The sequence below is a fragment of the Hordeum vulgare genome, chromosome 5H, assembly GCF_904849725.1.
Source record: "Hordeum vulgare subsp. vulgare chromosome 5H, MorexV3_pseudomolecules_assembly, whole genome shotgun sequence".
NCBI classification, from domain to species: domain Eukaryota; kingdom Viridiplantae; phylum Streptophyta; class Magnoliopsida; order Poales; family Poaceae; genus Hordeum; species Hordeum vulgare.
The window spans coordinates 441,305,977-441,378,065 of record NC_058522.1 but is presented as its reverse complement, the minus strand read 5'-3'; the positions used below and the strand labels follow the sequence as shown (position 1 = coordinate 441,378,065).

The window sequence follows — 72,089 nt, the reverse complement described above, 5'->3', positions numbered from 1 at the left end:
CGGTAACCAAATGAGGTCATCCTATATATCAATCTTCGTTTCCGGACCATTCCGGAAACCCTCGTGACGTCCGTGATCTCATCCGGGACTCCGAACAACATTCGGTAACCAACCATATAACTCAAATACGCATAAAACAACGTCGAACCTTAAGTGTGCAGACCCTGCGGGTTCGAGAACTATGTAGACATGACCCGAGAGACTCCTCGGTCAATATCCAATAGCGGGACCTGGATGCCCATATTGGATCCTACATATTCTACGAAGATCTTATCGTTTGAACCTCAGTGCCAAGGATTCATATAATCCCGTATGTCATTCCCTTTGTCCTTCGGTATGTTACTTGCCCGAGATTCGATCGTCAGTATCCGTATACCTATTTCAATCTCGTTTACTGGCAAGTCTCTTTACTCGTTCCGTAATACAAGATCCCGCAACTTACACTAAGTTACATTGCTTGCAAGGCTTGTGTGTGATGTTGTATTACCGAGTGGGCCCCGAGATACCTCTCCGTTCACACGGAGTGACAAATCCCAGTCTTGATCCATACTAACTCAACTAACACCTTCGGAGATACCTGTAGAGCATCTTTATAGTCACCCAGTTACGTTGCGACGTTTGATGCACACAAAGCATTCCTCCGGTGTCAGTGAGTTATATGATCTCATGGTCATAGGAATAAATACTTGACACGCAGAAAACAGTAGCAACAAAATGACACGATCAACATGCTACGTCTATTAGTTTGGGTCTAGTCCATCACATGATTCTCCTAATGATGTGATCCCGTTATCAAGTGACAACACTTGCCTATGGCCAGGAAACCTTGACCATCTTTTGAACAACGAGCTAGTCAACTAGAGGCTTACTAGGGACAGTGTTTTGTCTATGTATCCACACAAGTATTGTGTTTCCAATCAATACAATTATAGCATGGATAATAAACGATTATCATGAACTAAGAAATATAATAATAACTAATTTATTATTGCCTCTAGGGCATATTTCCAACAGTCTCCCACTTGCACTAGAGTCAATAATCTAGTTCACATCACCATGTGATTCCAACGAATCCAACACCCATATAGTTATGGGGTCTGATCACGTCTTGCTCGTGAGAGAGGTTTTAGTCAACGGTTCTGAAACTTTCAGACCCGTGTGGTCTTGACAAATCTTTATGTCATCTTATAGATGCTGCTACTATGTGCTATTCGGAAATACTCCAAATATCTACTCTACTATACGAATCCGTTTCACTACTCATAGTTATTCGGATTAGTGTCAAAGCTTGCATCGACGTAACCCTTTACGACGAACTCTTTAACCACCTCCATAATCGAGAAAAATTCCTTAGTCCATTAGTTACCAAGGATAAATTTTGACCGCTGCTAGTGATTCAATCATGGATCACTCTCTGTACCTCTCAACATACTTTGAGTCAAGGCACGCATCAGGTGCGGTACATAGCATGGCATACTTTAGATTCTACGGCTAAGGCATAGAAGACGACCTTCGTCTATTCTCTTTATTCTGCCGGGGTCGGGTTTTGAGTCTTACTCAAATTCACACCTCACAACGCAACCAAGAACTCCTTCTTTGCTGACCTATTTTGAACTCCTTTCAAAAACTTGTCAAGGCATGCATCTTGTTGAAACTTCCGTTAAGTGCTTTTCGATCTATCTCCATAGATCTTTGATGCTCAACGTTCAAGTAGCGTAATCCAGGTACTCCTTTGAAAACTTCTTTCAAAACAACCTTGTATGCTTTACAGAAATTCTACATTACTTCTGATCCACAATATGTCAACCACATATACCTATGAGAAATTCTATAGTGCTCCCACTCACTTCTTTGGAAATACAAGTTTCTCATAAACCTTGTACAAACCCAAAATCCTTGATCATCTCATCAAAGTGTATATTCCAACTCCGAGATGCTTGCACCAGTCCATTGAAGGATCGCTGGAGCTTGCATACTTGCTAGTATCTTTTAGGATCGACAAAACCTTCTGGTTGTATCACATACAATGTTTGCTCAAGGAAACCGTCAAGGAAACAATGTTTTGACATCCTACGTGCAATATTTCATAAATAATGCATCAACAACTAACATAATTCTAACAGACCTTTAGCATCGCTACGAGTGAGAAAGACTCATCATAGTCAACTGTTTGATCTTGTCGAAAACATCTTTGCGACAAGTCGAGCTTTTCTTAATAGTGACTTATCACCATCATCGTCTGTCTTCTTTTAAAGATCCATCTTTACTCAATAGTCTTATGACCATCAAGTAGTTCTTTTAAAGTCTACACTTTGTTTTCATACATGGATCCTCTCTCGGATTTCATGGCTTCCAGCCATTTGTCGGAATCTGGGCCCACCATCGCTTTCTCCATAACTCGTAGGTTCACTGTTGCTCAACAACGTGACCTCCAAGACAGGGTTACCGTACTACTCTGCAGCATTACGCGACCTTGTCGACCTACGAGGTTTGTAGTAACTTGATTCGAAGCTTAATGATCACCATCATCAGCTTCCACTTCAATTGGTGTAGGCGCCACAGGAACAACTTCCTACGCCCTGCTACACACTGGTTGAAGTGATGGTTCAATAACCTCATCAAGTTCTACTACCCTCCCACTCAATTCTTTCGAGAGAAACCTTTCCTCGAGAAAGGATCCGTTTCTAGAAACAAACACCTTGCTTTCGGATCTGAGATAGGAGATGTACCCAACTGTTTTGGATATCCTATGAAGATGCATTTATCCGCTTTGGGTTCGAGCTTATCAGACTGAAACTTTTTCACATAAGTGTCGAAACCCCAAACTTTCAAGAAACGACAGTTTAGATTTCTCTAAACCTCAGTCTATACTGTGTCATCTCAACGGAAATACGCGGTGCCCTATTTAAAGTGAGTGCGGTTGTCTCTAATGCATAACCCATAAACGATAGTGGTAATTCGATAAGAGACATCATAGTATGCACCATACCAAATAGTGCGTGGCTATGACGTTCAGACACATCATCACACTATGATGTTCCAGGTGGCATGAACTGCGAAACAATTTCCACATTGTCTTAACTGCGTGCCAAAACTCGTAACTCAGATATTCATTTCTATGATCATATCGTAGACATTTTATCCTCTTGTTACGACGAACTTCACTCCGAAACAGAATTGAACTTTTCAATATTTCAGACATGTGATTCATTAAGTAAATACTCTTGTATCTACTCAAATCGTCATTGAAGTAAGAACATAATGACATCCACTGCGTGCCTCAGCACCCATTGGACTGCATACATCAAAATGTATCACTTCCAACAAGATACTATCTTGTTTCATCTCAATGAAAACAAGGCCTTGCTCATGTGGTGTGATTCGCATGTCACTAGTGATTCAAAATCAAGTGAGTATAAAGATCCATCATCATGGAGCCTCTTCATGCAATTTATACCAACATGACTCAAGCGGCAGTGCCACAAGTAAGTGGTACTATCATCATTACCTCGTATCTTTTGGCACCAATATCATGAACATGTGTAACACTACAATCGAGATTCAATAAACCATTGAAGGTGACTGTTCAAGCAAATAGAGTAACCATTATTCTCTTTAAATGAATAATTGTATTGCAAAAAACACGATCCAATCATGTTCATGCTTAACGCAAGCACCAAATAACAATTATTTAGTTTTAACACCAATCCCGATGGTAGAGGGATCGTGCGACGTTTGATCATATCGACCTTAGAAACACTTCCAACACGTATCGTCACCTCGCCTTTAGCTAGTCTCCGTTTATGCCGTAGCTATCCTTTCGTGTTACTAATCACTTAGCAACCGAACCGGTATCCAATACCCTCGTCCTACTAGGAGTACTAGTAAAGTACACATCAACATCATGTATATCAAATAAACTTCTTTCGACTTTTGCCAGCCTTCTTATCTACCAAGTATCTAGAGTTGCTCCGCCTCAGTGCCTGTTCCCCTCATTACAGAAGCACTTAGTCTCGGGTTTGGGTTTAATCTTGGGTCTCTTAATTAGTGCAGCAACTGTTTTGCCGTTTCACGAAGTATCCCTTCTAGCCCTTGCCTTTCTTGAAACTTAGTGGTTTTACTAACCATCAAGTATTGACGCTCCTTCTTGATTTCTACTTTCGCAGTGTCAAACATCGCGAATCGCTCAAGGATCATTGTATCTATCCTTGATATGTTATAGTTCATCACGAAGCTCTCACAGCTTGGTGGCAGTGACTTTGGAGAACCATCACTATCTCATCTCGAAGATTAACTCCCACTTGATTCAAGCGATTGTCGTACTCACACAATCTGAGCACACGCTCAACGATTGAGCTTTTCTCCTTTACTTTGTGGACAAAGAATCTTGTCAGAGGTCACGTACCTCTTAACATGGGCACAAGCATGAAATCACAATTTCATCTCTTTAGAACATCACTTATGTTCCGTGACGTTTCAAAACGTCTTCGGCGTCTTGCTTCTAAGCCATTAAGTATTTTGCACTGAACTATCGTGTAGTCATCAGCAACGTGTATGTCGGATGTTCACAGCATCCACAGACGACGCTCGAGGTGCAGCACACCGAGTGGTGCATTAAGGACATAAGCCTTCTGCGCAGCAACGAGGACAATCCTCGGTTTTACAGACTCAGTCTGCAAAGTTTGCTACTATCAATTTTCAACTAAATTTTCTCTAGGAACATATAAAAACAGTAGAGCTATAGCGCAAGCTACATCGTAATTCGCAAAGACCATTAGACTATGTTCATGACAATTAGTTCAATTAATCATATTACTTAAGAACTCCCACTCAAAAAGTACATCTCTCTAGTCATTTGAGTGGTACATGATCCAAATCCACTATCTCAAGTCCGATCATCACGTGAGTCGAGAATAGTTTCAGTGGTAAGCATCTCTATGCTAATCATATCAACTATACGATTCATGCTCGACCTTTCGGTCTCATGTGTTCTGAGGCCATGTCTGCACATGCTAGGCTCGTCAAGCTTAACCCGAGTGTTCCGCGTGCGCAACTGTTTTGCACCCGTTGTATGTGAACGTTGAGTCTATCACACCCGATCATCACGTGGTGTCTCGAAACGAAGAACTGTCGCAACGGTGCACAGTCGGGGAGAACACAATTTCGTCTTGAAATTTTAGTGAGAGATCACCTCATAATGCTACCGTCGTTCTAAGCAAAATAAGGTGCATAAAAGGATTAACATCACATGCAATTCATAAGTGACATGATATGGCCATCATCACGTGCTTCTTGATCTCCATCACCAAAGCACCGGCACGATCTTCTTGTCACCGGCGTCACACCGTGATCTCCATCATCATGATCTCCATCAACGTGTCGCCATCGGGGTTGTCGTGCTACTCATGCTATTACTACTAAAGCTACATCCTAGCAAAATAGTAAACGCATCTGCAAGCACAAACGTTAGTTATAAAGACAACCCTATGGCTCCTGCCGGTTGCCGTACCATCGACGTGCAAGTCGATATTTCTATTACAACATGATCATCTCATACATCCAATATATCACATCACATCGTTGGCCATATCATATCACAATCATACCCTGCAAAAACAAGTTAGACGTCCTCTAATTTTGTTGTTTGCATGTTTTACGTGGTGACCATGGGTATCTAGTAGGATCGCATCTTACTTACGCAAACACCACAACGGAGATATATGAGTTGCTATTTAACCTCATCCAAGGACCTCCTCGGTCAAATCCGATTCAACTAAAGTTGGAGAAACCGACACTTGCCAGTCATCTTTGAGCAAAGGGGGTTACTCGTAACGATGAAACCATTCTCTCGTAAGCGTACGAGTAATGTCGGTCCAAGCCGCTTCAATCCAACAATACTGCGGAATCAAGAAAAGACTAAGGAGGGCAGCAAAACGCACATCACCGCCCACAAAAACTTTTGTGTTCTACTCGAGAAGACATCTACGCATGAACCTAGCTCATGATGCCACTGTTGGGGAACGTCGCATGGGAAACAAAAATTTCCTACGCGCACGAAGACCTATCATGGTGATGTCCATCTACGAGAGGGGATGAGTGATCTACGTACCCTTGTAGATCGTACAGCAGAAGCGTTAGTGAACGCGGTTGATGTAGTGGAACGTCCTCACGTCCCTCGATCCGCCCCGCGAACAATCCCGCGATCAGTCCCACGATCTAGTACCGAACGGACGGCACCTCCGCGTTCAGCACACATACAGCTCGACGATGATCTCGGCCTTCTTGATCCAGCAAGAGAGACGGAGAGGTAGAAGAGTTCTCCGGCAGCGTGACGGCGCTCCGGAGGTTGGTGATGACCTTGTCTCAGCAGGGCTCCGCCCGAGCTCCGCAGAAACGCGATCTAGAGGAAAAACCGTGGAGGTATGTGGTCGGGCTGCCGTGAGAAAAGTCGTCTCAAATCAGCCCTAAAACCTCCGTATATATAGGTGGGAGGGAGGGGAGGAGGCAGCCTCAAAACCTAAAGGTTTGGCCGAAATTGGAGGTGGAGGAGTCCTACTCCAATCCTACTTGGAGTAGGATTCCACCTTCCCACTTGGAAACTCTTTCCACCTTGTGTTTTTTCCTTCTCAAACCTTATGGGCCTTAGTGGGAACTTATTCCAGCCCACTAGGGGCTGGTTTATCTCTTCCCATAGCCCATGAGACCCCTTGGGGCGTGACACCCCTCCCGATGGTCCCCGGCACCCCTCCCGGCACTCTCGGTACACTACCGATGAGCCCGAAACTTTTCCGGTAATGCACGAAAACCTTCCGGTAACCAAATGAGGTCATCCTATATATCAATCTTCATTTCCGGACCATTCCGGAAACCCTCGTGACGTCCGTGATCTCATCCGGGACTCCGAACAACATTCGGTAACCAACCATATAACTCAAATACGCATAAAACAACGTCGAACCTTAAGTGTGCAGACCCTGCGGGTTCGAGAACTATGTAGACATGACCCGAGAGACTCCTCGGTCAATATCCAATAGCGGGACCTGGATGCCCATATTGGATCCTACATATTCTACGAAGATCTTATCGTTTGAACCTCAGTGCCAAGGATTCATATAATCCCGTATGTCATTCCCTTTGTCCTTCGGTATGTTACTTGCCCGAGATTCGATCGTCAGTATCCGTATACCTATTTCAATCTCGTTTACTGGCAAGTCTCTTTACTCGTTCCGTAATACAAGATCCCGCAACTTACACTAAGTTACATTGCTTGCAAGGCTTGTGTGTGATGTTGTATTACCGAGTGGGCCCCGAGATACCTCTCCGTTCACACGGAGTGACAAATCCCAGTCTTGATCCATACTAACTCAACTAACACCTTCGGAGATACCTGTAGAGCATCTTTATAGTCACCCAGTTACGTTGCGACGTTTGATGCACACAAAGCATTCCTCCGGTGTCAGTGAGTTATATGATCTCATGGTCATAGGAATAAATACTTGACACGCAGAAAACAGTAGCAACAAAATGACACGATCAACATGCTACGTCTATTAGTTTGGGTCTAGTCCATCACATGATTCTCCTAATGATGTGATCCCGTTATCAAGTGACAACACTTGCCTATGGCCAGGAAACCTTGACCATCTTTTGAACAACGAGCTAGTCAACTAGAGGCTTACTAGGGACAGTGTTTTGTCTATGTATCCACACAAGTATTGTGTTTCCAATCAATACAATTATAGCATGGATAATAAACGATTATCATGAACTAAGAAATATAATAATAACTAATTTATTATTGCCTCTAGGGCATATTTCCAACAGCCACTGTTGGGGAACGTCGCATGGGAAACAAAAATTTTCCTACGCGCACGAAGACCTATCATGGTGATGTCCATTTACGAGAGGGGATTTCTGATCTACGTACCCTTGTAGATCGCACATCAGAAGCGTTAAGAAATGCGGTTGATGTAGTGGAACATCCTCACGTCCCTCGATATCCGCCCCGCGAACCGTCCCACGAACCGTACCGCGATCCGTCCCACGATCTGCTTCGATCTAGTGCCGAACGGACGGCACCTCCGCGTTCAGCACACGTACAGCTCGACGATGATCTCAGCCTTCTTGATCCAGCAAGAGAGACAGAGAGGTAGATGAGTTCTCCGGCAGCGTGACGGCGCTCCGGAGGTTGGTGGTGATCTAATCTCAGCAGGGCTCCGCCTGAGCTCCGCAGAAACGCGATCTAGAGGTAAAACCGTGGAGGTATGTGGTCGGGCTGCCGTGGCAAAGTTGTCTCAAATCAGCCCTAATAGCTCCATATATATAGGAGGAGGGGAGGGGAGGCTTGCCTTGAGGCTCAAGGAGCCCCAAGGGCTGCGCCACCAAGGGGAGGAGGAGTCCTCCTCCAATCCTAGTCCAACTAGGATTGGAAGGTGGAGTCCTTCTCTTCCTTCCCACCTCCTTTTTCTTTTCTTTTCTCTTTGATTTTCTATCTATGGCGCATAGGGCCTTCTTGGGCTGTCCCACCAGCCCACCAAGGGCTGGTGCGCCACCCCCAAGGCCTATGGGCTTCCCCGGGGTGGGCTCCCCCCCCCCCCCCCGGTGAACATCCGGAACCCATTCGTCATTCCCGGTACATTCCCGGTAACTCCGAAAACCTTCCGGTAATCAAATGAGGTCATCCTATATATCAATCTTCGTTTCCGGACCATTCCGGAAACCCTCGTGACGTCTGCGATCTCATCTGGGACTCCAAACAACATTCGGTAACCAACCATATAACTCAAATACGCATAAAACAACGTCGAACCTTAAGTGTGCAAACCCTGCGGGTTCGAGAACTATGTAGACATGACCCGAGTGACTCCTCGGTCAATATCCAATAGCGGGACCTGGATGCCCATATTGGATCCTACATATTCTATGAAGATCTTATCGTTTGAACCTCAGTGCCAAGGATTCATATAATCCCGTATGTCATTCCCTTTGTCCTTCGGTATGTTACTTGCCCGAGATTCGATCGTCAGTATACGCATACCTATTTCAATCTCGTTTACCGGCAAGTCTCTTTACTCGTTCCGTAATACAAGATCCCGCAACTTACACTAAGTCACATTGCTTGCAAGGCTTGTATGTGATGTTGTATTACCGAGTGGGCCCTGAGATACCTCTCCGTCACACGGAGTGACAAATCCCTGTCTCGATCCATACTAACTCAACGAACACCTTCGGAGATACCTGTAGAGCATCTTTATAGTCACCCAGTTACGTTGCGACGTTTGATACGCACAAAGCATTCCTCCGGTGTCAGTGAGTTATATGATCTCATGGTCATAGGAACAAATACTTGACACGCAGAAAACAGTAGCAACAAAATGACACGATCAACATGCTACGTCTATTAGTTTGGGTCTAGTCCATCACATGATTCTCCTAATGATGTGATCCCGTTATCAAGTGACAACACTTGCCTATGATCAGGAAACCTTGACCATCTTTGATCAACGAGCTAGTCAACTAGAGGCTTACTAGGGACAGTGTTTTGTCTATGTATCCACACATGCACTGTGTTTCCAATCAGTACAATTATAGCATGGATAATAAACGATTATCATGAACAAAGAAATATAATAATAACTAATTTATTATTGCCTCTAGGGCATATCTCCAACACTACGAAGATGCACTTATCCGCTTTGGGTTCAAGCTTATCATGCTGAAACTTTTTCACATAAGTGACGCGGCCCCAAACTTTTAAGAAACGACGGCTTAGGTTTATCCAATCCATAGTTCATTCGGTGTCATCTCAACGGAATTACATGGTGCCCTATTTAAAGTGAATGCGGTTGTCTTTAATGCCTAACCCAAAACGATAGTGGTAATTCGACAAGAGACATCATAGTATGCACCATATCCAATAGGGCGCGGATATGACGTTCGGACACACCATCACACCATGGTGTTCCAGGTGGCATTAGTTGTGAAACAATTTCTACATTGTCTTAAATGTGTACCAAACTCGCAACTCAGATATTCATCTCTACGATCATATCGTATAAATTTTATCCTCTTGTCACGACGATCTTCAACTTCACTCTGAAATTATTGGAACCTTTCAATAATTCAAACTTGTGTTTCATCAAGTAAATATACGAGTATCTACACAAATCATCCGTGAAGTAAGAACATAACGATATCCACTGCGTGCCTCAGCACTCATTGGACTACATACATCAAAATGTATTACTTCCAATAAGTTACTATCTTGTTCCATCTCACTGAAAATGAGGCCTTCAGCTATCTTGTCCATGTGGCATGATTTGCACGTCTCAAGTGATTCAAAATCAAGTGAATCGAAATGATCCATCTGCATGGAGTTTCTTCATGCGTTTACACCAATAGACATGGTTCGCATGTCTCAAACGTTTCAAAAACGAGTGAGCCCAAAGATCCGTCGGTATGGAGCTTCTTCGTGCGTATTATACTAATATGACTCAAGCGACCGTGCCACGATTAAGTGGTACTATCATTACTACTTTGTATCTTTTGGCATCAATATTATGAACATGTGTATTACTACGATCGAGATTCAATAAACGATTGAAGGTATTTATTCAAGCAAATAGAATAATCATTATTCTCTTTAAATGAATAATGTATTGCAATAAACACGATCTAATCATGTTCATGATCAACGCAAACACCAAATAACACTTATTTAGGTTCAACGCTAATCTCGAAAGTAGAGGGAGCGTGCGATGGTGATCACATATACCTTGGAAACACTTCCAACACACATCCTCACCTCGACTTTAGCTAGTATCTGTTTATTCCGCAGCCTTTATTTCGAGTTACTAACACTTAGCAACTGAACCGGTATCTTATACCCCGGTGCTACTAGGAGTACTAGTAAGGTACACATCAATATCATGTATATCCAAGATACTTTCGGCGACTTTGCGAGCCTTCTCATCTACCAAGTATCTAGGATAGTTCCGCTTCAGTGACCGTTCCCCTCATTACACAAGCACTTAGTCTCGGGTTTGGGTTCAACATTGGGCCTCTTCACTAGAGCAGCAACTGGTTTGCCGTTTCATGAAGCATCCCTTCTTGCCCTTGCCCCTCTTGAAACCAGTGGTTTTACTAACCATCAACAATTGATGCTCCTTTTTTATTTCTACTTTTGCGGTGTCAAACATCGCGAATAGCTCAAGGATCATCATATCTATCCCTGATATGTTATAGTTCATTACGGAGCTCTAGTAGCTTGGTGCCAGTGACTTTGGAGAACCATCACTATCTCATCTGGAAGATTAACTCCCACTCGATTCAAGCGATTGTAGCACTCAAACAATCTGAGCACATGCTCAACGAACGAGTTTTTATCACATTTGTAGACAAAGAATCTTGTCAGAGGTCTCATACCTCTCAACAAGGACACGAGCCGGAAATCTCGATTTCATCCCTTGAAACATCTCGTATGTCCCACGACGTTCGAAACGTCTTCAACGCCTCAATTCTAAGTCGTTTAAGCATTATGTACTGAACTATCATGTAGTCATTAAAAATATGTATGTCAGATCTAGAGAAATTAATGGTATTGCACATAATCTTGCTCAACAGGTTTATAGATCCACTCGTAATACTCAAGTTTGTTGCTTTGCTCGAACCCATTCTCCTAGATCCTCCCATGTTGTGCCTCTCCTATCAAATTCTCAAATTCTTGGTGTTAAATTACATACTGTGCACTGCTATTAGGTTTTGGTCTCCTCACTATTAGCTTCTTGTCCTGTGTAAGCTGCTATGTCATGTTTGATTTTTCAGATTTTCATCTACGGGGCCCTTACAACTATGCTCGACTTGGACTGTTGGAGATGCAAAGCATTTCTTCTTTGTTTTGCATGTTGTGCGCATCTATGGGCTCTTGAAGGAAGTTTCTCTTCTTCTCTTATCTCTTACAAGTTCGACCTGGTGTTGCTGATCTATGCTTCGCTCCCCATCAGACTAATCACAAGATTAGTCTGCCTCCCTGCTCTTTTTGGCGCCTCCAAACTTCTTATGTCAAGATGGACAGTCTTTGAAGTAACTAGCGGGTGCAATGTCTAGTTGTTTTAAATTTCTTTTCCCTTTCAGGACTGCTGCCATGTTTCGGCTGCAGTACGTAATCCTGCTTCTCCTGATCATGTTGGTCATCGCATTGTGGTCCTTCCACTTTGCCCCGTAGGATCTTTCTTCACCCCCTTCTCATAGTTCCTGCTTATCTTCCTCTCTTATCATCTGCAGATCTATGTAACTCCTTTTGTACTATTTCTTTGAGCTGAATGAAATTAGGCACCTCTTGATGCCTTTGCTTGTTCGCTGGTCATAGAGACATATATAAAGCAAGCCCTTCGTTAGAAGTGCCTCTCACTTCATGTGTGCATGCTAATTAAAATGTTGTGCCAGTCGGTACATTATGCGTCATATAGATAGGATTACCATTGTATTTAAACGTCTGTGCCAAGTTCTAGAACCAGTTCGATGTATTTTTGAAGTTCAGACACCAAAGTGAACATGAGTAACAAGTTTAAGCACCACCGGTGATATTACCTCTTTAAAAAAAAAGATTTGAATTCGTTCAAAATGGTCACTGGTATTTGTTGAAGAAGACTTCCAAACACTGCTACGATCTGGGATTAAATGGTTCATAACAGGTGCTGAATCCACAGTCCGAAGCGGGGCTCCCCCGATCACACTTCCCATGTGGAAGGGCTCGAATCACTCCGCTAGCGGGAGGGAGGGAAGCGCAACGCAATGAATCCGTCAGAGGCCACCAGCATCCAGCAATGAGCACACCGTCTCCAGGACAAAAAGAAGCGCCGGGCCGCACCTGCGCTTGCACCACGGGTTTCTCTCGTCCGTACGCCGCGCCGTACGGCCCAGCAGTAATATTTTTTGCGCTGCGTCGACCTTTCTGCCCTCGGCGGACGAACGGCGGACGGGCTGCTAAGGTTTGCGCACGCCGTGATGCCGACTGCTGACAGCTTAATGGCGGCCGGACGCCCATTTTTTTTCTCAATTCAATGCGCCCACCCACGCACGCGCCACGCGACGTGATCACCAGTAAAAATCCCCTCCTCTTTTCCCCCGCCGGATACCCTCCTCTGCCGCTGCCGCTGCCGCTCCTATCCGATGCCGCTGCCAATAAACAAATGGCGTCAGTGAGGGAGCGAGCGAGTGAAGCCCCGGCCGGCCCCATGCACGGGCAGAGAGAGAGAGGGAGGGGGGGAGGGAGAAGAAGACCAAGACTGTACCGCTGGAGCTCGAGCGGGCGGGCGGGCGGGCGAGAGGAAGGAAGAGGACACGATGCATGTGAGGCGCCCCCAATAATTCCTCGGCCGCAGCCAGCAGCCATCAGCCCGGTACAGCAGCCTGGCCGTCGATGAGCGAGTGACCTCCATCCATCCACTCCGACCTCGCTGCGTCCGGCCAGCCAGCTCCTGCCTGCCTGCGCCCTTGTTCCCATGCGCCGCAAGAAGCCCGCCTCTCACCTCAGCTCGCGGCCCCAGAGAATCTTTCTTCCTTTCTCTTTCCTGACCTCACCTTACCTCATCCCCCCTCCCCTCCCTTTCTTTATCCCCCCCTCCCTCTGCTCTGCTCTGCTGACGGACAGGGGAGCGAGCGAGTCAAGTGAGGTGCGCCGAGCGAGCGAGCGATGGCGGCACGGGGAGGAGCTCGCGCCGTCGCGCCGGCCGCTCTGCTGCTCCTGCTTCTCCTCGCCTCAGGCGGCGGCGGCGGCGTGCATTGCCTGAGGTCAAGTGAGTTCTTCGATTCCATCCATCCTCTCTCTCTCTCTCTCTTCCCTACTCCTTGATTTCTCTTTCCAGTGATGATGTTTCCCGGCGAAGTGATAGGAGAGGACCAGAAGTGCTAGGTTAGATTATAAGTACTCCGTGGTATATAATGGGCAGAAGATTCTACCATGCTCTTTCCGACCGACGTTTGTATATCTTGTGACGTTTCCATTCATGGTGATGCATGCGTGGTCTGAAAACGGGCTCTGGCAGCTCGGGCTGCAATGGCAGTTGCCGAGAACGAGAAGAAGAACCCATCAGATTTTGTGCCAAGAGAGGGCGGCGGGTGAATCGCACGAGCTTTTGCCATAAGTAGCACGTCCCAAGTACTTTTGCTCGCGCGGGAGAGCCGCATGAACAATGACTAGAACGGCAAAGTTACCTGAATGCGGCACGGGCAGTGCTGACCAGCCACATACATAATTCTGAGCTCATCCATCCTTTTTTTTTTCCTCACTGTCTCGTGATGCCATGGTTCGTCAGGGGCGGAGAGCGGCGCCACGGTCCTGGAGCTGCGGCACCACGCCAGCTTTAGCTCAGGCGGCAAGAGCAGGGCGGAGGAGGCCCACGCCGTCCTGGCCTCCGACGCCGCCAGGGTCTCGTCGCTGCAGCGGCGCATCGGCAGCTACGGGCTCATCAGGTCGTCGGACGCGGCGTCGGCGTCCAAGCTGGCGCAGGTCCCCGTCACCTCCGGCGCCAGGCTGCGGACGCTCAACTACGTGGCCACCGTGGGCATCGGCGGCGGCGAGGCGACGGTGATCGTGGACACGGCCAGCGAGCTCACCTGGGTGCAGTGCGAGCCGTGCGACGCCTGCCACGACCAGCAGGAGCCCCTCTTCGACCCCTCCTCGTCGCCGTCCTACGCCGCCGTGCCCTGCAACTCCTCCTCCTGCGACGCGCTGCGGGTGGCCACCGGGATGTCCGGCCAGGCGTGCGACGACCAGCCGGCGGCCTGCAGCTACACCCTCAGCTACCGCGACGGCTCCTACTCCCGCGGCGTGCTGGCGCACGACAGGCTGAGCCTGGCCGGCGAGGACATCCAGGGCTTCGTGTTCGGCTGCGGCACCAGCAACCAGGGCCCGTTCGGCGGCACGTCCGGCCTCATGGGGCTCGGCCGGAGCCAGCTCTCCCTAATATCCCAAACCATGGACCAGTTCGGCGGCGTGTTCTCCTACTGCCTGCCGCCCAAGGAGTCCGGCTCGTCGGGCTCCCTCGTCCTCGGCGACGACGCCTCGGTGTACCGGAACTCCACCCCGATCGTGTACACCGCGATGGTCTCCGACCCGCTGCAGGGGCCCTTCTACCTGGCCAACCTGACGGGGATCACCGTCGGCGGCGAGGACGTGCAGTCCCCGGGGTTCTCGGCCGGCGGCGGCGGCAAGGCCATCGTCGACTCCGGCACGATCATCACGAGCCTGGTGCCGTCCGTGTACGCGGCGGTGCGGGCCGAGTTCGTGAGCCAGCTGGCGGAGTACCCGCAGGCGGCGCCCTTCTCCATCCTGGACACCTGCTTTGACCTGACGGGGCTGAGGGAGGTGCAGGTGCCGAGCCTGAAGCTGGTGTTCGACGGCGGCGCGGAGGTGGAGGTGGACTCCAAGGGCGTGCTCTACGTGGTCACCGGCGACGCCTCGCAGGTGTGCCTGGCTCTCGCCTCCCTCAAGTCCGAGTACGACACCCCCATCATCGGCAACTACCAGCAGAAGAACCTGAGGGTGATTTTCGACACCGTCGGGTCTCAGATCGGCTTCGCGCAAGAGACTTGTGATTACATTTGATTTGACCACGGAGCTCTGCGTGTGCGTGTGAATATCCTATAGTTGGGGATTTGTTTTGGGACCGATCGATCGATCACCACTGGTGATTGGCAATTGGCAATACGGTATTTAGTGATTGGCAAATGTACGTACAAGCGTTTGTAGTACTAGTTGCTCTAGGTTGTTTCTTCTTCTTCTTCTTCTTATTTCATTTCTTTGTGCTTTGGAGCTGCTGGGTTTTTGTTTTAGTGTGCCCTGGTGCTGAAAGGGGGAGATGATTGTGGAATTGTCAAGCTAATCCTGTCACTCTGTGCTTCATTGCCGGCAAGAAAATCAGAGCTGCGAGATCACGTGACGGATGCAGTGATGGAACATTTTTTCATGTAGATGAGGAATGATAGATCTCAGATTAATCAGGGCGTGCCTATTCTGTAGCGATCAGGCAAATAAAGGCGCCTGCATGCAGGCAGGAAACATCATTCAGAGAATATACACTGTGCACGCCATTGTCTGTGCAGGATGCATAAAATATACTGCAACAACACAAACAAATTCTGCCTTTAAACCAAGCGCTGGTGTCGCCGTGGATAATCTCTTTTTATGCTAGGAGTAGAAAGCAGGTGCGTTTGTGTGGCTGTAAGTTGTAATTTAAACTTGGTTTTTGCATCGTGGTTAAGGTTACGGGGTGGGCAAAACTCCTCGACGACTTGCGATTCAGATTGGCTTTAGTTTAGCAAACAAAACGCCGTTTCGTGCGTGCTGTTCTTCCTTCTCACCCCTCCCTCTCTCTGTCCGTTCCCGTCTGCACTGTGCTCATACCAAGTCAAGTAGTACCACAGTCCTTGCCACATGGGTCAGCAGTAGCACTTAATGGAACAAAGCACTTGCACTAATATAGTACTAGTACCACCGTCTTTTTAATTTAATTTAATTTAATTTAATAGTCTTCATGGCAAGTAGTCAAATAGATTGCTACAGTACTGCTTACACCTCTCGCCTCATCAAGTTAAATTGGTACAGTGGCACAGTAGTGTTATTACAGGTTAACTAAGAGAAGTTTGAAAGTAGTTATACCGCAATGTAGTAAGACGTTTCTTTGGTATTTTGTTATGGGGGGAGTACTAGTATTTTAGAACGTCGTGTGCTGGCCAACGGGCATTCATGGTGGTGACATCCACGGTGGATTCACCCAGTCGGGAAAAACATGCTGATGACGCTCGGACCACCGTGTATTTGTGAGGTGGTCGTATGAGGCCTGCCCCCCGCCCCCACAAAGAGGCCACAGGGCTAGAAATTAACACGACACAGTATTTAAGTACGTACAAAGCTCACCTGGCCTGACGGTGTAACCCACCCGACACACATGCTGGAGCCGCCCTGCCTCCCTTTGGGTACATGCCGACGACAGCACAAGCGACCAAGGAACAGCTGTGGTCACGGCGCCCGTCTGCGGATACGTGCCAAATACTTACCATATCCTCTCCTCCGGCCTGGGATTCTTCAGCGCTTGCCTGCAACTTGTTCTGTCCAAGCATAGTAATTTAGAGAGGGCGGGAGGTTTGGAGTGCCGGTCGAGTCCAATGGGGTGCGGGCAGAGGCTGCAGGTTTGACTTGACCTGCTTATTATTCTCGGAACTGAAGAGGCTCCTCCTTCAGTTCCTGATGATGCTCGTCACGTCCGGGGAAAAGGAGTTGCAAAGATCCTTTGGTTGGTTGGTTCATAGGTGCCGGCGAACATCCATGTTTACTTCTCGCCAACACATGACACATTGGATGCAACATGGCTCCTGTTATCTTCAGAGGTATTTCGTATTTCAATCTTCTTCTTTTAAGCCATGGCAGCCACATACTTCATCCGTCCAAAATTAGATGACGCTCAAACAGGTGTATCTATTCCGGACAGAGGGAGTACTTTGCATTAGACTTAGCAGCCTCATCAAACATCAGATCATACAGCACAGAACTTCTTCTTTTTTTGAAACAGAGGCAAAGATTGTCCCATCCATTAATTAAGCAGAAGAGATTACCCAGTTAATTACGAAAAATCGGGCAAAAACCAGAACAACGAGGGTCAAGCCCACTTCGAAAGACTGAAACACACAAGGCATAGTCCACCCTCATGGACCACATGTCGAACCCAACAACAAGTGCCATCCAACCAAATCACACATCAACGGGAGATGACCCGCTCCACCGATCGAACGTACATTTTTCTTAAACAAACAGCACAGCACATTAGGCTAAGTCAAGCCATAAAGGCATTAAGGTTTGCCATGTTAAACGGTAAGAAATAGTCCCGCCAAGATAAAATAACAATAAGCACAAAATGGTTCACAATTCTTTTCGAGTTCCATTTTCCTTTAATGATGACATTTGCAAATCAATTGATAGTTTGAATCCTCACAAATAACTATGACTAATGCCGCACAAAAAATAACAAAACTAACTAAATTCAAAAGACAAGATAGGAGCTTATGTTGCACATGCATATTCTGGTACAAACGACTTTTGCCTGACTAGCTCATGTAGATCATGAACAATTTTCAACACCGCGTCTGGGCGAGCTAGTTTCAGGGCATTTTGAGACATTATTTGGAGCTCGTCTGACCTGGGGCCGAACCAGTCGGCAACAATCTTTGCGATGTGTTCTGGCGATTTTGAGAACTTCCCACAGCCATTTTCAACAACATAGGGAACATTGCCAGCTTCCTGTTATGCAAATTATAAAAATATGAATAAATTGCCCAGAAAGATCAGTGCTCATACAAAAGGCACTAGCTAAATTTCAGGGCACTTGCATAATACAGTTCTTCAAATGGGGGGAAACACCATCGATGTGTAAGAAAATTGCAACATCCATTGCTATACTAAATTGTCAATATATAAGAGAAATAATTAATGATTAATTTCCATGTACATATCCAGAACATGATTTGACCAACAACATCCAATTATACGCAAGTTACTTCGCAAAAAATGTGAATTTGTATTCAGAAACACTTTCATATGGTTATAATTTTGCAACTATTACCAAGATACTGTACAAGAAATTTTGCTTCAGACAGCCTTACGACTTGTATATTTTCAAAAGGAGGGAGTAATTCATAAAAGAAAGGTGCAAAATAATCAAAATCAGTTTCACAGCTAGCTATGGCCAGTGTAACTGCATGCATCACAGGCACAAAGTAAATGGATAATGCATGGTACAAACTAGATGACAATAAGTCCATTTTGGTCAAGGATATTTACAACAAAAATGACATGTGATTTGCAGCTAAGCTAGGGTGATGGTGTACGATCCATGACAGTATGGTACACTACCAATTTATTCATTCACCACTACTATAACATATTCGGCATAGATTCATGGAGAAGACCAAGGGGTCATGCTGGGCATAAAACCCGAAACCCGAAGCCCGAACCCGAAAAACCCAAGCATCTATTCGGGTAGCAACTTCAGAAACCCGAAATTTATTCAGAAATTTTGGGTTTGTACCCTAAGAACCCGAACAACCCGAATTACCCATATTACATAGGTATATTGGCCCAATCCACTTGTTTCCAGTCCAGCAGCCCAAAAGCCCACTCTGTCACCACACGCCCACGAGCCGCATCTTCCCACAATCGTTTACTCTAACTCCCGCATAGCCGCACAACCACGCCCACGACCTAATCTCTATCCTGACTTAGCTAGCCGCCGTCAGCGGTTAACAAGGAGCATCCCTTGCGTCCTGCCATCCTCGCTTGAGACCGACATGGAGGAGTGTCGTGCCGGCCCCTTCCTCCGTTCCTCAACACACGCCAGCAAGCAGCGACGTGTCGACCCTCTCCATCTATTCCTCCACAGGACGCAGTGATCTGCTTTGCGCCACCCCTTCCTCCGTTCCTCAACTGCGTGCAGCGTCGTACCGCGCCGAATTACCTCGTTTCCTGTCGGCCGGCGATACCGACAGCGCTCGATCTTCTCCCCAAGTTTTGCATCAAAGGCTAGGAATTTTGTGAGGCACCACTCCTGCTTGGGTAAATCGGGAAAACCCGAACCCGAAATGTCGGGTTTTGATTTTTTTGAGACAATTTCGGGTGTGAGATCTGAAAACCCGAACTAGAAATAACCCGAAAAAACCCGACCCGAAATTTCGGGTAAACCCGAACGCCCAGCGTGAACAAGGGGGTATACTGAGGCCTCCTTTGGTTGCAAGGATAAAATATTCCAGGGTAGTAATCCCACCAGGGGGATTTCCATGGTCATAGGAAATCCTCTGCCACCACGGGAAGATCCCCAGATGAGTTTGGAGGCAGGGGGAGGGAATCGCGTCAGGGAAGTGCCAAATTTCTTAGAAAAAAATGAAGTATATTAAAGAGAAAGAAGAACGTCTGGTCATCCTGGTTGCCAGCCAGGATAGACATTTGAAACTGAGTGGATATTGGTGGAAGGAGAAGCATGGCCGCGTGGCCGTCGCTGTTACCAGAGGACAGCAATTTTAGAGGTGTTGTGCTTGGGGGTTCTTCACCGGAGGGAGGCTGAGGCGTCGTTTCGGTCGCCGCAGGGAGGCTGAGGCGCTGTTCCTGGTTGCTGGAGGGAGAAACTCAGGGGGCGGTGTCGCTTCTCAGTCGCGAGAGCAAGCCAAGGTTTTCCCTCCCGACCTATTTAGGTGTGGAAGTCTCTCCCAGGGAAAGGCCGTGGAAAGGGACGGGGTCCCTCCCTCATGTGGGTGTCCAAATGTCACACTACATTTCCCTGGGTCGATCCGGCCCATGGTTTCTACGCCCAGGGAATAAGTGGGGATCCCCCTGGGATCCCATGCAACCAAATGAGACCTGACTGTTCAACACAAAGGTATCATACGAAACTACCGAACAACATTACAAGCTAGAGTGAAGAACTCTCAGCCAAATGATAGAACCATGCAGACCCTAAGATAAGTGGCAGAAGAAGTTACCTGCCCAGCAATGTAACCATTTAGAATAATGGGGAGGCCACGAATCATCGCCTCTGCAATTGTACCAGGCCCTGCCTGCAAATTACCATAGATCATGTATATTCAGATAACATCAATCATGCAATATCATATCACATCGGCAAGTGCATGATCTGAATATGTGGATCTATTGTAGAACATACCTTTGTGATGATACAGTCACAAGCACCCATGCATTCCTCCATTTTTGTAACAAAACCTTTCACCTAAGATTAGGAGGAAAAGAAACATTAAAGGAGTAACTTGGTGAGGGTAGAAAAAGCGGCCAAAATAACAGAAAATTTTAGTAGAACAAACTGATAAGGCATTACTGTTGCAAATTTCAGTCGCCTGGAAGCTAAAAATCAGCTTTAAGGAAGCACCTGAACAGGAATTTTCCAATTAATTGACTGCAACCTGTTAGTCAACTTCTTATTGCGTCCGCAAATTATAAGTATTTGACCCCTGGGTTCCCCGAGGCTTTCGTCATATAAAGCATTATCCAGAGCTCGGGCAGTGGCTTCAATAGGACCCATCCCTTCACCTCCGCCCATTAATAGAACTGCAGGCAGATATTCATCCATACCTAACTCCCTACGCAATTCATCCTATTAAACAAGACAAACATAGATATACCACTCAGTAACTTGTGCAGAAGGCAAAATATCCAGAATCTAGTTTGGTAGAAGAAATTGTTTACCTTTGGTGGAACAGGTTTGGCAAAAGATGGGCGTACAGGGAGGCCATAGACTTTAATTTGTGAAGGTTTCAGTCCAGCTTTTAGTGCTCTCTTTGTCACCTCGGCTGATGGACAGTAACATCTAGTCACAAGCTTGTGAAACCTAATGGAAAGCAGTAACATAACTATTTCACTGTAAGATCAATTGCATGCCTATCTTAAAGGTAAGGAACCAAAAACTGACATGAAGTTATACGAACATTGAAACCAGCATACCAAGTTGGGTGACAAGTGCTCAAGTCGGTGATAACAGTTGTGAACGGAATCTTATCCAATAAACCTCTGGACCGTAGAACTCGAAGGGGGACATGTTGCATTAAAGGATGTACACTGATAATCACATCTGGTTGGTACTTCATCAGACCTTTGGCAACCTCTCTGCAAGAAAAGATGGGTAAATTCTAGATTATACAACTCACTATTGCAAAATAAGCACCCAGACCTGCAGCTGCAATACAACACATCTTTAACAAGCAATCTCGTCTACATATATATCGCTTCAATATTGATAAATACCAAATAAATTATGTAAAATGTGCACATTGTGGCTAAGTTTGAAAAGAGCTAGATTTCAGACATTCGCCAGCAGGATTTGTGAATCCTGCAGACCCCCCTTAGTATGTCTCGTGATGACAGCATCACACCCAACCATAGAATTGAGCTCTGAAGCACCGATACGTTCAAAACTGGCATATCCACGTACGGGACAGCGCCGCACCAATACGCGTATCCCAGAGGTATCATGATTTTTTATTTTTTTAAGACAAGAAAATAAATCTGATACGCCGCCCGGCATGCCGTCAACACGTCCGGGATACGGGGATGACAGGAGCGCAGCCCGAGCACAGTAGAAGCACACATAACCCTAGGTACATACCGGTCCTCATCTCCTCGATTGCAAGACCAGCGGCTTGATCCAATCCCGCGACGCGGTCCTGTGCACGCCCCATCGCTGCCGTCGTCATCGCTGCATGGAGTCGCTGCCGTCGCCGCCACCCGTTGTTGAATCTCCATCGGCAGCAAGCAAGGTAACTTTCTGCTGCCGCTCCCGCTGTGTGCTAGTTAACTGGTGCTGCCTTCCGTGCTCCTCTATTTATTGCTGAGTGCCTGAATTGCTGCTGAGCTGCTGTTGTTGCTGGCTAGCGATTAATCACGACTGGCGAGTCACAACTGAAGACATTTTTTTACATGGTTCCTGCTGACACATGTTGCTGCTAACGCTGGCCATATTTTTTTAATACAGCTTCTAAGTTGCTGCTGACTAATGTTCAAAAACAAAGTTGCCCCTGACCTGTTGTTGTTGCTGGCCTGCTGCTACTGCTAGGGAGGTAAATTCGGCATGGCATCAGCAGGGAGTGGCATGGCAGGCAGCCAATCTTCAGTTGGTAGTATGCAAGCAACAGTATTGATGTTGATCTCATAGACGAAGAGGCTGGGTATGCTTGTTGAGCGTTATGTGATTATGTCTATCCCAAACTGACAAATTATAATACTATCATATGATGTATTTTGCATACACCACGAAGATTAAGGACATTGATGACCATTCACGACTTGAAAAGAGGCATGGAGGCAACCAATGGGGCAGTATTTTGATCTCATCTCATGCATTCAATTTGTTTTTGTCTTTATTACATGGTATTTTATTAATTATCAATTATTTACATATACTCACCATATCGCTGTATCTAGAAATTGATGTATCCCGTGTCCACCTTATGGTCTTATATCTCACAGCAACTGCAATCCCCGTCATGTCAACGTTGTCGTAGGAGCCAATTTTGTGACGCAGTCTGTCATATAATTTACGGTGAACTCTTTTGTATATGAACAACAAAATTGTCTTGACATGTTTCGGCAAGATGCGCACGTACAAAACCACAAGCAGACGGCTTGATTTTTTCTATTAACCATGTATTAGAAATCTTATTCATTTACACTAGTCAGATTCCATTAAACTGTGCCTAATTTTAACATCTTGTTTGTCCACAAGGCAATGTAAAGCAAAAAAATCGGTCAACCTGAAATACCCATCGGGCCACCAAGGCCACGGACTATTCTTTATATGGGTCGACCCATGGCCTCTCAAATTGGCCCTGGGGCCACACCCATAGGGGCCGGGTCCAAGACCAGGTTCGGGTCGGCCCATTCCCATCCTGACCGTACCCGTATAGCCGTATCCATGTCGCCAAATCAGTGCTTCATAGGATTTGAGGCCCTAACACAAAATTGTCTACAAAACTGATGGTAATTATAGCTATTATTTCAATTATAAAATTCTCTTACTAAGATTGGGCAAAGTACAAGTCAACGAGACAATCCTGACTAATATAAGAGTAACCAATCTGCGGTACCAATACCTTTTGAGACAAACATCTCCCTCGTCATTTCAAGTAAAAAAACAATTATAAAGGAGCAAGAGTAACTAACAAATTGTCACTAATCATTTATATTATGCAGTTATTTATTGCCATCAATTGCACAATCAAAGCACCTTGATGTAAGAAATCAGAAATCGGTAAAATTATGCTACAGGTAGAGTAAGTCAAGAATGCTATGACAGTAACAGATTAATAACAAATTAAAATAATAATTTTGAAGCTCACTCAACGTGAAAAATTACAGTACTCACCTCGCGATGAATGTTGCTGTTGCAGCAAAATGTGGCTGGTGAATTACTCGTGGCGCTGTACCATAGTATGTCATCTTCCACAAGGGTCCATGTTTCACCAAGAAACTATAGCTTCTGGGAAGTTGGTTGAAAGGCCATGGTGTATGTTCAGTCCACAAATCAGTGACGAATACCTGCAAAGAAAATCATTAATTACAAAACAAAAGAAGTAAACAGAATAACAATACTAACAATCAATCGACATAAGGGAAACACAAATCAATCATTCATTCATCCTAGCATCCAAGAACCAGCCCAGTACGGATGACAATCATCACAAGTGAAGACATGATAAATCCCCTGCTCTACTACACCGGAAACACAGAACCGAAAAGGATGCTAAATCATGGGCACAGCTTTTTGGTTCTCATGTCCAGATGAGCCTGATATCTGAGCCGACCAATCAACAATGTGGAGCTGTGCCAAAAGCAATTTCTGGGGTAATACATGTGTGCAGAAAATGAAGTGTGCTCGTGTACAGGAGGAACTAATTTGAATAGCACCGTTTTTGCGCAATGGATGGATGCGGTGACGTGTATCTGGTGTACCCATGGTACAAGGATAGAACACATTATATGACATCAATTAACAAGTTAAAGAATAATTTGGGAACAAGGAGTCAAGTGCAGGAAAGAAAAGCGTCAAAATCAAACTACGTGAGAGGGACCACTGACACGGGAAGCCCGGCCGGCGAGACCTCCTTCCTCCACCCACCCTCCCCCACGTCTCACCGCCGCTTGAGGAGCCCGCCGGCGAAGTTTGGGCAGGCCCCAAGGAGGGTGGCGGCGGGGCAGCTCACGGCTGTTATCTGTGCCATGACGGTCGGATCTTAAGAGGCGCAGCGGCTTCCGTGGCATTGGGGACTGCTCCTGGCTGTCGACGGTGGTGGCTGCGGTGGTGATTGTGGGTGGCGGCGCGGTGGTGGTGCACATAGGTGGTGTGGCCTGGTAGCGGGGTTGGTGTGAGTCCGATCTGGGCCGTCACAGGGCCTGCAGCGCGGCTGCACGATCGTCGGAGGCGCGGGGCGGCCCGGTGTTCCTGGTGGTGCAATGGTTGGTGGCATGCAACTTGAGGCAGCGGCCTCAGGTGGGCAGGATCTGGGACGCTCGATCTGCTCACCCCGGCGGCGATTGGGCGGCCGGTTAGCCTGCCGTTGGTGATGCAGGTCACTCCTGGTGTTGTAGTGGCGGTGGTGGTGTTGGTCGTCTGCTTGGTCTATTCTCTGAGGTGATGTTGTGCCCTTTGCGGTTTGTCTCAGATCTAGTGGATTAGGCCGCCGGTGCTAGTGCAGATGGAGCCTTGGTTTCTTCTCGTTGGCATCGGCTGAGTTTCCTTCCTAGAGCTCGATAGGTGGACAGGCATAAGGCTCTGGCGAAAGCTTAGTTTTCGACGGTGGTCGATGCAAGCAATGATGGCACCCGTGGGCTTCTTGCTCCTTCCTGGAGGCATCGTCGAAGAGTACTTCCTTGACACTGGATCGTGATGCTGATCTAAGGTGGTCGTAGAGGCCGTTCGTGTGGTTGGGCCCTCCCCAAGGTTCAATTGTTTGTCGTGTTTGGTTTTGGGCAAAAGCCAGCAACGACGACGCCCATGGGCGTCGTTTGACTTCTTGGAGGCGTCTCCGAAGAATTCGATCACTACTCTCCGGTTGTGATCGGGTGGGTCGTGGAGGTCAGAATAAGCTGTCGTTTAGCACTGTCATGGGTTATTTCTATTTTTTCTTTTCCCTTTGTTCGGTTTTTGGACTAGTTTCCCTCATAAACCAGGCCACTCCTGTATTTGTTTGCTTTTTCTCTATCTATATGAAATAGACAAAGCACCTACCTTGCAAGTCGCCGGGGGGGACTGCCCGCGGCCTTCCTCTCCTTACCCCAACTTCATGTCTTCTACCAGTTACGCAAATGCAAACTTGAGATTTGTAGTACCCACAATAAGGTTGAGTGGATATATCCCCAGAACTGTGTAACAACATTAAGTCTCGTGTCTGAAAATGTACGCCACTTGTGTACAACATATGAACGAATTAAGCAAGAATTTTGCGATGAACACAACCCAAAGTTGCATTTGACTTCTCTCAAGAAAAATAGGTTTCACCGTGCTAGCTAAAGTCACCCCGGATTGTCGAGGTAGCGGATGATTTGCCATAACAATTAGTCAACGTGAGGACATACCTAGGAAGTAACTATCATACCAATAATATCATATCACCAAAAACTACTCCAACCAATTGCAACAAGCTACATTGTGCATGCTAAGTATTTCTAGTACATGATAGTATAATGGAACGGGAGCCTAGCAAGCAACTGCTACAGGTGTATCGTCGAATCCTGGAATCAAACGGGCGAGCCGTACAAGACGAAGCAAAGCGAACCTGGTAGTCGTCGCCATACTCCTGGGCAAAAGCGGCCTTAATGGCCTCGGCGGACGCGCGATGGCCGCCGCCCGTGTCACTCATGAGGATCAGCACCTTCTTGGGCGCCTCGGCCCGCGCCACGCCTTCCTCCTCAACCGCCCCATCGGCGTCCCCACCACCCCCTCCCCCACCGCCCCCTCCACCGCCGCAGCCCCCGCCGCCTCCGACGGCCGAACCGAGGGATGCGAACCCGAGCGGCGCGATTTGGTTCCCGTGCAGCCGCACGAAGCGCGCGAACTCGCCCCACATGTGGTGCAGCCGCGACGCGGCGGTGGAGACCGGGCCGGTGACGGACACGGAGACAGCGAGCGCGCGGGGACCGCGCGCACGGGGGAGGAAGGAGGCGTGTGAGGGGGCGAGGGCAGCGGGGAGGGGCGGGGAGGAGGGGAGGAACGGGGACGGCACGGAGAGGAAGGCCGCGGGCAGCGCCGGGTCGGCGGCCGCGGCGGGCAGCGACGAGGCGGTCGGCGGGGGCATCGCGGCGAGGAGGAGGTCCGTCCGTCCGTCACATTCGAGTGCGGGATGGTGTGGGGGAGGGGGCGAGGTGAGCCACACAAGCCGCGGAGGGGGGCGCGTCGGCTTTGTGGGGAGTCTGGGTTGGGTTGGGGGTTCCCACCCGGCCGGTCGGTGGTCGACTGGGTCGTTGGGCTGGACGGTGCGCCGTCCGTGCGTCTCTGTTCGTGAGAATCATGAGCCGGTTGAGCTTTGAAGATAGTGGGTCCTAAAGTAGAATAAATTGTGCCTAACCGATTATAAAAGGTTCGGGATCGTGTTACATGCCGCAGATTCCTTTGGCGCATGCGACTAACCGAGGCTTGTACGACTGTAATGATTTGTTTTTTTTTCCTTGTATCGATAAGAAGAAACACCAAAGGATGTCATGATAACTCACCCATTTATTTTTGCTAGTATATGATGAATGAGTTATCTGTTGTGTTATTACTATGGTGCAGATTATCATAAAACAAACTAAAAGGTACTGCTACTCCCTCCGATTGTATAGTGCTTGCGTCATTTAATTTAGATCGGAGGGAGTATCTATTTTGAGATGAGGTGATGGGGTGGGTTATAGTCCCAGGGTAAGGTCATAGACCTGCCCTATAGGTCCTACTCAAGGACTACCCTTTATAGAGGGCAAGGCACTTAGACAGTTCCGACTGAACTAAGGACCCCCCATCATCCAGTCGGTGACGAGCATTCGGAACATATTTATCGTACCGACTGAATTTCATTCTGTACATCGTAACCTCCCAGGAGGACAACGGTCACACGTTTTCATACACCATTATTAGCATTTAAGGCATACGTTACCTGTAACGTAGGCATTTATTCGCCACTACTCCACCTCTGTCCACCGGGCCGTTGTGGAAGGCAGCGCACTCTATATAAGCCGCCCTTCCCCACTGGTGCAGGGGTTGGCATTTACTGTAATCCTATATTCCATTCGACACTAAGCTCCCAAGAGCACTGAGACGTAGGGCTTTTACCTCCACCATAGAGGGGCCTGAACTCATACAACCTCGCCGTAACTAAGGCTCTGCCCATCCTTTCGTACCCTACACATCTACTGTCAGACTTATACCCACGACAATTGGCGCCCACCGTGGGGCAGGCGTCTAAGCGACTTCCGGCGAGTTTGCAACTTCACCTTTTCATCATGTCGTCCAGCGGAGATTTATGCATGGGTCGTGAGATCCTCTTCGGCGCACTCTCCTTCATCGTCGACGATTCGGCATGGCTTCGGGATGCGTCTCTCGACGTCGAGGCGCTCCCCAGTCGCGGGGCTACGCACTTCTCTGTCGGTGCCCGCGGCGTCCTTCTTCTCCAGCAGTCGGCCCCGGTGTCGACCTTCGCCCCCGTCACGCGCCGCAACAAGCGGTCCCGTCGTCCGCGGCTCCAACGTTGGGTGCGACACGCCCAGGCGCGCCAGAATGCGTCCTCTCAAGTGGCGGTCCTCGAGTCGGTTGTGGTCGCTCCGCCGTCCCAGTGCTTGGACTCAGTTTCAACTGAGTTACCTTCCGAGTACTTGGGTCGCGGGCCTGCAGCCGAAGTTCTCATGGAAAATTCCCATGAAAGTCCCCACCGGACTGGTCGGAACGAGCACGAGGTCGGCAAATCGTCCGACGCTCGCCGTCAACACCACCGTTCTGCCAGTCGACGCACTCGTCAGAGCAATGTCGAGGTGTTCCGTACACCCGTCCTCAACCTGGCTGCCGCTGCCAAGATAGATGATTCCCTCCAACCGACTGATTCAGAGGCTGGTAGAGGGATCGGGCAGATTCGTGCCCTATTGCACACAACGCAGCAGCAGAATTCGGCGGTCTCCCAGTCGCACAACAAGATCCACAACAGTTATGTTCACGCGAACACGCATCGGCCGGTTTATATCCCCCACTCTCATCAGCGACGCAGAGGGGGCAACCGTTCCACGAATCCCAAAGATCGTCGCCGTTCACGCACCCCTCCGCGGGGTGGGCCTTACGGGCCCCGACATCACGATGATCGGCGTTCAGTCGGTGACACGTATGATCCAAGGCCCGACGCAAGAGGGTACATCGCCCAGAGGAAGGTCGACAGGAGTCGAGCCCACCGTGATGGTCACGATAGAGACCGTCCGAGTGGAAGCAGGACTATCATCTCTGGCCCCGAGTGTTTCAGTCGGGCCATCCGTTCGGCTGACATCCCTCCCAACTTCCGATTGGCGACGTGGATCAGTAAGTTCACAGGAGAATCCAAGCCAGAAACGTGGCTGGACGACTACCGAGTGGTGGTCCAGATCGGTGGCGGAGATGACCAGGTCGCCATGAAACATCTCCCCCTGATGCTCGACGGCTCGGCACGAGCGTGGCTGAACCAGTTGGCTCCATCAAGCATCTACAGCTGGGCAGATCTGTCCCGAGTGTTCATCAGGACCTTCGAGGGCACGTGCAAACGTCCTGCTGGTCTCGTGGAGCTCCAGCACTGCGTCCAGAAGCAGAATGAGCCCCTGCACGATTTCATCCAGCGCTGGCCGACCCTCTACCACACGGTGGAGAACGTCACAGAGCATCAAGCAGTCTGTGCCTTCAAGGCAGGCGTGCGGTACAGAGATCTGTACCTGAAGTTCGGTCGGACAGGCGACATCTCCATGAGCAAGATGATGGAGATAGACGCACGCTATGCAAATGGCGAAGAAGAGGACCGCATACGTAGCGGCAAGCACAAGGCAGTCGCCGACGGAGATGGGAACAGCAATCGGAAGCAAAAGCAGAAAGCTCCGTCCACTCCGCAGGCAGAGGCAGCAGCCGTTACCAATGCCAAGTTCAAGGGCAAGGGGAAAGCTTAGTACACCCCCAAGAAGAAGCAGTTCGGGAACTCCATCCTGGATCAGCCATGTCCAATCCACACTAAGATGGACGAGGAAGGCAACGCCATATTCCCGAAGCACACCACTCGGCAATGTCGTCTCCTGATCCAAGGGTTCGGCGAAGGGCAGCCGAGTGAAAAGGACAACGAGCAGGATGATGAGGACAAGGAGGATCCATTCCCCCAAGTCCACGCAACATTTATGATTTTTGCTGACGTGGAAAGCAAGAGTCGACTGAAGCTGGTGAACAAGGAGGTGAACATGGCCACCCCAACCAACCCCACGTTCCTCAAATGGTCTCAGACTGCGATCACCTTTGATCAGTCAGATCATCCAGCACACGTGCCCACCCCGGGGAGGCAGGCTCTGGTAGTCGACCCGGTGGTGGAAGGAGTCCGACTGCGCAAAGTCCTCATGGATGGCGGAAGCGGCTTGAACATCATGTACGCTGACACTCTCAAGGGGATGGGCATTCCGATGTCCAAACTTAGCGAGAGCAGCATGCAGTTCCACGGAGTCGTCCCAGGACGAAAGGCCAAGCCACTCGGCTAGATCGCGTTGGACGTCGTTTTCGGCTCCGACAAGAACTTCCGCAAGGAAAAGCTGACATTCGAGGTGGTGGACTTCCAGAGCGCATACCATGCGATTCTGGGCCGTCCGGCGTATGCGCGTTTCATGGCCCGTCCATGTTACGTGTATTTGAAGCTGAAGATGCGGGGTCCCAAAGGCGTGATCACGATCACAGGCAATCGGCAGCGGGCCGAGGAGTGTCTGCAGCAGGGGTCGAGAATTGCCGATCAGTAGATGGCTATCCTCGAGCTGGATGAGTACAAGAAGACAGCCGACCCCGCTGACTTGATGCGTTCGAAGAAGCCAGCTTCGGAGTCCGCATTCCAGTCGGCGGGCGACACGAAGAAAGTCAGCATCCACCCGACGGACGACACCGCCGCCCCGACGAACATCTCCAGCACCCTTGATCCAAAATAGGAAGCCGAGCTCATCCAATTCCTCCGTGAGAACTGGGACATTTTCGCATGGAAGCCCGCTGACATGCCAGGTGTACCCAGGGAGTTGGCTGAGCACCGACTGCATGTGGATCCTACTGCTCGGCCCATCCGAGAACGCCTGCGTCGGTCCGCCGCGCACAAAAGGAAGGCAATCGGAGAGGAGGTGGCTAAACTTTTGGCAGCCAGCTTCATTCGCGAGGTACACCACTCCGAGTGGCTCGCCAATGTTTTCATGGTGCCCAAGAAGGACAAGTCCCTCCGTATGTGCATCGACTTCAAGCATCTCAATAAGGTCTGCCCGAAAGATCATTTCCCGCTCCCCCGCATTGATCAAATTGTCGATTCGACTGCGGGTTGCGAGCGTTTATCATTCCTTGATGCCTATTCGGGCTATCATCAGATCCGTCTGTATGGTCCGGATGAATTAAAAACAGCCTTCATCACCCCATTCGGGTGTTTCTGCTACATCACTATGCCATTCGGTTTGAAGAATGCAGGACCAACTTTTATGCGCAAGATCCAGAAATGCCTCCTTGACCAGATCGGTCGAAATGTGGAGGCATATATGGACGATATCGTAGTCAAGTCACGCAAAGGTTCCGACCTGCTGACTGACTTGGTAGAACATTCGCCAACCTTCGTAGGTACGATATCAAGCTCAACCCTACCAAGTGTTCATTCGGTGTTCCTAGCGGAAAGTTACTTGGTTTCTTCGTTTCCGAACGAGGAATCGATGTCAACCCCGAAAAGATCGGGACCATCGTCCGAATGGAGCGGCCGGTCAGAATACATGATGTTCAAAGGCTCACAGGTTGCCTAGCGGCTTTGAGCAGGTTTATCGCTCGACTCGGCGAGAAGGCGTTGCCTCTGTACTGACTCATGAAGAAATTAGATACTTTCGAGTGGACAGACGAAGCCCAGATTGCATTCGACGACCTCGAAGCCCTGCTTTCCACCCAGTCGGTTCTTACTGCCCCGCTCAGTAAAGAACCCCTTCTTCTGTACATCGCGGCTACAAATCAAGTCGTCAGCACTGTTCTCACAGTCGAACGTGAAGAAGAAGGCAAAGCGTACAAGGTTCAGCGGCCAGTATATTATGTCTCCGAAGTCCTGACTCCTTCCAAGCAGAGGTATCCCCATTATCAAAAGCTTATTTATGGGATCTACATGACTGCAAAGAAGGTGGCTCATTATTTCCAAGACCATTCGGTGTCTGTCGTTTCTGATGCTCCGTTGTCGGAAATCCTCCACAATCGAGACGCATCAGGCAGAGTGGCGAAGTGGGCTATGGAGATGTTATACTGCGACATCAAGTTCGAAGCCAAGAAGGCTATAAAGTCTCAAGCTCTGGCTGACTTCATAGCAGAATGGGTAGAACAACAGCAACCAACTCACATCTACTCGGCTCATTGGACTATGTTCTTCAATGGGTCCAAGATGTTGAATGGCTCCGGCGCTGGCGTAGTAATTATATCGCCAAAAGGTGATAAACTTAAGTATGTGTTGCAGATACATTTCGATTCCTCCAACAATGAGGCAGAGTATGAAGCTCTCCTTTATGGATTGCGCATGGCCATCTCATTCGGCGTCCGTCGCCTGATGGTCTATGGCGATTCAGATTTGGTGGTTAATCAAGTGATGAAGGAGTGGGATGTCAGGAGCCCACCATGACTGCATACTGCAGCGCAGTAAGGAAGCTCGAGAAAAAGTTTGAAGGTCTGGAACTTCACCATGTTCCGCGACTGAAAAACCAAGCAGCTGATGAGTTGGCAAAACTCGGATCCACTCGGAGACCAGTCCCGAGTGATGTTTGCCTTGAGCACCTACATCTCCCTTCGGTAAAAGTAGATCCTTTTACACAGGAACCGGTACAACCGAAGAGTTCAACAGATCCGACTGAAGTCGAGGTCCACGCTGTCGTTGATTTGATCATGGATATTCTTGCTATCATCCCCGATTGGACTGTGCCGTTCATTGCATACATCCCGAGGCAAGAATTACCAGAGGACGAAGTCCAAGCGAGGCAGATTGTCCGCAGGTCGAAGTCCTTCACCGTCATTGATGGCCAGTTGTACAAGTGTTTCAGGAGTCCTTCAGCGATGCATCTCCCCTGAGGAGGGACAGTTAATCCTGGAAGAAATTCACTCGGGAACCTGCGGCCATCATGCCTCCTCAAGAGCAATCGTCGCCAAAGCATTCAGAGCTGGCTTCTTCTGGTTGCAGGCAAATGAAATGGCAAAGGATATGGTCGACCGATGTGAAGGCTGTCAGTTCTATTCGAACAAATCCTACAAGCCAACGTCTGCGCTGAAGACAATCCCTCTTGTTTGGCCGTTCGTAGTGTGGGGATTGGATACCATCGGTCCATTCAGAACAGTCCAAGGGGGATTCACCCATCTGTTGGTAGCAGTCGACAAGTTCACCAAGTGGATTGAAGCCAAGCCCATCAAGAAGCTCGATGCCCTTACGGCCATCAAATTTGTGAGAGACATCATCTCAAGATTCGGAGTCCCAGCATAATCACTGACAATGGCACAAACTTTGACTCGGACAGATTCAAAGGTTTTTGCACAGGCCAAGGTATCCGAGCGGATTTTGCATCTGTGCGCACCCTCAAACCAACGGGCAAGCAGAGCGGGCGAACAGACTTATTCTTCAAGGGTTGAAGCCTCGACTCCTGCGAGAAGTTGGGCATGCCGCCGGCGCATGGGTCACCGAGCTGCCTTCGGTGTTGTGGGGCCTCCGCACAACTCCGAATAGATCTACAGGGCGATCCCCGTTCTTCCTCGTTTATGGAGCAGAGGCGGTCCTTCCGAGTGACTTGCTTCACAACTCTCCACGAGTCGAACTCTTCTCTGAAGCCGAAGCAGAGCAAGCCTGGAAAGACGGAGTGGATCTACAAGAAGAAGAGCGCGAGATGGCACTGACCCGCTCAACAATTTATCAACAAGACCTGCGGTGATTTCACGCGCGGCACGTCAGGAGTCGCACATTCCAAGCAGGCGACCTAGTGCTCCGAGTGGACCAGCAGAGGCCTCACAAGTTGGCTCCCGCCTGGGAAGGACCCTTCATCATCTCTAAGGTGCTCAACAACGGAGCATATCGACTCTACAACCTCGATAGGGAAACGGACGAGCCGCGAGCATGGAACAGAGATCTCCTGAAGCGCTTCTACACATGACCGCCGACGGAGGCAATGTAAAGAACAAGTATCATTGAAGTAATACAAAGCAGACTGATTTTTTGCAGGTCCAAAATTCTTCCGCGTTTGCAGACTCCGGTCTAAAAAACTCTCTCCGAGTGTGCGCTAACAGCCGCACTCGGGGACTTAGCTACGACCCAGAGTCACCTAAGTAAAAACTCTCTCCGAGTGTGCGCTAACAGCCGCACTCGGGGACTTAGCTGCGACCCAGAGTCGCCTAAGTAAAAACTCTCTCCGAGTGTGCGCTAACAGCGGCACTCGGGGACTTAGCTGCGACCCAGAGTCGCCTAAGTAAAAAAATCTCTCCGAGTGTGCCCTAACAGCCGCACTTGGGGACTTAGCTGCGACCCAGAGTCGCCTAAGTAAAAAACTCTCTCCGAGTGTGCCCTAACAGCCGCACTCGGGGACTTAGCTGCGATCCAGAATCGCCTAAGTACAAACTCTCTCCGAGTGTGCACTAAAAGTCGCACTCGGGGACTTAGCTGCGATCCAGAATCGCCTAAGTACAAACTCGCTCTAAGTGTGCACTAACAGCCGCACTCGGGGACTTAGCTGCGATCCAGAATCGCCTAAGTACAAACTCGCTCCGAGTGTGCACTAATAGCCGCACTCGAGGACTTAGCTGCGATTCAGAATCGCCTAAGTACAAAACTCGCTCCGAGTGCGCACTAAAAGCCGCACTCGGAGACTTAGCTGCGATCCAGAATCGCCTAAGTAAAAAAGCTTCCTTCGAGTGTATCCTCGAGATCCACTCGGAGGCTTAGCAGACCCTCATTGAGGCTCATGTGGATGTGAAGACAACTGACAACTACATGAGTTCAAACTCGCTCCGAGTGCGCACTAAAAGCCGCACTTGGGGACTTAGCTGCGATCCAGAATCGCCTAAGTAAAAAAGCTTCCTTCGAGTTTATCCTCGAGATCCACTCGGAGGCTTAGCAAACCCTCATTGAGGCTCATGTGGATGTGAAGACAACTGACAACTACATGAGTATCAACTCACTCTGAGTGCGTACGAGATGCCGCACTCGGGGACTTAGCTGCGATCCAGAATCGCCTAAGTAAAAAGCTTCCTTTGAGTGTATCCTCGAGATCCACTCGGAGGCTTAGCAGACCCTCATTGAGGCTCATGTGGATGTGAAGACAACTGACAATTACATGCTCCGCATGTTTGCCATTGGCTTCACCAAGAAACGCCAAACAAAAACCACAAGCCAAAATCGTGTCAAAAAAACTTGGCGAAAGAAGAGCAAAATATTCGATTCGAATTCAAAGTTGGATCTACGATAGTCGGCTCGGTGTGGATCAAGCTTATCCACACCGAACCACGAATGTGACAGCCAACAGCAGTGGCCCAAGTTTGATACAGATACCACTCGGCATTACCGAGGTAAAGTTTTTCAAGCGTCATCAGGACTGGCACGGGGACTGGCAGGCTCCACAAAGGTCTCAAGGTCGATCCCGTCCGCGATACGAGTGGCTCTCTCCAGGAAGGTCTCCATGAAATCTTCGAATCGAAGCTTCTTGGTGTTGGCGACCTGCAACGCCTTCAGCTTTTCTTCGTGAGCCTCCTTGTAGTGCACTCGGACCAGCGATAGCGCCAAGTCCGCACCACAATGAGCGACAGACTTCTTCCATGCGTGCACTCTGTTCGGGACGTCCTCCAGCCGAGTCATCAACCCTTCTATTTCCTGCCGGGAATCGCCTTCGGGCCACAGCTCCTTGTCGATCCGGCCGATGACTTCTCTCAGACGGCCGATGAAAGGTCCCACTCTTCCAAGGCGAATATGTGCTCGGAGCATGTCCCGATTGGCTTCGTCGCCGAGTGGAACGTTCGGAACAACCGACCGTTCAATGTCGGCTGCTTCAGCCTCAGCGTCCAGACAAAAATCTGCAAAGAAAAGACGAGCAAAAAGTAAGCGCAGAATGAATTACAAAGTCAAGAAGCACTCGGCAAAAAGCTTACCACCGAGCAGTGCAATCATCTTCCTTGCCCAGTCGTTGACATACTTCTCCTGCGTTGAAATGCATCGTCGGTTCATCACCTTCATCTGACCCATCAGTTGAGTTCTTTGCTTGCCCATTTTCTCAATTTCGGCCACCAATGCCTTGTTGGTCTCCCGGGACTCCTCCAAAGACTTCTCTCGGTCAGCAAGAGCCCCCTTCACACCAGCCAAGTCATTCACAGCCGCCTCCAATTCCGCAGCAAGCTGAACCTTTTCAGCCTTCAGAGCATTGTACGCGGATCCCATTTCGCAAGTCTTCTACCAAATCAGCGCAAAGGGAAGCTCAGACACATTCAACAAACAAAACAATCAAAGTTCTTCAGACCCCTGCCGATGCAAGCACTCGACAGTGGTCTCGGGGACTACACCCAGTGGGTTCACTAAGAGTGACCCCACTGGCATGAAGCTCGAACAGGTCGGCCCTATTGAGCTCCATGACAAACAGACAAATCTACGAGAATGCTATTACCCGACCTGAGTAACACTACTCTTGGGGACTACATCCAGTGGATGCACTCCGAGTGCCCCCACTGGTAATATTCGGGCAAACCAGCTCTGATCTGCTCAGATAACGGGCAATACATATAAAGACAACTGCCGGTGCAAACACTCGACAGAAGTCTCGGGGACTACACCCACTGGGTTCACTCTGAGTGAACCCACTGCAAAATAATACTACTGTATTAAACCCCCAGTGGGTTACAAGAGGGAAGTAAACACTTACTAGCGCACTTACTCGGATATCCTCTCGGAGCTCCAAGCTTCTCTTGTACAAAGACGCGATGGAGGCGTACGCTCCCTTGGCATCACCCACCATCAACTCCACCTGCACCATGGCCTCCTTGGCGGCTCCCTCTTGGTATTCCGGGAGGTGTCGGGCGTCGTACTTGACGGTCGATGGACCTGGCACGACAGAAGACTCCTTGGGCATCCCAAGTCCCGCTCCAGTCGGTTCCGCCGCGAGGGACACCGCCTCAGTCGACGACATCGGCTCGGTCGGCGGCGCGTCCATGGTGGGAGCAGCAGCAGATGGAACAACCTCAAGGACAGGCACCAAAGTTGGCCCTGATCCCCTTTGGTCGTCCTCCTCCAGATGAATCACCTCCGAAGGAAGCCCGACTGAACAACATGAGGTTGCAGAAAAAGGGCAAGATGAAAGATAGCACTCGCGAAACAATAATGCAAACTCTCGTAGTCGTCACAACGTACCTTGCTGGGATGTGGCAGCGTTATCCGTATCCATGGGATCATCGTCCTGGCGCGGCAGAGAGGTGGCGGAGGTAGCAGCTCTGTCGAGTAAAATCCACTCGATCGATAAGCATGAGTTCAATCAAATATTGAAAGAAGATGGGAGAACAAGACACTTACGCTGAGGCAACTGGAACAGCGATCCTCATCCGAGGCAAAGCTTTTCGAGGCTTGGACCCACTCGGTTTGGCCACCTTGGACGGTTGGTCCGTGGGCTCGGCAGCAGCGTCCCTGGTCCTCTTCACGCTCCGAGCACTCAGAGCCACGAGAGGAGCTGGCGGAGCACTCGGAGCCACGGGAGAAGCAGGCGGAGCACTCGGAGCTGCTCGAGGAGCCGGCGGAGCCGCGGGTTCGTGATGGCGCTTAGTTCGAGGCTCTGATGGTGGAGGTGGCGAGCTCTGCTCCCCAACCTCCCCGTCCTCCTCTTAAGACTCCTCCTCCGTCTCCCCACTGTCGGAGACGTACTCGGCGCTATCCACGCTGCCCTCCTGGATGCCCTCCTCTTCCTCAGCGGGATTCCCGTTCGAGACGGGAGAATGCCAGTTGGTCCACTCCTGCACAAAATACAGTCGACAACGTCAGACACCAAGCGGCGACACAAGAAAAGCGATAAATCTAAGAATATTGAAAGCACTCGACAAGATGCACTCACCTCGTTCGGAGGAGGGTTGTCGGCGCGGAAGGGACTCACTCGCCGGGCTCCTTGGGGGTTGTCGCATGCGCCTGTGATGCCGCGGACCCACGCTGTCACCGTCTCCCCGGTCACGCACTCTGGGTGAGTCCGAGTGGAATCCTCAGGCCCCACATAGTGCCACATGGCGTGGTGTCGGGCTTGCAGCGGCTGGATGCGCCGACCCAGAAAAGTCTCCAGCAAGTTTGTACCGGTGACTCCCTTGGAGACGACGGCTATCAGCGCGTCAACCAGAGGCTGGATCTGGATCTTTTCCAACTTTGAGAGCGCAAGTTGCCTGGGAGGAGCCGGACGGTCTAGGCTAAAAGGCGGCAACCTAGTCGCAGCATTCGGACAAGCTATGTCCTGGCAGTAGAACCAGGTCGACTGCCAGTTCCTAACTGACTCGGACAACTGGAGAGGGGGGGTAGCTACTCTTCGTTTTCTTTTGGAAGCCTAAGCCCCCGCAGAGCTGGAGGAGATGGGTTTTATCATCCGACTGGCTAAGCTTTTTGACAGTCTGAGACCTAGCGGAGAAGATGTACTTAAAGATCCCCCAATGGGGGGACATCCAATAAAGCACTCACACAGAGTGACGAATGCGGCGAGATGGGCTATCGCGTTGGGAGGAAAATGATGGAGCTGCGCCCCGAAGTGATTCATAATACCTCTAAAGAAGGGGTGGGGAGGCAAGGAGAAGCCCCTGTACACGTCGCTGAGCAGCAAGACGCGCTCTCCCTCGTGCGGCGCCGGCTCCATCTTGCCCTCCGCCGGCAACCTCCATGACTTGTTGGCAATCATGCCTTGCTCCACCAGCTCCAGCAGGTCATCCGCCGTCACCGTGGAGGGGAGGAAATCCCCCTGGATCCAACCCGCCGGTAGTGCTCGCTGTCGCCGCTGAGCAGGGGCCGCCTTCTTCTTCTTCTTCTTCTGCGACTCGAGCTTGCTCGTCTGCCCCTTCTTCATGGTGAAGGCAGCAGATCCGCAGAGGAGGAGAGGAAGGAGGAGGCTTGGAACGCGCAGGGAGCTACGGGAGAAGCGGGGCGAGTGCGAGTAACAAGGGCAGCGCAACAAGAAACCCCCGCCGGAGAGGCTTAAATAAGGTTCCGACTGGGTCACTAACACGTGGCCCCGAAATCTTATCCCCCGACTGGCTGCTGCGATGTTAGTGGCGAAGATAAAGGCGCGGTAATCGAGGCGGCAGAAACTACTCGATGACGATGTCAACATCCCCCCTGAGCGCGTGGCAACCGAAATTTGAAGATCCCAGAAAATCCGCCGCTGTCAGTTTGACCGGTCACATCGAAAGATTCCGCGGAAGCACTCGGTCCCTGACGGTTCGTTTCACTGGTATATTCACTCGGATCACTGGTCGAAAGGATAAAATGGATCGAGGCAAACAATGCCAAAGTCACATCCATACCAGTCGGATCCGTACTCCAGACATCACTTCGTCATTCCAACCCCGATCCATTCGGGGACTAATGATGGGGTTATAGTCCCAGGGTAGGGTCATAGGCCTGCCCTATAGGTCCTACCCAAGGACTACCCTTCATAGATGGCAAGGCCCTTAGACAGTTCCGACTGAAGTAAGGACCCCCCATCATCCAGTCGGTGACGAGCATTCGGAGCATATTTATCGTACCGACTGAATTCCACTATGTACATTGTAACCTCCCAGGAGGACAACGGTCACACGTTTTCATACACCATTATTAGCATTTAAGGCATACGTTACATGTAACGTAGGCATTTATTCGCCACTACTCCACCCCTGTCCACCGGGCCATTGTGGAAGGCAGCGCACTCTATATAAGCCGCTCTTCCCCACTGGTGCAGGGGTTGGCATTTACTGTAATCCTATATTCCACTCGACACTAAGCTCCCAAGAGCACTGATATGTCGGGCTTTTACCTCCACCGTAGAGGGGCCTGAACTCATACAACCTCGCCGTAGCTAAGGCTCTGCTCATCCTTTCGTACCATACACATCTACTGTCAGACTTATACCCACAACATGAGGTATAGTATATTCAATAATAAAGTAGTATGGCTTTTATTGCGTTTTTCATGCCACTAGAATGACGGAAAATAAACGGCCAAGCTAGACACGTTAATTTATATAAAAATAGACGAAGTTTGATATGTTGCGGGATATCTTAAAATATACTTCTTGAGTTCCAAAATAAGTGATTCAAAAATGACTCAACTTTGCACTAACGTTAGTATGAAGTTAAGTTAATTTTTAAATAACTTATTTTGAAACGGAGGAAGTAATGAAATGGTATCCCTAATAGTAGAGCAACATGTCGTGTTGTTCTCCATGCCATTGGAAACAAAAAATATACGATGGGTTATCTACTGATGTTCATAAATTAATATAAAAATAAGATAAATTAAATATTTTCTTCATCCAAAAATGTAAGGCGTTTTTTGATTCTAGTATAGTGTTAAAAAAGTCTTACATTATAAAACGAAGGGAGTAGATGAGAGAACATGCAAAGAAGAAAGATATCTTGTACAACGATGAAAATAACAATCACTTTGGTGTCACACGATGTCCCTTCACCAAGAAAATGAACCACGATAGGAAGTTTTCCTCTCTTTATTCTCTCTTCTCCAACTCATTCCGTCATGACACCACCAACTGTCTATTTATAATTCTTATGAGAGCTTAAATTGGCTAAGATAAAAGGAAATAGATCATAAGTATTTTGTTATGTACTAAGATCAATTTACTACTACACATTCTTTGCTTGTGCTAGTTGTTTCTCTTTTATTAGATGGATGTTTTTACAAATAATATTTTTAGGTGTAGTGAAGGTTATCCTAGCATGCTCCATTATATTCTGAAGACACTTGGAGTGCAGGATACTGGGTTAATCAATTGCAAAAGCATGGATGTATTTTACTTGCAAACTCGTGATGTTTCATGTTATTGATTAGATACATCCTATTACCCACTTCTGTTTAGGCATTTAATTAAGCTTTTCAAGTTAAACTTTTGACTACTTGACTTACAGAAAATACACTCATCCATCGACGGGCCAACTTTGTCTATTTATTGTCTTCTTCACATCTTGATACAAAAATAAATCCCCGCATTGCAAGCATGAATACGTCAATATTATGTATTTTATTGCACATGTATGGGTTGTGCAAGCCAATAGTGAGGATATACAATGGCTACCACATGTTGAAACTACTCGTTTGTGTTAACAATGATTCATCTATATCGTGTTGACGATGTTGTACTGACATGAGTTGTTGATTAATGCTAGTTTGTGTATGTATTGTTATCTTCAAGATCTTGATTATTGTTAGTATTGTTGGCATTCATGTGCCTTTTTATATAAAAAAAAGTATAATGAAGAATACATGAGAATGACCCAGATCTGCTAGGATCAAATAAACCATCCATCACAAGTCCATTGAATGACGGTGGCTTCATAGGCTAGACTATTTTTCAAACGATTTCCCAGAATAAACAACAACGTGCATATTCAACACAAAAAAAACATATGTAAATTAGGTGAAGAATAAAACCCATCACAAATAAGCCTCGAGTTTGATGATTTCGAAGCACCCTCTTGGACGATGGGCCTCGCAACTACGGGAGATGAAGTCTTCTTGTAGTCATGATATGTCTATACAATAAGGGCGCCTCAGAGGCGTGACAACTGTATCTTTGCATTACATAGATTACTTTAAAAAATGTAGTTAAAATAGCAATAAAAATATACATAAGAGACACACACGTTAATTATTTGGATGAATACATAGCACATGAGTCCAACATAATTAATTGGTTTTTCCTCCTGTATGTTGGGAACGTTGCATGGAAAATAAAAAAATTCCTACACACACGCAAGATCTATCCATGGTGATGATCATCTATGAGAGGGGAGTTCGGATTCATATACCCTTGTAGATCGCTAAGCGGAAGCGTATATAACGTGGTTGATGTAGTGGAACACCTTCGTGATCCAGATCGCAGCCTGTCCCGCGATCTCATCACGACCCGTCCCGCGATCCCATCACGATTCATCCCGATCTAGTGCCGAACAGACGGCACCTTCGTGTTCAGCACACGTACAGCTCGATGACGATCACCGCCTTCTTGATCCAACAAGAGGGGAGGAGAGGTAGATGAGTTCTTCAGCACGGCGACATGGTGGTGGTGGTGTTAGAAATATGCCCTAGAGGCAATATTAAATTGGTTATATTATATTTCCTTGTTTATGATAATCGTTTATTATCCATGCTAGAATTGTATTGATTGGAAACTCAAATACATGTGTGGATACATAGACAACACACTGTCCCTAGTGAGCCTCTAGTTGACTAGCTCGTTGATCAATGATGGTCAAGGTTTCCTGGCCATAGGCAAGTGTTGTCACTTGATAACGGGATCACATCATTAGGAGAATAATGTGATGGACAAGACCCAAAATATGAACGTAGCATATGATCGTGTCAGTTTTTTGCTACTGTTTTCTACATGTCAATGTATCTGTTCCTATGACCATGAGATCATGCAATTCCCGGACACTGGAGGAATACCTTGTGTGTATCAAACTTTGCAACGTAACTGGGTGACTATAAAGGTGCTCTACAGGTATCTCCGAAGGTGCTCTACAAGACTGGGATTTGTCACTCCGTGCGACGGAGAGGTATCTCAGGACCCACTCGACAATACAACATCACAATAAGCCTTGCAAGCAATGTGTCTAAGGAGTGAGTCACGGGATCTTGTATCACGGAACGAGTAAAGAGACTTGACATTGACGAGATTGAACTAGGTATGGAGGTACCGACGATCGAATCTCGGACAGGTAACATACCGATGGACAAAGGGAAATGCATACGAGATTGATTGAATCCTTGACATCGTGGTTCGACAGATAAAGATCTTCATAGAATATGTAGGAACCAATATGGACATCCAGGTCCCGCTATTGGTTATTGATCGTAGAGGTGTCTCGGTCATGTCTGTATAGTTCTCGAACCCGCAGGGTCTGCACACTTAACGTTTGGTGACACTAGAGTAGTATTGGATATGTATGTTGGTGACCGAATGTTGTTCGGAGTCTCGGATGAGATTCCGGACATCACAAGGAGCTCCGGAATGGTTCGGAGGTAAAGATTTATATATGAGAAGCCCTATTTTGGCTACCGGAAAAGTTTCCGTTTTTATCGGTATTGTACCGGGAAGGTTCCAGAGGGTTGTGGAGGAGTACGGAAGGGTCCCTCCAGCCCCTAGGATGTGCATGGGATGTAAGGGCGTCCAAGCCTGGTTGGGACACCCCCGAAGGACCCATGCGGTTGGGAGGGAAGAGTCCCTAAAGGGGAAGGCACCTCCTAGGTGCCTTGGGGAGGGAGGAAACCTCCCTAGGCCCACGCCGCCTCCTTGGAGGAGGGGCTAGGGCTGCGACCCAACCCTCCTCCTAGCCTCCTATATATAGTGGGGGAGAGGGAGGGGCTGAACACATCAATTCCCACGCCCCGGTGGCAATCCTACCTCTCCCATAACTCCGTTTTCTCCTCATATCGGTTCCGGCAACGCTTGGCGAAGCCCTGCTGGCACTGCTCCACCATCATCTCCATCATGTTGTCGTGCTGGTTAAGATCCTATCTACTTCTCCTTCCTCTCTTGCTGGATCAAGAAGGAGGAGACGGCATCGAGGTGTACGTGTGCTGAATGTGGAGGTGTCGTCCGTCCGGCGCTAGATCAGGAAGGATCGTGATGAGATCGCGGGACGGATCGTGATGAGATTTGTGGGACGGGGTGCGATTTGGATAGCGAAGATGTTCATCTACATCAACCGTGTTATATACGCTTATGCTTAGAAATCTACAAGTGTATGTAGATTCACTCTCCCCACTCGTAGATGAGCATCGCCATGGATAGGTATTGCGTGCGCGTAGGAATTTTTTTGTTTCCCATGCAACGTTCCCCAAGAGTGGCATCATGAGCTAGGTTCATGCGTAGATGGTATCTCGAGTAGAACACAAAAGAGTTTGTGGGCGTTGATGTTCAATTTGCTGTCCTCCTTAGTCTTTTCTTGATTCAACGATATTGTTGAATTGAAGCGGCATGGACCAAACTTTACATGTACGCATACAAGAGACCGGTTTCATTAACTCACATGCAACTCGTTGCATAAAGATGACTAGCGGGTGTCTGTTTCTTCAACTTTAGTTGAATTGGATTTGACTAAGGTGGTCCTTGGAGAAGGTTAAATAGCAATTTGCATATCACCGTTGTGGCTTTGCGTAAGTAAGATGCGATGGTACTAGATACCCATAGCAGCCACGTAAAACATGCAAGAACAAATTAGAGGACGTCTAACTTGTTTTTTGCAGGGTATGCATGTGATGTGATATGGCCAAAGACATGATATGATATATTGGATGTATGAGATGATCATGTTGTAATAGTTAAATATCGACTTGCACGTCGATGCTACGGCAATCGACAGGAGCCATAGGGTTGTCTTTAAAAAAATTGTGCTTGGAGATGCTTTGCTTTATCGCTAGTAGTAGCTTTAGTAGTAACAACATAGTTAGTGTGAGAACCTCGATGGTAGCACAATGATGGAGATCATGGTGTGGTGCCTGTGACGATGGAGATCATGCCGATGCATTGGTGATGGAGATCAAGAAGCACAAGTTCATGGCCATATCATGTCACTTATGATTTGCATGTGATGTTAATCCTTTTATGCACCTTGTTTTGCTTAGGACGATGGAAGCATTATAAGGTGATCCCTCACTAAAATTTCAAGATAAAATTGTGTTCTCCCCGATTGTGCACCTTGCGACAGTTCGTCGTTTTGAGACACCACGTGATGATCGGGTGTGATAGACTCAACGTTCACATACAATGGGTGCAAAACAGTTGCACACGTGGAACATTCGGGTTAAACTTGACGAGCCTAGCATGTACAAACATGGCCTCGGAACACAAGAGACCGAAAGGTCAAACATGAATCATATAGTTGATATGATCAACATGGAGATTTTCACCATTGAAGCTAAACCCAACTCACGTGATGATCGGACTTGAGTTAGTGAATTTGGATCATGCGACACTCGAATGACTACAGGGATGTCAATTTGAGTGGGAGTTCTTAAGTAATATGATTAATTGAACTCATTATCATGAACATAGTCAAAAGGTCTTTGCAAATTATGTTGTAGCTTGCGATGTAGCTCTACTGTCTTTAATATGTACCTAGAGAAAATTTATTTGAAAGATGATAGTAGAAATTATGCAGACTAGGTCCATAAACTGAGTATTGTCCTCATTGCTGCACAAAAGGCTTATGTCCTTAATGCACCACTCGGTGTGCTAAACCCCGAGCGTCGTGTGTAGATGTTGCGAACATGTGACATACACATTTTTAATGACTACATGATAGTTCGGTGCATAATGCTTGAACGACTTAGAATTGAGGCGTTGAAGACATTTCAAACATCGCGGGACATACAGATGTTCCAAGGATGAAATTGGGATTTCAGGCTCGTGCCCTTGTTGAGAGGTATGAGACCTCCGACAAGATTCTTTGTCTACGAAGTAAGGGAGAAAAGCTCAATCATTGAGCATGTGCTTAGATTGTGTGAGTACTACAATCGCTTGAATCGAGTGGGAGTTGATCTTCCAGATAAGATAGTGATTGACATAGTTCTCCAAAGTCACTGCCACCAAGCTACAGAGCTTCATGATGAACTATAACATATCAGGGATAGATATGATGATCTTTGAGCTATTCGCGATGTTTGACACCGCGAAAGTAGAAATTAACTAGGAGCATCAATTGTTGATGGTTAGTAAAACCACTAGTTTCAAGAAGGGCAAGGGCAAGAAGGGATACTTCATGAAATGGCAAACCAGTTGATGCTCTAGTGAAGAAACCCAAGGTTGAACCCAAACCCGAGACTAAGTGCTTCCACAATGAGGGGAACGGTCACTGAAGCGGAACTACCCTAAATACTTGGTAGATGAGAAGGCTGGCAAAGTCGACAAAAGTATATTGGATATACATGATATTGATGTGTACCTTACTATTACTCCTAGTAGCACCAGAGTATTAGACACCGGTTCGGTTGCTAAGTGTTAGTAACTCGAAATTATAGCTACAGATTAAAGGATACTAGCAAGGGTGAGGTGATGATGTGTGATTGAAAGTAATTCCAAGGTTGATGTGATAAACATCGAACGCTCCCTCTACCATCGAGATTAGTGTCGAACCTAAATAAATATTATTTGGTGTTTGCGTTGAGCATGAACATGATTAGATCATGTTTATTGCAATACGATTATTCATTTAAAGAGAATAATGGTTATTCTATTTGCTTGAATAAATATCTTTAATGGTTTATTGAATCTCGATCGTAGTAATACACATGTTCATAATATTGTTGCCACAAGATGGAAAGTAGTAATGATAATACCACTTACTTGTGGCAGTGCCGCTTGAGTCATATTGGTGTAAAACGCATGAAGAAGCTCCATACTGATGGATCTTCGGACTCACTGGTTTTTGAATCGTTTGAGACATGTGAACCATGCCTATTGGTGTAAACGCATGAATAAACTCCATGCATATGGATTGTTTAGACTCACTTGATTTTGAATCACGTGAGACATACAAATCATGCCACTCGGGCAAGATGACTGAATACCTCGTTTTACAGTGAGATGGAACAAGAAAGTAACTTATTGGAAGTAATACATTTAGATGTATGTAGTCCAATGAGTGCCGAGGCACGCAGTGGATATCGTTATGTTCTTACTTCACAGATGATTTCAGTAGATACTAGTGTATTTGCTTGATGAAACACACATCTGGATTATTGAAAGGTTCAAGTAATTTCAGAGTGAAGTTGAAGATCGTCGTGACAAGAGGATAAAATGTCTATGATATGATCATAGAGATGAATATATGTGTTGCGAGTTTGGTACACAACTAAGACAATGTAAACATTGTTTAATAACTAAAGCCACCTGGAACACCATGGTGTGATGGTGTGTCCGAACGTCATAGCTACGCCCTATTGGGTATGGTGCATGCTATGATGTCTCTTATCGAATTACCACTATCGTTTTTGGGTTAGGCATTAGAGACAACCACATTCACTTTAAATGGGGCACCACATAATTCCGTTGAAATGACACCGTATGAACTATGGTTTGGAGAAACCTAAGTTGTCGTTTCTTGCAAGTTTGGGGCTGCGACGCTTATGTGAAAAAGTTTCACGTGATAAGTTCGAACCCAAAGAGGATAAATGCATCTTCATAGGACACCCAAAACAGTTGGGTATACCTCCTATCTCAGATCCGAATCAAAGTGTTTGTTTCTAGAAACGGGTCCTTTCTTGAGAAAAAGTTTCTCTCGGAAGAATTGAGTGGGAGGATGGTGGAACTTAATGAGGTTACTGAACCGTCACTTCAACCAGAGTGTAGCACGGCGCATGAAGTTGTTCCTGTGGCACCTACCCCAATTGAAGTGGAAGCTGATGATAGTGATCATGAAGCTTCAGATCAAGTTACTACAAACCTCGTAGGCGAAAAAGGTCACGTACTCCTCTAGAGTGGTACGGTAACCCTGTCTTGGAGGTCATGTTGTTGGACAACAATGAACCTACGAGCTATGGAGAAGCGATGGTGGGCCTGGATTCCGACGAATGGCTAGACGCCATGAAATCTGAGATAGAATCCATGTATGAAAATAAAGTGTAGACTTTGGAAGAACTACTTGATGGTCGTGAGGCTATTAGGTACAGATGGATCTTTAAAAGGAAGACATACGATGATGGTCAAAAGTCACCATTAAGAAAGCTCGACTTGTCGCAAAGATGTTTTCCGACAAGTTCAAGGAGTTGACTATGATGAGACTTTCTCACTCATAGCGATGCTAAAAGTCTGTTGGAATTATATTAGCAGTTGTTGCATTATTTATGAAATATTACAAATATGATGTCAAAACATTGTTTCCTCGACGGTTTCCTTGAGGAAAGGTTGTATGTGATACAACCAGACGGTTTTGTCGATCCTAAGGATGCTAACAAGTATGCAAGCTCCAACGATCTTTCTATGGACTGCAGGAAGCATCTCGGAGTTGAAATATACGCTTTGATGAGATGATCAAATATTTTGGCTTTATGCAAAGTTTATGAGAAACTTGTATTTCCAAAGAAGTGAGTGGGAGCACTATAGAATTTCTGATGAGTATATGTGGTTAACATATTGGAAATGATGTAGAATTTTTGGAAATCATATAGGGTTGTTTGAAAAGTGTTTTTCAAAGGAAAACCTAGATTAAGCTACTTGAAAATTGAGCATCAAGATCTATAGAGATAGATCAAGACGCTTGATAAAACTTTCAATGAAATGCATGCCTTGACAAGTTTTTGAAGGAGTTCAAAATAGATCGGCAAAGAAGGGGTTCTTGGCTGTGTTGTAAGGTGTGAATATTGAGTAAGACTCAAAACTCGACCACGAGAAAAGAAAGAGAAAGGACGAAGTACGTCCCCTATGCCTTAGCTATAGGCTCTACAGTATGCTATGTTGTGTACCACACCTAATGTGTGCCTTGTCATAAATCTGTAAGGGGTACTAGAGTGATCCAAGAATGGATCACTGGACAGCGGTCAAAGTTATCCTTAGTAACTAGTGGAGTAAGGAATTTTTATCGATTATGGAGGTGATTAAAGAGTTCTTCATAAAGGGTTACGTCGATGCAAGCTTTGACACGAATCCGGATAACTCTAAGTAGTAAACCAGATTCGTATAGTGGAGCAGTCATTTGGAATAGTTCCAAATGGCACGTTGGTAGCAGGACCTACATGATGACATAGATATTTGTAAAGCACACTCAGATCTGAAAGGTTCAGACCCGTCGACTAAAACCTTTGTAAAAAGCAGAACATGATCAAACCCGAGAACTGTATGGGTGTTAGATTCATTACAATCACATAGTGATGTGAACTAGATTACTGACTCTAGTGCAAGTGGGAGACTGTTGTAAATATGCCCTAGAGGCAATAATAAATTGGTTGTTATTATATTTCCTTGTTTATCATAATCATTTATTATCCATGCTAGAATTGTATTGATTGGAAACTCAAATACATGTGTGGATACATAGACAACACACTGTCCCTAGTGAGCCTCTGGTTGACTAGCTCGTTGATCAATGATGGTCAAGGTTTCCTGGCCATAGACAAGTGTTGCCACTTGATAATGGGATCACATCATTAGGAGAATGATGTGATGGACAAGACCCAAAATATGAGCGTAGCATATGATCGTGTCAGTTTATTGCTAGTGTTTTCTGCATGTCAATGTATCTATTCCTATGACCATGAGATCATGCAACCCCCGGACACTAGAGGAATACCTTGTGTGTATCAAATGTGGAAACGTAACTAGGTGACTATAAAGGTGTTCTACGGGTATCTCCGAAGGTGTGTGTTGGGTTTGCGTGAATCGAGACTGGGATTTGTTACTCCGTGTGACGAAGAGGTATCTCAGGGCCCACTCGATAATACAACATCACAATAAGCCTTGCAAGCAATGTGACTAAGGAGTGAGTCACGGGATCTTGTATTACGGAATGAGTAAAGAGACTTGTCGGTAATGAGATTGAACTAGGTATGGAGATACTAACGATCGAATCTCGGGCAAGTAACATACTGCTACTGCAACAAAAGACCTTCCAATGGCGCCAGAAATAGGCACGTTGTCGGGAAATTATCTTGACGTGTTCCTCCCGGCAACGGTGCCAGAAATAGGAGTGTTGCTTGATACTCCTCAGCAACGGCACTAGGAATCCTTCAGTTGCGGCTACGGCTTAAGGGACTTCCTAGGCAAGTATGCTAAGGATTTCCCCCGTGGCCTTGGAGCCTTGCGTTGGTGTTCCCTCGAAGCGGAAAGGGTGATGTAGCATAGCGGTGGTAAGTATTTCCCCTAGTTTGAGAACCAAGGTATCAATCCGGTGGAGGAGTATCTCAAGATCCTGCACAAACACAAAAGCTTGCTCCCAACGCTATGAAGGGGTTGTCAATCCCTTATAGATTGTTTGCCAAGTGAGAACTGAAAGCAACAAAGTAACAAAGCAAAGTAAAAGCGGAGGTGTAAACGATGGATGTGAATAGACCCGGGGGCCGTAGTGTTTACTAGTGGCTTCTCTCATGAAAGCAGGTAGACGGTGGGTGAACAAATTACTGTCGAGCAATTGATAGAACCGCGCAAAGTCGTGGCGATATCTATGCAATGATTATATCTATAGGCATCACGTCCAAAACAAGTAGACCGATACTTTCTGCATCTACTACTATTACTCCACACGTCCACCGCTATCCAGCATGCATCTAGTGTATTAAGTCCATAAGAACAGAGTAACGCCTTAAGCAAGATGACATGATGCACAGGGATAATCTCAAACCAATGATAAAAACCCCATCGTTTTACCCTTGATGGCAACTACTTGATGTGTGCCTTGCTGCCCCTACTGTCACTCGGAAAGGTCACCACATGGTAGAACCCAAAACCAAGCACTTCTCCCATTGCAAGAATCATAGATCTAGTTGGCCAAACAAAACCCAAGACTCGGAGAGACTTACAAGGATATCAAATCATGCATATAAGAAATCAACAAAGACTCAAATATATATCATAGACAATCTGATCACAAATCAACAATTCATCGGATCTCGACAAACACACCGCCAAAGAAGATTACATCGGATAGATCTCCATGAAGATCATGGAGAACTTTGTATTGAAGATCCAAGAGAGAGAAGAAGCCATCTAGCTACTAACTACGTACCTGTAGGTCTGAAGTGAACTACTCACGAGTCATTGGAGGGGCGATGATGATGATGAAGAAGCCCTCCAACTCCAAAGTCCCCTCCGGCAGGGTGCCGGGAAGGGTCTCTAGATGAGATCTCGCGGAAACAGAAGCTTGCGGCGGCGGAAAAGTATTTTCGAGGCTCCCCTGATTTTTTCTGAATATTTGGGAATATATAGGCCAAGGATCTAGGTCACGGGGTGGCCAAGGAGGCCACAAGCCCTCACACCACCGCCTCCCCCTGGTGGCGGAGTGGGAGCTTGTGGGCTCCCTAGAGCCCACCTGGCTTGGCCTAGAGCCCCCCTGATCTTCTTTCGTTCGGGAGAAAATCATTTCGGGGTTTTTATTCCATTTGGACTCCGTTCCAAAATCAGATCTGGAATGAGTCAAAAACACAGAAAAAACAGGAACTGGCACTTGGCACTGAATTAATAAGTTAGTCCCAAAAAGATATAAAAAGGTACATAAAACATCCAAAGAAGACAAGATAACAGCGTGAAACCATCAAAAATTATAGATACGTTCGAGACGTATCACATATCGATGGACAAAGGGAACTGCACACGGGATTGATTCAATCCTTGACATCGTGGTTCGACCGATAAAGATCTTCGTAGAATATGTAGGAACCAATATGGGCATCCAGGTCCCTCTATTGGTTATTGACCGTAGAGGTGTCTCGGTCATGTCTGCATAGGTCTCGAACCCGAAGGGTCTGCACACTTAACGTTCAGTGATGCTAGAGTAGTATTGGAATATGTATGTTGGTGCCGAATATTTTTCGGAGTCCCGTATGAGATCCCGGACGTCACGAGGAGCTCCGGAATGGTCCGGAGGTAAAGATTTATATATAAGAAGTCCCATTTTGGCTACCGGAAAAGTTTCGGGTTTTATCGGTATTGTATCGGGAAGCTTCTGGAAGGTTCCATAAAGTTCCACAGGGTTCCGGAGGAGTTCGGAAGGGTCCCTCCAGCCCCTAAGACGTGCATGGGCTGTAAGGGGGCGTACAAGCCTTGTTGGGCCAGCCCCGAAGGGCCCATGCGGTTGTGAGGGAAGAGTCCCTAAAGGGGAAGGCACCTCCTAGGTGCCTTGGGGAGGGAGGAAACCTCCCTAGACCCACGCCGCCTCCTTGGAGGAGGGCTAGGTGTTGGAAATATGCCCTAGAGACAATGATAAATAGTTATTATTATATTTCCTGTTTCAAGATAATCGTTTATTATCCATGCTATAATTGTATTGAATGAAAACATAGATACATGTGTGGATACATAGACAAAACAATGTCCCTAGAAAGCCTCTAGTTGGCTAGCCAGTTGATCAAGGATAGTCAAAGTTTTCTGACTATATGCAAGTTTTGTCACTCGATAACTGGATCACATCATTAGGAGAATCATGTGATGGACTAGACCCAAACTATAAACGTAGCATCTTGATCATGTCATTTTGTTGCTATTGTTTTCTGCGTGTCAAGTATTTAATCCTATGACCATGAGATCATATAACTCACTGGCACCGGAGGAATGCCTTGTGTGTATAAAACGTCGCAACATAACTGGGTGACTATAAAGGTACTCTACAGGTATCTCCGAAGGTGTCCGTTGAGTTAGTATGGATCAAGACTGGGATTTGTCACTCCGTGTGACGGAGAGGTGTCTCGAGGCCCACTCGGTAATACAACATCACACACAAGCCTTGCAAGCAATGTGACTAAGTGTAAGTCACGGGATCTTGTATTACGGAACGAGTAAAGAGACTTGCCAGTAACGAGATTGAAATAGGTATGCGGATACTGACGATCAAATCTCGGGCAAGTAACATACCGAAGGACAAAGGGAATGACATACGGGATTATATGAATCCTTGGCACTGAGGTTCAACCGATAAGATCTTCGGAGAATATGTAGGATCCAATATGGGCATCCAGACCCACTATTGGATATTGACCGAGGAGTGTCTCGGGTCATGTCTACATAGTTCTCGAACCCGCAGGGTCTGCACACTTAAGGTTCGATGATGTTTTAGTATAGTTGAGTTAAATGTGTGGTTACCGAATGTTGTTCAGAGTCCCGGATGAGATCACAGACATCCTGAGGGTTTCCAGAATGGTCCGGAAACGAAGATTGATATATAAGATGGTTTCATTTGGTCACCGAAAAGTTTCGGGCATTTCCGGCAGTGTACGGGGAGTGACGAATGGGTTCCGAGTGTTTACCGGGAGGGGACCACCCACCCGGGAGTGAGCCCATGGCCTTAGGGTGGCGCACCAAGTCCTTAGTGGGCTGGTGGAGCCAGCCCAAGAGGGCTATGGCACCACAAGTAAAAATACCAAAGGAAAGAAGAAGAAGAAAGGAAAGAGTGAGGTGGGAAGGAAGAGGAGGACTCCTCCTTCCCAAACCGAATTGGAGGAGGAGTCCTCCTCCACCCTTTGGCTGACGCACCCTTGGGGCCCTTGTGCCCCAAGGCTAGCCCCTCCCCTCCTCCTATATACATTGGTGGTTTTAGGGTTTTTGAGACACAACTTTGCCACGTGCAACTCAAACCTATACCACATAGTTTTTTCCTCTAGATCGGATTTCGCCAGAGCTCGGGCGGAGCCCTGCAGGAGTAGATCACCACCACCGCCGGAGCGACGTCACGCTGCCGGAGAACTCATCTACTTCTTCATCTTGCTTGCTAGATCAAGAAGGTCGAGATCGTCATCGAGATGTACGTGTGCTGAACGCGGAGGTGTCGTCCGTTCGGCGCTAGACCGGAACAGATCGTGGGACGACGGTGATTTGAATCACGAAGCTCTACCACTACATCAACCGTGTTTCTTAACGCTTCCCGCTTAGCAATCTACAAGGGTACGTAGATCTAATATCCTCTCGTAGATGGACATCACCATGATAGGTCTTCGTGTGCGTAGGATTTTTTTTGTTTCCCATGCAACGTTCCCCAACAGTGGCATCATGAGCTAGGTTCATGCGTAGATGTTATCTCGAGTAGAACACAAAAGGTTTTGTGGATGTTGATGTTCGATTTGCCGCCCTCCTTAGTCTTTTATCGATTCGACGGTATTGTTGGATTGAAGCGGCCCGGACCGATATTATTCGTACGCTTACGAGAGACTGGTTTCATCGACCAACATGCAACTCATTGCATAAAGATGACTGGAGATCAAGAAGCACAAGATGATGGCCATATCATGTCAATTATGAATTGCATGTGATGTTAATCCTTTTATGCACCTTATTTTGCTTAGAACGACGGTAGCATTATAAGGTGATCTCTCACTAAAATTTCAAGATGAAATTGTGTTCTCCCCGACTGTGCACCGTTGCGATAGTTCGTCGTTTCGAGACACCACATGATGATCGGGTGTGATAGACTCAACGTTCACATACAACGGGTGCAAAATAGTTGCACACGCGGAGCACTCGGGTTAAACTTGACGAGACTGGCATGTGCGGACATGGCCTCGGAACACATGAGACCGAAAGGTCGAGCATGAATCGTATAGTTGATATGATTAGCATAGGGATGCTTACCACCGAAACTATTCTCGACTCATGTGATGATCGGACTTGAGTTAGTGAATTTGGATCATGTACCACTCAAATGACTAGAGATATGTACTTTTTGAGTGGGAGTTTATCAGTAATTTGATTAGTTAAACTCTAATTATCTTAAACATAGTCTAAGTCCACTTTGCAATATTTGTGTTGTAGATCAATGGCTCACGCAGTAGCAACCCTGAATTTTAATACGTTCCTAGAGAAAGCTAAGTTGAAAGATGATGGAAGCAACTTTGTAGACTGGGCTCGTAATCTAAAGCTGCTCCTGCAAGCTGGGAAGAAGGATTATGTCCTTAATGCTGCGCTAGGAGATGAACCACCCACTACGTCTAGCCAAGATGTTTTGAATGCCTCGTTAACACGTAAGGAGGACTACTCGGTAGTTCAATGTGTAGTCTTGTATGGCTTAGAGCCGGGACTTCAATGTCGCTTTGAGCGTCATGGAGCATTTGAGATGTTCCAGGAGCTGAAGTTTATCTTTCAGAAGAACGCACGGATCAAGAGGTATGAGACCTCCGATAAATTCTATGCTTGGAAGATGGAGGAGGATTCGTCTGTCAGTGAACATGTGCTCAAAATGTGTGGGTACTCAAACCGTGTAGCTGAGCTGGGGATTGAACTCCCGCAAGAAGCTATCACTTACAGAATTCTTCAATCACTGCCACCAAGCTATAAGAGCTTTGTGTTGAACTATAACATGCAAGGGATGAACAAGTCACCCGGTGAGTTATTCGCGATGCTGAAAGTCGCAGAGTCAGAACTCCGGAAAGAGCATCAAGTGTTGATGGTCAATAAGAGCACTAGTTTCAAGAGAAACGACAAAGGCAAGAAGGGTAACTCCAAGAAGAGCGGCAAGCCTGTTGCCGATCCGACGAAGAAACCCAAGGTTGGACCTAAGCCTGAAACAGAGTGTTATTATTACAAGGGAGTGAGTCACTAGAAGCGCAAGTGCCCCAAGTATTTGGCTGATAAGAAGGCGACCAAGGAAAAATCAGGTATATTTGATATACATGTTATTGATGTGTACTTAACCAACTATCGTAGTAGTGCCTGGGTATTTGATACCGGTTCTGTTGCTCATATTTGCAACTCGAAGCATGAACTGCGGAATAAACGAAGGCTGGCGAAGGATGAAGTGACGATGCGCGTGGGAAATGGTTCCAAGGTTGATGCAATCGTCATCGGCACAGTTTTACTTCAGTTACCATCAGGATTAGTTATGAACTTAAATAATTGTTATTTAGTGCCCGCGTTAAGCATGAACATTATATCTCGATCTTGTTTATCGCGAGACGGTTACTCGTTTAAGTTAGAGAATAATGGTTGTTCTATTTCTATGAGTAATATCTTTTATGGTCAGTGATGACCCACAAGTATAGGGGATCAATCGTAGTCCTTTCGATAAGTAAGAGTGTCGAACCCAATGAGGAGCAGAAGGCTCTGATAAACGGTTTTCAACAAGGGAATAACTGCAAGCACTGAAAGTAGCGGTAACAAGTGATGGTGTAATGAGCTGAAACGTAGCAAGTGAAGAGTAACAAGTAACAAGTAGTAGCAACAGTGCAGCAAAGTGGCCCAATCCCTTTTGTAGCAAGGGACAAGCCTGAACAAAGTCTTATAGGAGGAAAAGCGCTCCCGAGGACACACGGGAATTTCTATCATGCTAGTTTCATCATGTTCATGTGATTCTGTTCGTTACTTTGATAGTTTGATATGTGGGTGGACCGGCGCTTGGGTACTGCACTTACTTGGACAAGCATCCCACTTATGATTAACCCCTCTCACAAGCATCCGCAACTACGAAAGAAGAATTAAGACAACGTCTAACCATAGCATTAAACTAGTGGATCCAAATCAACCCCTTATGAAGTAACGCATAGACTGGGGTTTAAGCTTCTGTCACTCTAGCAACCCATCATCTACTTACTACTCCCCAATGCCTTCCTCTAGGCCAAATATGGTGAAGTGTTATGTAGTCGACGTTCACATAACACCACTAGAGGAAAAGACAACATACAGCATATCAAAATACCGAACGAATACCAAATTCACATGACTATTATCAGCATGACTTATCCCATGTCCCGAGGAACAAAAGTAACTACTCACAAAGCATAATCATAATCATGATCAGAGGTGTAATGAATACCATCAAGGATCTGAACATAAACTCTTCCACCAAGTAATCCAACTAGCATCAACTACAAAGAGTAATCAACACTACTAGCAACCTTACAAGTACCAATCGGAGTCGCGAGACGGAGATTGGTTACAAGAGATGAACTAGGGTTTGGAGAGGAGATGGTGCTGATGAAGATGTTGATGGAGATGACTCCCCTCCGACGAGAGAAGTGTTGGTGATGACGATGGCGACGATTTCCCCCTCCGGGAGGGAAGTTTCCCCGGCAGGATCGTCCTGCCCGAGCTCTAGATTGGTTCTGCTCCACCCTAATTTTTTCCTGGACGAAACCTTCATATAGCAAAAGAGGGGGGCCAGTGGGCCGCCAGGGTGCCCACAAGCCCTGTAGCCACCACCAGGGGGGCGGCGGCTACCAGGCTTGTGGGCCTCTAGTAGGGCCCCTCTCGCACTTCTTTCGCCCAATATTTTTTTATATATTCCCAAAAAATTCCACGTTGATTTTCAGGGCATTTGGAGTTGCGCGGAATAGAGGACTCAGACTTGCTCCTTTTCCAGTCCAGAATTCCAGCTGCCGGTATTCTCCCTCTTCAAATAAACCTTGCAAAATAAGAGAGAAAAGGCATAAGTATGGTACCACAAAGTAATATAACAGTCCATAAAGCGATAAATATCAACATGAAAGCATGACGCAAAATGGACGTATCAACTCCCCCAAGCTTAGACCTCGCTTGTCTTCAAGCGAAAACCAAGATCCATAAAAATGTCCATATGTTTAGGGATGAAGGTGTCGATAAAACATAATATGGACATGAGGGCATCATGATCACACATAGAACAACAATACATCATAAAGATTCTTATGGGAAAGTAACAATTCCTTCACAAAGCTAAGTATGAAACATAAACCTTACCGAGAAGTAGCCAACAACAGTCCATAGTCATTGAAGAGTTGCAATTTATCATAACATCAGAAAGAGTCAAATAAGAGCTTGTAAAGCAAACTGTCACGCCCAAGATGCGACCCTATCCTCAATTTGGCACGAAGGCCTCGTCAGGGATAGAAGCGCATCTCGTCGTGTCGCAAGAATGGATATCGTTACAAGTACATGTACTGAAAAGAAGATATATATATACAGAGTTGGCTTACACTCGCCACAAGCTACATCAGAGTCACATCAGTACATTACATAAACACCAAGAGTAAGAGCAGGGTCCGACTACGGACGAAAACAAACGAGAAAAATAAGAACGACGTCCATCCTTGCTGTCCCAGGCTGCCGACCTGGAACCGATCCTAGATCGAATAAGAAGAAGAAGAAGCAACTTCAAATGAACAATCAACGCGCTCGCGTCAAGTAACCTTTACATGTACCTGCAACTGGTGTTGTAGTAATCTGTGAGCCACAGGGGACTCAGCAATCTCATTTCCAAAGGTATCAAGACTAGCAAAGCTTAATGGGTGAGGTATGGTTAAGTGGTGAGGTTGCAGCAGCGGCTAAGCATATATTTAGTGGCTAACTTACGAGTGCAAGAAGTAAGAGGGGGAAGATCTACGCATAACGGACGTGAACTACTGATGAACAAATGAATGATCCTGAACACATACCTACGTCAGACATAACCCCACCGTGTCCTCGATCGGAGAAAGAATTCACGAAAGAGACAGTCACGGTTACGCACACAGTTGGCATATTTTAATTACGTTAACTTCAAGTTATCTAGAACCAGTGTTAAACAAAGCTTCCACGTTGCCACATAACCACGGGTACGGCTTTCCGAAAAGATTTAACCCTGCAGGGGTGCTCCAACTAGTCCATCACAAATTACCACAAGCCGCATAGAAATCCTCAATCACGAAGCTCGCGATCTTGTCGGATTCCCTAGTGGAAAACCTCAACTTTGAGATTACCCAAAGCATCACCGGAATACCGATGCACAAGATATCTCGTCAAAGGTAAAAATAATCCAGCAAGGCCGCCCGACGTGTCGACGAACCCGATAGGAGACGCGTATCTCGTTCTCAGGACACGACGGATGGAACTAGCTACAAGTGCCAAACCTCGAGTTTCCCCGCGGTGGCCCCACAGGCAGACCGTTTGGGACCAACACCATCAGCACTGGCCCCCCTGTTTATGTAAAATTACTCCTCGGGTAGCGCTAACTCCCTATGCATTTCAGTATTATCAAATTATTATGTTGGGCAAATAGTACCAATGTTGGGCCTTGCCAGACCAGCTTTAATCTAAAACGAATTATCAAGGGGGTCCCCATAACAACCCCGATCATGTTAGGAGCGCTCGTTTATGGAACATAACACCGGTAGCCGAAAACTAAGGGGGCAAAGGTGGAACAAAACACCAGGCTAGAAAGGCCGAGCCTTCCACCTTTTACCAAGTATATAGGTGCATTAAATTAAATAGCATTAATATGGTGATATGACAAGGAACCCATGTTTTCACATGGAAGCATCTGCACCTGCAACTAGCAACGCTAACAACATGGTTAAGCAAGCGGTAACATAGCCAATCAGTGGTTTGCTAGGTCGAACAGGTTGAAGGTTATCATGGCATTGTTGAGAAGGCTGGTATTTAACATGTGGTAGGCAACGAGACATAATCGATAGAAGCGATAAAAACTAGCATGGCAATGATAGTAATGGTATCTGGGGAAATGATCATCTGGCCTGAGATCCCTCTTGGAAGAAGAATGCCTCCGTGAAGCAGACGAACCGACGTAGTCGAACGGGTCCTCACAATCCGGCACGTTGCGGAACTCTATCGAGACGAAGCAAACCAGAAACGCAAATCAGCACACGGAATTCATCACACGATGCACAACACAAATGATGCATGAGCAGCTGAAAACATACAAGTCACGGCATGACAGTTCACACAATCAAACACTACACATTGAGTGAAGTTCAATATGCAACGAGTTGCATATTGACAAAACTCCAGGTTAATTATTTAGTTATATCCCGATTAGATACACGGCAATATTAAATGTGGTTAAACATGGCAAGAGGTGAAGCGTAATTAAACTACCTATCTATGCATTTTAAATGAGGTCGGAAATGACATATAGCATCTCCGAGACGACCTCACATGTTAATTTACAATTCTGTCCAGATCTGAACTAATGCATTTAGTTAGTTGTTAAACAGCAAAACAAATAGGTTTACATGATTCTATGTGTCAAGACAAGCAATCTACGCATAAAGAACATCTCCAACGGAGCTACGGATCAAAAGTTACAAGCACCGCAAGATATGATGGCATGAATGCAAAATGTGTGCACGGCGGCTACGAGCACTACAGAACATACAACCAGCAAGAGGAAATGAAACTACACGAGATTCTAAGCAAACTACGCAAGATATGATGACTCGATCAAATGAGAGCTACAAATCACAAGATGCAAGCAAGACAAGACAGGAACAAAATATAATAGAAATATTGCAACCTGAGAAATATTTCAGCTCCTCAAAATCAGCACTATTTCTAGCAACTTGAGAGCAAGAAAACAACACCTAAACATGCATTTCTATTGCAACCAAAAATACCAGGGGCTAAACAAAACATCCAAGATCAACTCTCTAGTTGACAACTCCATCAAACGACGCATGGAATAAATCCTACGAAATAAACAAGAGGGCAACATGGCAAAATATCTCACGAACTAACTTACTCGAAAGCTAAAACTAATTGCACAGAAAAATCCATGGGATTTTTCTACCCCGGAAACATATAAAATATGTGGGGTTGCACAACAAAATAAAGTCACACATAAATGCGGGAAAAACAACCTATACACGGGAAAATAAACTACCGGCAAATCCCTACATGCAAAAATACAAATGACTGCTCTAAAATACATGGAAAATAGGTCCCTAAAACATAGGCATTTCTAACACGGCACTCTAGCAATCCGGACTTGCACGAAAATTAAATACAGGACAAAACAATATAGGACAACACGTTAATCTACGCGTTCGGCACGTAAAACTACACCAAACAAAAATGCAAGTTGTAAATCCGCAATCTATGTGAAATTCTACCCGAGATACATATCTAAATCTTCGCGATCTGACTTACGGATAATATTCTACGGGCATTCGTATATACGTTATTTACTGGAATTATCTAAAACGAAATAAAAAACCTAAAAAACTACATGGGCCGACAGGGACGCAAGTTAGTTAAAAAGTTGCTCAGGCGGGGGGGGGGGGAAGGACCTCACCTTGGTGGGCTCGGCCCAAGAAGGGAGAGGCTGCTAGCGGGCCAAGGCGTTGGGTGGGGAAGCCGGCTGCGGCTGAGACTGGCCTGGAGGAGGCCGACCTGGGCCATGCGCTTGGCGAGTGGGGCGGCCCAAGCGGCTGGCGGGCGAACTGTTTGCCCGTGGCTCCTCCCGCACGAGCAGGCGCACGAGGCAGCCATGGCTGCAGCACGGTTGACCAACGGCAAGGGGGCTCGAGGACGGTCGGATCTGAGGAAGGGGGTCGGTGGATCCGGACTTGACGGGCCCATTCCCGGCGGCGGCGAGCCCGGAGGCGGCAAGGGCGATGACTTCCATGGCGGCCTGCTCGGAACACGGAGGAAGCCATGAGAGGGGGAGGCAGGAGCATGGGGAGAAGAAGGACGTGACAGATCTTCCTGGACCGGCCCTTGGCGCCCTGGGTCGCCGGCGGCGTCGCTCCAGGAGGCGCGGATCGCGGAGCTGGCAGGAACATGGGTGGCGCGCGGGTGAGGCAGGGTGCATGGGCGAGCTCCCCTCGGGCAGGCGGCGGCTCTGGGCCGGGGCGGGCCTGCTGCGGGCCTGGCGGGCCCGGCGGCTGGAGGGAGGAGAGAGCCTGCAGGTGGGAGGCGTCTAGGGTTGCACGGATTTCGAGGCAAGGGGGTTGGGTGCCCAAAATTAGGAGGAGGGGGTCTATTTATAGGAAAAGGGGGGCTAGGTTAACCGGAATCGCGCTCCGGATCCAATCGTGCGATCGGATTCGGACGATTCCGAACGCGGGTATGGGTACGCGGCCATCTAGAGGGGTTTACCAGAGACGAGAGGGAGAACGGGCGGCGCGACAACGAATTTTAAATCACCGACACACGTCCGACGGTAGCGTGAATACGGTGCCGCTATGGTCGACCGGGTACCAGACGGTCTCCGATCGCGACGAAATTCGACAGGCAGTCTACCTATATTAAAATAATACCGCACGTCGAATCTCAACCCAATCAGAGAAAGTTTTGTACACGCTTTAAAAACAGGGTTACGACGGTGTCGTGGACGCGTGCGTGTGCGGTCGGGCTCAGAACGGACAACGACGAGAACCGGCAACTACTAACGGATGCAAGTTTTGAAAACGGGCGGCAACGGGATGCCGATGCAATGCTGATGATGCACATGATGCGATGATGATGCGACAAAAGAAAATAGACACACGACAAAAACGGAAAGAAGGGGGAATCTTCTGGAACTTCGGCATCGGGTTGTCACAACTCTCCTACACTACAAGAGGATCTCGCCCCGAGATCCAAGAATGAAAGGGGGAGAGGATGAGAAAGAACAAGAGGTAAAAACTTAGTCGCTTCTTTGACAAACGAGTGAAACCAACGATCCTTGAAGGTTTCAAGGCGATGAGGAATGAAATGAGAAAGAAGCAAGAATTCAGGGAAAATTTCGGCAGCACTTCGGTAGGAAAATGGGACAAAAAATTCGAAAAGGTAGGAGAAATAGACAATAATCACAACAAACAAGTAAATAGAGCAAGGGGACACCATGATCTTGATAGAACAACAAGATTGACCCAAAAGAGCAACATCACAAAGCCTCCGGAACAATAGAATAGGAACTAGCTCAAGCGGAAGAAGAGGATGAAGATAGAATGACAACTATCATCACCAATGAACTTGGCAAGCATCCTTGCAAGAAGAATTGGACGAAGTTGTTGGAAAAACACCAACGGAAGAACAAGATAGTAGTGGTCTTATGAAAATCATCTCAACCAATATGAGGTAACAACCAACCACTAAAAGGAACAAGGATAGATTGGGAGAAACAAGATATGACCAATTTCTTACACCAAGAGGATACATTGAGAACTTGGATTAATGACAAGCACCATAATAGCAACAATCCATAGGAAAAGCTTTAGGTGAAATCCAAACCAAGATAGCTCAAAGAAGAAACCATGGGTTGAAGATATCTCATGATCATAGAATTGGTGGTTTTAATTATCTCATACTTGAATGGAAATCTCTTCGAGGCTCCTACACTAACAAGAATGCTATAATACCACCTCAAAGGATAAAGGAAGAACAAATGCACTTGGGAATGCAAGAGAACAGATACTTGAGGTTCTCCAACAAGAGTCTTGAAGAACACATGAGAATAGATTGAAACCTTGATGAACCACCATGAAGGACCTCCGTATACAAATGAATGATGCAACGATATGAAGGTAGAAAAGAATAAGATTATGACCTGCCAAAATATAGATGAAGCTTCACAAGAGACACTAAAAGAACTTGGAACTCCGGAAAAAAGATAAACACTTGAGAAAAGAATTGATATCATCAGCCACTCCTGAAGAAGAATTGAAACCACTATGAAACAGGAATAAGAATTATGTTATGCTTATCCTTCATCAAATTTAATTGATGACAAACAACGGATTTAGCATATCACGTATTCTACTAGAAATGAATCTTGAAGAGGCAGAGAGATAAGCACCACTTGAGGCAAAATTAAGTAAGCACCGGTAAGAATTCACAATTGAATGGAAACACCATGAATTAATGGATATACATGCAAATGAAGAGATCATGAGCCACCTGAGAGAAAACTTGAACAAGGCACCGGATAATCGAGAGACGACGAAGAGACAACAATGGAGAAGAATTGAGGATGAAAGCTGAAAGCTTAGAACGAAGAATCTTCTAAAATGATGGCCTTCGGAGGAACGAGAAATAAAAACAACTCAGAGAAGCACTGGATAGCACGAAAGGGATTACTCATGATTGACAACAAATTCAAGATGACAACACGAAGCTGAAATGACGAATTTGCAAGAGAATAGACCAAGATTCGAGAAAAACACTCCTTCGAATTTTCAATGGAGAGAATGACGAGAAGAACATCACCAAGAATAACTAAGACACTCCAGAATAAAGAAAAATGCAAGGTTGAGCCAAATATGAGAATTAACTCAAATTGATCTTGAAGAAGGAATATGTCTGATGAAATTCATACTTATGTCATAGTTGAAAATAATTAATGATCTCCGGGAAAAGATTAAAAGCGCCAGGAAAGATCCTGGGAAAGAAACTATGGGTTATGGGCCCACTCAGAGAAACCACCGTTGAAAAGATTGCTAGCAAGAGGGATAATGCACCGGTAGAAATGAAAACTTGATGAGGTTAGCACCTCGAAATAATTAAAAGAATTGAAAACACTAAACTTTCGAGATATCTTCAACACACCGGATAGACAAGAGATGAATGAATAACCAAAATAGGTTGACATGAAACTCCAACATAGGAAGAATTACAAGGATGAAAAGGATATGATGAACACGGATAGCTGAATTAAATTCACCAGTAAGGATGACAAGAATGAACGAATATGACACGAAGCTCGTGAGAATCTTCACGATGAATCACCGGTTACGAAAGAAAGAAGAGCTAGCGGAAGCATCACTGAAATGAAATGCAGTTGGATGAAATCCAATCACTGAAGAAAAAGGGCGGGAGGGCGGGGAAAAACAAAGACAACATGGGACAGATGAGAGAACTCCGGAAAGAATTGAGAGAATGATCTGCAAAAATTAGAGAGGATTGAATCCACTTGGAGAGAAACACACCGGTTGAAAAGAATTGATATGGCGACTCCGGTTGACAAAATTGATAAGACAACTGATTGAGCAACAGGATTTGCATTCTCACATAAAAATATGAGAACACCTCTTGGAAAGATCTGAAATCACCACTTGACATCGAAGCAACCGAATTACCATATTCCAACAAAACAAGGGTGCGGCTTGCAATTAGCCAGAACAAACTCATGAGAAAGATTTCGTCCGATATTTTCGTGGACAGGATCGCACGGGCTCGATTTTACAGTAGCCATCAAGTGCAAGGCAGTGCACCCGACATACGAAGCGTCCCCGAGTCGTAGCAAGCTACAAGGACTCTTTAAGACACAACGCGTACCGCTGTAAGTCGACCGTGAACAAACGAATCCACTAGATGTCGAACCCCAACCTAACATCATGCATTTGTTGGAAGATTGTCCTATAAGCAACTACTTGAATTCCCACCTATGAATTCCCGAAATATCTGGTCATGCAATCTGGTACACGGATACAAGGAGTATTTCACACAACTCCTAAACTAACCCGTCACTTGTATCACATCCGTCAACACACAACCAGAATCTCGGACCTTCATCTACAACAGACCCTCGTGATCACAACGATACAAAGTATGGCAGTACTCCCGAACAATGTGCACCAGTACTGGGGACATCGGGGTTATCTCGCCACTACTAGTATTGAAGCAATTACGAACATCCTTCGTTCTGAGATACTAAGAAATCTGAATGATAACGATGTGCTCAAGAATCCCCTGGAGCTCAACTCCCCGGAAGAAAATCAAGTCAGACAGGAGGCACCAAGACAGAACTCTGTCACATCGGCATCATATAGATTCCAAAAATATCCGCGTGATCCTAAAAAAATTTGAGTGGGAAGAGGAGTAGAGTAAATTATTACGTGAAGATTCCTCACCACAGCATAGAAGAGGAGAAAAAATAATCCTACTCTCCGATATATAACTAGACTCAAAGTATTTTTACTAGACTCGACTCGGCCAAGTTCGATCAATCAAGGGGGCTCCTAGGTCGGTACGACTCTGATACCAACTTGTCACGTCCAAGATGCGACCCTATCCTCAATTTGGCACGAAGGCCTCATCAGGGATAGAAGCGCATCTCGTCGTGTCGCAAGAATGGATATCGTTAGAAGTACATGTACTGAAAAGAAGAGATATATATACAGAGTGTTGGAATTATGCCCTAGAGGCAATAATAAATATAGTTATTATTATAATTCCTGTATCAAGATAATCGTTTATTATCCATGCTATAATTGTATTGAATGAAGACTTATATACATGTGTGGATACATAGACAAAACACTGCCCCTAGCAAGCCTCTAGTTGGCTAGCCAGTTGATCAAAGATAGTCAGGGTCTTCTGATTATGAACAAGGTGTTGTTGCTTGATAACTGGATCAAGTCATTAGGAGAATCACGTGATGGACTAGACCCAAACTAATAGACGTAGCATATTGATCGTGTCATTTTGTTGCTACTGTTTTCTGCGTGTCAAGTATTTGTTCTTATGACCATGAGGTCATATAACTCACTGACACCGGAGGAATGCTTTGTGTGTATCAAACGCGCAACGTAACTGGGTGACTATAAAGATGCTCTACAGGTATCTCCGAAGGTGTTAGTTGAGTTAGTATGGATCGAGACTGGGATTTGTCACTCCGTGTGAAGGAGAAGTATCTCAGGGCCCACTCGGTAATACAACATCACACACAAGCCTTGCAAGCAATGTGACTTAGTGTAAGTTGCGGGATCTTGTATTACGGAATGAGTAAAGAGACTTGCCGGTAAACGAGATTGAAATAGGTATGCGGATACTGACGATCGAATCTCGGGCAAGTAACATACCGAAGGACAAAGGGAATGACATACGGGATTATATGAATCCTTGGCACTGAGGTTCAAACGATAAGATCTTCGTAGAATATGTGGGATCCAATATGGGCATCCACGTCCCGCTATTGGATATTGACCGAGGAGTCACTCGGGTCATGTCTACATAGTTCTCGAACCCGCAGGGTCTGCACACTTAAGGTTCGACGTTGTTTTATGCGTATTTGAGTTATATGGTTGGTTACCGAATGTTTTTCGGAGTCCCGGATGAGATCACGGATGTCACGAGGGTTTCCGGAATGGTCTGGAAATGAAGATTGATATATAGGATGACCTCATTTGATTACCGGAAGGTTTTCGGAGTTACCGGGAATGACGAATGGGTTCCGGGTGTTCACCGAGGGGGGGGCAACCCACCCCGGGGAAGCCCATAGGCCTTGGGGGTGGCGCACCAGCCCTTAGTGGGCTGGTGGGACAGCACAAGAAGGCCCTATGCGCCATAGGAAGAAAATCAAAGAGAAAAGGAAAAAAAAGGAGGTGGGAAAAGGGGGAAGGACTCCTCCTTCCAAACCTAGTTGGATTCGGTTTGGAAGGGGAGGACTCCCCCCCTTGGCTCGGCCGACCCCCTTGAGGGTCCTTGGACCCCAAGGGAAGGCTCCCCCTCTTCCCCCTATATATACGGAGGTTTTAGGGCTGATTTGAGGCAACTTTCCCACGGCAGCCCGACCACATATCTCCACGCTTTTGCCTCTAGATCGCGTTTCTGCGGAGCTCGGGCGGAGCCTTGCTGAGATTAGATCACCACCAACCTCCGGAGCATCGTCACGCTGCCGGAGAACTCATCTACCTCTCCGTCTCTCTTGCTGGATCAAGAAGGCCGAGATCATCGTCGAGTTGTACGTGTGCTGAAGGCGGAGGTGTCGTCCGTTCGGCACTAGATCGTGGGACTGATCGCGGGACGGTTCGCGGGGCGGATCGAGGGACGTGAGGATGTTCCACTACATCAACCGCGTTCACTAACGCTTCTGCTGTGCGATCTACAAGGGTACGTAGATCGAATATCCCCTCTCGTAGATGGACATCACCATGATAGGTCTTCGTGCGCGTAGGAAATTTTTTGTTTCCCATGCGACGTTCCCCAACACAGAGTTGGCTTACACTCGCCACAAGCTACATCAGAGTCACATCAGTACATTACATAAACACCAAGAGTAAGAGCAGGGTCCGACTACGGACGAAAACAAACGAGAAAAATAAGAACGACGTCCATCCTTGTTGTCCGAGGCTGCCGGCCTGGAACCCATCCTAGATCGAAGAAGAAGAAGAAGAAGAAGCAACTTCAAATGAACAATCAACGTGCTCGCGTCAAGTAAACTTTACCTGTACCTGCAACTGGTGTTGTAGTAATCTGTGAGCCACAGGGGACTCAACAATCTCATTTCCAAAGGTATCAAGACTAGCAAAGCTTAATGGGTGAGGTATGGTTAAGTGGTGAGGTTGTAGCAGCGGCTAAGCATATATTTAGTGGCTAACTTACGAGTGCAAGAAGTAAGAGGGGGAAGATCTACGCATAACGGACGTGAACTACTGATGAACAAATGAATGATCCTGAACACATACCTACGTCAGACATAACCCCACCGTGTCCTCGATCGGAGAAAGAACTCACGAAAGAGACAGTCACGGTTACGCACACAGTTGGCATATTTTAATTACGTTAACTTCAAGTTATCAAGAACCAGTGTTAAACAAAGCTTCCACGTTGCCACATAACCGCGGGCACAGCTTTCCGAAAAGATTTAACCCTACAGGGGTGCTCCAACTAGTCCATCACAAATTACCACAAGCCGCATAGAAATCCTCAATCACGAAGCTCGCGATCTCGTCGGATTCCCTAGTGGAAAACCTCAACTCTGAGATTGCCCAAAGCATCAACGGAATCCAGATGCACAAGATATCTCGTCAAAGGTAAAACTAATCCAGCAAGGCCGCGCGACGTGTCGACGAACCCGATAGGAGCCGCATATCTCGTTCTCAGGACACAACGGATGGAACTAGCTACATGTGCCAAACCTCGAGTTTCCCCGCGGTGGCCCCGCAGGCAGACCGTTTGGGACCAACACCATCAGCACTGGCCCCCCTGTTTATGTAAAATTACTCCTCGGGTAGCGCTAACTCCCTATGCATTTCAGTATTATCAAATTATTATGTTGGGCAAATAGTACCAATGTTGGGCCTTGCCAGACCAGCTTTAATCTAAAACGAATTATCAAGGGGGTCCCCATAACAACCCCGATCATGTTAGGAGCGCTCGTTTATGGAACATAACACCGGTAGCCGAAAACTAAGGGGGCAAAGGTGGAACAAAACACCAGGCTAGAAAGGCCGAGCCTTCCACCTTTTACCAAGTATATAGGTGCATTAAATTAAATAGCATTAATATGGTGATATGACAAGGAACCCATGTTTTCACATGGAAGCATCTGCACCTGCAACTAGCAACGCTAACAACATGGTTAAGCAAGCGGTAACATAGCCAATCAGTGGTTTGCTAGGTCGAACAGGTTGAAGGTTATCATGGCATTGTTGAGAAGGCTGGTATTTAACATGTGGTAGGCAACGAGACATAATCGATAGAAGCGATAAAAACTAGCATGGCAATGATAGTAATGGTATCTGGGGAAATGATCATCTGGCCTGAGATCCCTCTTGGAAGAAGAATGCCTCCATGAAGCAGACGAACCGACGTAGTCGAACGGGTCCTCACAATCCGGCACGTTGCGGAACTCTATCGAGACGAAGCAAACCAGAAACGCAAATCAACACACGGAATTCATCACACGATGCACAACACAAATGATGCATGAGCAGCTGAAAACATGCAAGTCACGGCATGACAGTTCACACAATCAAACACTACACATTAAGTGAAGTTCAATATGCAACGAGTTGCATATTGACAAAACTCCACGTTAATTATTTAGTTATATCCCGATTAGATACACGACAATATTAAATGTGGTTAAACATGGCAAGAGGTGAAGCGTAATTAAACTACCTATCTATGCATTTTAAATGAGGTCGGAAATGACATATAGCATCTCCGAGACGACCTCACATGTTAATTTATAATTCTGTCCAGATCTGAACTAATGCATTTAGTTAGTTGTTAAACAGCAAAACAAATAGGTTCACGTGATTCTACGTGTCAAGACAAGCAATCTACGCATAAAGAACATCTCCAACGGAGCTACGGATCAAAAGTTACAAGCACCGCAAGATATGATGGCATGAATGCAAAATGTGTGCAACGGCGGCTACGAGCACTACAGAACATACAACCAGCAAGAGGAAATGAAACTACACGAGATTCTAAGCAAACTACGCAAGATATGATGACTCGATCAAATCAGAGCTACAAATCACAAGATGCAAGCAAGACAAGACAGGAACAAAATATAATAGAAATATTGCAACCTGAGAAATATTTCAGCTCCTCAAAATCAGCACTATTTCTAGCAACTTGAGAGCAAAAAAACAACACCTAAACATGCATTTCTATTGCAACCAAAAATACCAGGGGCTAAACAAAACATCCAAGATCAACTCTCTAGTTGACAACTCCATCAAACGACGCACGGAATAAATCCTACGAAATAAACAAGAGGGCAACATGGCAAAATATCTCGCGAACTAACTTACTCGAAAGCTAAAACTAATTGCACAGAAAAATCCATGGGATTTTTCTACCCCGAAAACATATAAAATATGTGGGGTTGCACAACAAAATAAAGTCACACATAAATGCGGGAAAAACAACCTATACACGGGAAAATAAACTACCGACCAATCCCTACACGCAAAAATACAAATGACTGCTCTAAAATACATGGAAAATAGGTCCCTAAAACATAGGCATTTCTAACACGGCACTCTAGCAATCCGGACTTGCACGGAAATTAAATACGGGACGAAACAATATAGGACAACACGTTAATCTAGGCGTTCGACACGTAAAACTACAGCAAACAAAAATGCAAGTTGTAAATCCGCAATCTACGCGAAATTCTACCCGAGATGCATATCTAAATCTTCGCGATCCGACTTACGGATAATATTCTACGGGCATTCGAATATACGTTTTTTACTGGAATTATCTAAAACGAAATAAAAAACCTAAAAGACTACATGGGCCGACGGGGACGCAAGTTAGTTAAAAAGTTGCTCAGGCGGGGGGGGGGGAGGACCTCACCTTGGTGGGCTCGGCCCAAGAAGGGAGAGGCTGCTAGCGGGCCAAGGCGCTGGGTGGGGAGGCCGGCTGCGGCTGAGACTGGCCTGGAGGAGGCCGACCTGGGCCAGGCGCTTGGCGAGCGGGGCGGCCCAAGCGGCTGGCGGGCGAACTGCTCACCCCTGGCTCCTCCCGCACGAGCAGGCGCACGAGGCAGCCATGGCCGCAGCACGGTTGACCAACGGCGAGGGGGCTCGAGGACGGCCGGATCTGAGGAGGGGGGGGTCGGTGGATCCGGCCTTGACGGGCCCATTCCCGGCGGCGGCGAGCCCGAAGGCGGCAAGGGCGACGACTTCCATGGCGGCCTGCTCGGAACACGGAGGAAGCCATGAGAGCGGGAGGCAGGAGCATGGGGAGAAGAAGGATGTGACAGATCTTCCTCGACCGGCCCTTGGCGGCCTGGGGTCGCCGGCGGCGTCGCTCCACGAGGCGCGGAGCGCGGAGCTGGCAGGAGCATGGGTGGCGCGCGGGCGAGGCAGGGCGCACGGGCGAGCTCCCCTCGGGCAGGCGGCGGCTCTGGGCCGGGGCAGGCCTGCTGCGGGCCTGGTGGGCCCGGCGGCTGGAGGGAGGAGAGAGCCTGTAGGTGGGAGGCGTCTAGGGTTGCACGGATTTCGAGGCAAGGGGGTTGGCTGCCCAAAATTAGGAGGAGGGGGTCTATTTAAAGGAAAAGGGGGGCTAGGTTAACTGGAATCGTGCTCCGGATCCAACTGTGCGGTCGGATTCGGACGATTCCGAACGCGGGTATGGGTACGCGACCATGTAGAGGGGTTTACCGGAGACGAGAGGGAGAACGGGCGGCGCGACAACGAATTTTAAATCACCGACAGACGTCCGACGGTAGCCCGAATACGGTGCCGCTACGGTCGACCGTTCGGGTACAAGACGGTCTCCGATCGCGACGAAATTCGACGGATAGTCTACCTATATTAAAATAAGACCGCTTGTCGAATCTCAACCCAATCAGAGAAAGTTTTGTACACGCTTTAAAAACAGGGTTACGACGGTGCCGCGGACGCGTGCGTGTGCGGTCGGGCTCAGAACGGACAACGACGAGAACCGGCAACGACTAACGGATGCAAGTTTTGAAAACGGGCGGCAACGGGATGCCGATGCAATGCTGATGATGCGCATGATGCGATGATGATGCGACAAAAGAAAATAGAGACACGACAAAAACGGAAAGAAGGGGGAAGACCACCATGACTCTTTCAAGGGCAAAAAGTAAAGGTACAAGATAGGCCCTTCGCAGAGGGAAGCAAAGGTTGTCATGCGCTTTTGAGGTTTGGATGCGTGTTCTCTTAGTGCGGAGGAACGTCAGTTTATATTGCCTCCTGTGATAAAGAACTTTATTATGCAGTCTGCCGCTTTTATGTCTTCCTCATCACAGGTTCGTACAAAGCTTATTTTCCACACACTAATAGATCATACATATTAGAGAGCAATTTTTATTGCCTGCACCGATGACACCTTACTTGAGGGATCTTATTCAATCCATAGGTAGGCATGGCGTACACTCATGGCAAAACTGGGTTGAAGGTTTATGGATGCACAAGTAGTATCTCTACTTGGTGCGGGAATTTTGGCTAATATGAGGTGGAAGCAATCGTCACATGCTAAGGGATCTCTAGGCATATAACATTGTTTGGAACCAAGCAAACACAATTCATTATGTTGTCTTCCTTGTCCAACA

At 47.1% G+C, this 72,089-nt stretch overlaps 2 protein-coding genes across 2 annotated transcripts; one reads left to right on the top strand and one right to left on the bottom strand.

The window, feature by feature from the left end:
* Positions 1 to 13,350: 13,350 nt before the first annotated feature.
* On the top strand, positions 13,351 to 15,884 carry LOC123397973 (aspartyl protease family protein At5g10770-like). Its single transcript, XM_045092481.1, has 2 exons — positions 13,351 to 13,796; positions 14,316 to 15,884. Exons 1-2 carry the CDS (start codon positions 13,694 to 13,696, stop codon positions 15,605 to 15,607), a joined length of 1,395 nt encoding a protein of 464 aa, XP_044948416.1. The 5' UTR covers positions 13,351 to 13,693; the 3' UTR covers positions 15,608 to 15,884.
* Positions 15,885 to 17,913: 2,029 nt separating this feature from the next.
* On the bottom strand, positions 17,914 to 26,936 carry LOC123397972 (probable monogalactosyldiacylglycerol synthase 1, chloroplastic). Its single transcript, XM_045092480.1, has 8 exons — positions 26,326 to 26,936; positions 23,916 to 24,088; positions 21,500 to 21,661; positions 21,245 to 21,386; positions 20,928 to 21,152; positions 20,709 to 20,771; positions 20,527 to 20,601; positions 17,914 to 18,295 (listed from the first exon to the last, which is right to left on the bottom strand). The coding sequence occupies exons 1-8, from the start codon at positions 26,842 to 26,844 to the stop codon at positions 18,059 to 18,061; spliced, it is 1,596 nt and encodes a 531-aa protein (XP_044948415.1). The 5' UTR covers positions 26,845 to 26,936; the 3' UTR covers positions 17,914 to 18,058.
* Between the last annotated feature and the right edge of the window lie 45,153 nt (positions 26,937 to 72,089).

What these genes read in the sequence shown, in the direction of transcription:
- LOC123397972 (XM_045092480.1), bottom strand. Translation starts at nt 26,844, where the DNA reads ATGCCCCCGCCGACCGCCTCGTCGCTGCCCGCCGCGGCCGCCGACCCG. An exon ending in AGTATGGCGACGACTACCAG is followed by an intron (nt 24,089 to 26,325) that starts GTTCGCTTTGCT and finishes TTTTCTTTGCAG; the next exon opens with GTATTCGTCACTGATTTGTG. An exon ending in ATGGTTACATTGCTGGGCAG is followed by an intron (nt 18,296 to 20,526) that starts GTAACTTCTTCT and finishes TTTGCATAACAG; the next exon opens with GAAGCTGGCAATGTTCCCTA.
- LOC123397973 (XM_045092481.1), top strand. Translation starts at nt 13,694, where the DNA reads ATGGCGGCACGGGGAGGAGCTCGCGCCGTCGCGCCGGCCGCTCTGCTG. An exon ending in CGTGCATTGCCTGAGGTCAA is followed by an intron (nt 13,797 to 14,315) that starts GTGAGTTCTTCG and finishes ATGGTTCGTCAG; the next exon opens with GGGCGGAGAGCGGCGCCACG.